General features: G+C 50.2%; 2 protein-coding genes across 4 annotated transcripts; one reads left to right on the top strand and one right to left on the bottom strand.

The window, feature by feature from the left end:
* Positions 1 to 16325: 16325 nt before the first annotated feature.
* Positions 16326 to 25839, top strand: Shroom1 (shroom family member 1). Of its 3 annotated transcripts, none has more exons than XM_055602845.1 (9): positions 16326 to 16608; positions 16723 to 17055; positions 21987 to 22957; positions 23045 to 23100; positions 23715 to 23912; positions 24103 to 24669; positions 24752 to 24890; positions 24969 to 25241; positions 25341 to 25839. In XM_055602845.1, exons 3-9 carry the CDS (start codon positions 22013 to 22015, stop codon positions 25671 to 25673), a joined length of 2511 nt encoding a protein of 836 aa, XP_055458820.1. In that variant the 5' UTR covers positions 16326 to 16608; positions 16723 to 17055; positions 21987 to 22012; the 3' UTR covers positions 25674 to 25839. The 3 variants fall into 3 exon arrangements, with proteins under 3 accessions (XP_055458820.1, XP_055458822.1, XP_055458821.1); XM_055602846.1 differs by having other exon boundaries at positions 16367 to 16385; XM_055602847.1 differs by lacking the exon at positions 16723 to 17055 and having other exon boundaries at positions 16326 to 16679.
* A 7552-nt stretch (positions 25840 to 33391) lies between these two features.
* Sowaha (sosondowah ankyrin repeat domain family member A) lies at positions 33392 to 36678 on the bottom strand. Its single transcript, XM_055602730.1, has one exon. It carries the CDS (start codon positions 36676 to 36678, stop codon positions 35026 to 35028), a length of 1653 nt encoding a protein of 550 aa, XP_055458705.1. The 3' UTR covers positions 33392 to 35025.
* Positions 36679 to 60948: the final 24270 nt, after the last annotated feature.

Here is a 60948-nt window from a genome sequence, read left to right on the forward strand (position 1 = left end):
TGTAGCCCTGGTTGGCCTCAAACTCAGCCCCGCCTCTGCCTCTCCAGTATTGGGATCAAAGGTGTGTGCCACCATACCTCATGTAGACCATGTTGGCCTCGAACTCTTAAATCTTGCTGCTTCTCAGTGCTAGGATCATAGGTGTAAGCTGCCATGCAGCCTTAAGTGTCTTGAACCATTTGAGGCTGTGCGGGGCTATTTCCTCAATCAGCCGCAACAGCATAGGAAGTGCCTGCTGTCTATGCATCCTCTTCCTCTTTTTAAAAATCCCAGCCAGTCAGCAGCATGTAGAACAGTATCTCAGTGTGTTAGCATCTCCCAAGGACGACGCTAGAGTGACTCTGTGTGCCGTTATTAGCCATTTCTATATCTTCTCTGCGGCTGGAGAGACTGCTCAGCATTTGAGAGCTCTTATTGCTCTTCCAGAGGACCTAGGTTCAACTCCCAGTAACCATGTTGGGAACTCATAGCCACCTGAAAATCCAGGGGATGCAACAGACACCTCTAATTTATTTAAAAAAAAAAATCTTAAAAATGTCTGTTCAGGTCCTTTACCTGCTTTATAATATATAATTCTGTTTGTATGTGTGCCTGCAGGCCAGAAAAGGGCACCAAATCTCATTATAGATTGTTACGAGCTACCATGTGGTTGTGGAGAAGTGAACTGGGGACCTTTGGAAGAACAGCCAGTGTTCTTAACCTCTGAGGCATCTCTCCAACCCCATTTACCTGCTTTTTTTTTTTTTTTTTTTTTTTTCCTTCCCTGAAACAGTTTTTCTCTCAAGCCTTGGCTGTCCTGAACTTGCTTATAGACCAGGCTGGCCTCGAACTCACATATCTTCCTGCCTCTGACTCCCTGAGTTCTGGGACTAAAGCCGTTCACCACTGCTTCCAGCTTTACCTGCTTTCTGATCGGATCACTCATGTTTCTTTTATGAGTTGAATTCCTTATATATTCAAAATATGGGTTCCAAATTCCCCTGCCCCATTCTGTGGGCTATCTTTTCACTTAAATTTAAAAGGTAAATTTTAATTTACTTTTATTTATTTTATGTGTAAGTTTTTTTGTTTTGCTTGCATGTATGTCTGTGTACCACTTGAACGCTTGGTACCCAGAGAGAAAAGAGGCCAGAAGAGGGTGCTGGATTTGCTGGAGCTAGAGTTAGCAGCACTTGAGTTCTGGAACTGAACCCAGGTCCTCTGGAAGAGCAACCAGTACTCGTAGCTGCTTAGTCAGCTATCCAGACCTATCTTGTCTTTTTTTTTTTTTTTTTTTTTTTTTTTTTTGGCATGATCTTTCTACAGAGCCCTGGCTGTCTCACTATGTAGACCAGGCTGGCCCTGAATTCATAGATCCAGCTTCCTCTGCCTACTGAGTGCTAAGATTAAAGGCATATGCTACCACACCTGGCTGGCTGGCTTTTTTTTTTAAGTTATGTTTATGTAATCTTGGTGGCACATACCTTTAATCCAGCACTAGGTTGGCAGATCTCTGGGTTTGAGGCTAGCCTTGTGTACACAGTGAGTTACAGGCCAGCCAGAGATATAAGATGAGACCATGTTTAAAAAAAAAAAAAAACGTTTACTTATTGTGTGTAAGCATACATGTGTGGGCATGCACATGAAGCAATGTGTGTGGAGGTCAGAGGGTAACTTTCAGGAGTTGATTCTCTCCAGCGTGTGGGAGCCAGCGTTCCAACCGGGGTTGTCAGATTCAAATGACAGCATCTTTGTCTTCTAAAGCCATCTCACCAGCCCTCTCTTCACTTGTGTGAGTGTACGATAAAATACATATGACATAACAGTTTACCACACTGTCCACATTGAAGTGTGTGGGTCACTGACATTAACTGGCCTTAACTGGCATTCACAAGCATATTCACACCATTGTCCAATCGACACCAGCACCATCTCCGGGTCTTTCCTTCATCCCACAAAGTCACTCAACAAAACAGCCGGGCATGGTGATGCACTCCTGTAGTCCCAGCACTTGGGAGGCAGAGGCAGGAGGATCCCTATGAGTTCCAGCCCAGCTTGCTCTACAAAGTGAGTCCAGGGATGCCAAGGCTACACAGAGACACCCTGTCTCAAAAAAACCCAAAACCAAAAAGTGCTAGCCTGCCCCAGTAAACTCCATTCTTTGCTTTTCATGAATTAGCCACCTCTGGCATCCCCTAGGTGTGTTCTCAGTCAAGATTGCTTCATCTGTCTTATTTTTACTTAGTGTGATGTTTACAAAGCATTAGGTGTCAGCATTTGGGGAGTGAAGGGGTTTGTGACAGATTCTCCTGTAGCACAGGCTGTTCAAAGCTGTCTTAGACTGTGTAGTGGGTATGAGGACAACCTGGGCTACATGAGTCGCTACCTCAAAAACCACAGAACTAGAATTAACTTGTAAATGTAGCTCTGTTCATATCATAGTACAGCGGGACTCTTCTGGGCTGTTACAGCTCCAGAGTTTAAACTTCCAAGTCTCTCATACATTCAGGGAAGCACAGCTCTCTCCCGCCTCTCTCCTCCATACTGACCCTACTTCAGTTACTCCTCTAAAAGCCGAGAGTTTAGAGAACAGATGAGAACGGACAGTGGAGATTTAAATCTGAAATTCAAGGAGGAAGCTTCGACGGCCTTAAATAGATGCCTTGAGCTTTGGTATTTAGTCCAGATGAGATAGGCGGTCACCGCACTGTGCCGAGGGCCTCGGGAAGGCAGGGGAACAATGCTCAGGCAGTGAGCTGCCGTTACCTTTAGTTTCCTGCCCTTATCTGTGTGTGAATGCTTTGTGTCAGCTGGAAGGGCAGCGGCTACTCTTGGTTTAGGGCTCGGTGCAGGCAGCTTGTGGGGAAAGCAAGGCTGCTCTTTGTTGGGGGGTGAAAGAGAAAGTGTTCAGTTACACAGAGAAGAGGCACCAGCTTGGAAAAGGTCTTGGCTTCTGAAAATGTTTCAGGGGGCAACACTCATTTTAACTTTGTAGGCAGAGTCATATATAAGACGGTGAAGTGAAATTCAAATATTTTTTATTTATTTGGGTTTCTGGGGACCGGGATTTACGTAGCCTAGACTTGGCCTGGAAATCACTCTGTAGCCAAAGATAGCCTTTAATTCTAATCCTCCTGCCTTCATCTTCCAAGTGCTAAGATTACAGATGTGTGCTCCCTACATCAGACCTGATATTAAATATTTTTTAGAAGATGTCAGCCCCTCAGGTATTTCTTAGGTCTGTGAACTGACTCAATGGAGACAATAGCAAGACATTCTGCTTTGCCCAGGAACTGTTCTTTCTCTAAAAAAAGGGGAAAAAATACCACTATGAAGGACTACAGACACCTCACCCTTCACCAGAGTGGAGGAGTCAAACTGGGGGGGGGGGGGGTTTCTTCACATGAGAGCCAGCCTCCTCAGGCAAAAGTTTGATCCTGCCCCTCATCCCTGGGCAGTGGTCTCCAAGCTCCATAGTGGAAGCCTGAGACCACGTGCAGCTAGTTTGTATGTAGTTTGTATGTATGTAGCCCTGTAGTTTTCCCATATTTGTGGCAGTGCTTAGGTTTTGTAAAATTACTTTTACATTTATTTATGGAGGACGATATGCCATTGTGCACCTGTAGAACTTAGAGGAAACTCGCTGGAACCTGTTCTCTCCTTCCACCATGAGGGCTCTGGAGCCTGGAACTCAAGTCGCCATGTATAACAAGTACCTTTATTTCCTAAGCCTTCTCACTGGTTCAGTAATGTTAGTGTTTTTTAATGTTTATTTTATTTTAAACTGTGTGTGTGTGTGCACATGAGTGCAGTTGCACAGAGAGGCCAGAAGAGGGTTCTGGGCCTCCTGTAGCAGTGTGCACACTTAACTGGTGAGCCCTCTCTCCAGACAGATAACACCGAATTTAATGTTCGACTCAAACGAGGTGCGATAGCCAGGCAGCGGTGAACGCCTTTAATCCCAGCACTTGGAGGAAGAGGCAGGCAGATCTGTGTGAGTTCCAGGCCAGCCTGGTCTATAGAATGAGTTCTAGGGGACATCCAGGGCTACACACAGAAACCCTGACTCAAAACAAGCAAACAAAAATAAATGAGGCACAGTAGCATAGCAAGAGATGAGCAATAATTTATAGTAAAATAGAATTCTTATTGGGTTGAAGAGATGGCTCAGCAGACAAGAGCACTGACTGTTCTTCAGAAAACCCAGGTTCTATTCCCAGGACCCATATGGCATCTTAAACTATCTGTAAGTCCATTGCCAGGGCATCCAGGGCTCTCTTCTGGGCATGTGGCACATGGACATACACCCATACACATAAGATATAAATAAATCTCAAAAGAGTGTTTTAAAAAGTGTCATATCTATGTTACGTAATAGCTATATGAATCCCTCTGTCTGTCCACCTGTGTCAGGTGCCAGCTCAGTTAACGGCTGCTGCCCCACTGCGCTTGTGCTGGGGAACGCTTACTTAGTCCTAGCTCCGAAGGGCAAGAGAGGCAGAGGATGCAGTCAGGTCTGGGCGGAGCTGCTGAGTGAAGAGGGGAACAAGCTTGACTTAGAAAGTAGAGAATCCCATGCTAAGGTTGCTAAGACCCATGTTAAAAACAATTCTTCCATCCACGAAGCTGTAAAGAGGGAAAACTCATACTAGTTTCCGTTTCCGGGCTTTGTGTGTGCGGGTGTGGCAGCCAGAGGCCGATGCTGGGCGTTCTTCAGTCCTTCTCTGTCCTCGGAGACAAGGTCTCCAAGGAGAACCTGAACCTGGAACTTCAGACTCAGCTGGACTGGCTGCCGGAGCTCCAGGCGGCCACCTGCTCCTGCCCTTTCCGAAGCTTTGGGATTGCAGGTGTGTGCCGCCACACCTGTCTCTTTGCACAGACTCGGGGGAGGGGGGCTGGGGCTGCTGGTGAAGGTCTTCAGGCTTATGCAACAACTACTTTACTGGCTGAGCCATCTTCCCAACTCCTGTTTTGGTTTTTGGATTGTTTGTTTGTTTGTTTGTTTGTTTGTTTTGAGATCAGTCTTACTCTAAAGTTCAGGTATTCCTGGAACTCACTAGGTAGCTCAGACTGGCCTCTGACTTGAGGTGGTCTCTTGCCTCTGCCTCTGCAGTGCTGGGGTCACAGTTGTCCTCCCCACCCTTAATTGATGCCAAACTTTGCTTCCTTGTTGACTAGAGGTCACTGAAACCAAACAAAGCTGACTGTGGATAAAGAGGATGACAGTTCTTACCCAGCATGCACGAGGCCTGAGGGTCCATTCTCACATAAAGAACATGTGATGGCCCACACCTGTAATCCCAGCATTTGGGAGGTGGAGGCCAAGAACATCGGGAGTTCAAGGTCACCTTTGGCTATATGGTGACTTCAAGGCCGGCCTGGCCATCCATGAGACCCTATATTTTAAAGGGGTGGGGCTGGAGAGATGGCTCAGCGATTAGGTCTCACTACTCCTTTAGAAGACGCTATTGGCTCTCAGCACCCACGTCAGGTGGCTTACAAACACCTGTGACCTCATCTCTGGGGGACTCAAAGCCTTCTTCTGGCCTCTGAAGACATCCACAGACACATGACACACATCCACACAGAGGTACACATGTATGCATAAATTAAAAATAAATATTTTTCAGGAAGGAGGAATTACTGTATTAGCCAATTTTTTGCAAGAACTTTGGCTTATTGAGATAAGGACTATTTCAGTGCTTCAGAAGAGCAAGATTTAAATCTTTATGTGGTACAGGAATTTGACCTGAATGGTGCATGTCTTTTGCACAACATATGTACAATGCCTGCAAAAAGCCAGAAAAGGGTATTGGAATCTCTGAAACTAGAGTTACATACAGATGGGCGTGAGCCACCATGTGAGTACTAGGAATTGAACACAGGTTCTCTGAAAGAGCAACAAGAGCTCTTAACTGTTGAGCCATCTTTCCAGACCCCTAAAAGAACAAGATTTTTGTTGTTGTTGTTTTGTTTTTTTGAGACTGGGTTTCCCTATATAGTCCTGGGTGTTCCTGAACTCACTCTGTAGAACAGGCTGGACTTGAATTTACAGATCCACCTGCCTCTGCCTCCTGAGTGCCGGGATTAAAGGCACTCGCCACCACCGCCCGGCCAGTGTGGTAAATGGCATAGCATTTCTTTGTCCTATTTAATGCAAATTTTGTAAAAAATTTGAATAAAATAGACATGAGGACCAGGGTCGTTTGGTGTGTTTTAGGCATCTGTTGCTTTAAGAATGTGAGCTTTGTAAATGGCTTTGGTGCTCGTGTATCTTCATGCCCAACTGCTGTGACAGGAAGTGTTACAAGTTCTTTACAGGCTGTGCCTGGCATCTTGGCTCTCTCAGAAACAATGAGCTCACTGAATAAATATTTATTGAACACTGACACATGCGCCATGAAGATGAAGCACAGAGTCCAATATCCTTAGCTCCGATACAACCCTGCTACCTTCCTTTGTCATCCCAAGTCCCTTCAGCAGAGGAATGCACTTTGGGGTGATCCTACATGAGCAGACTGAAGGGAGGCTAAAGTATCTTGCTTTGGGTTTGATTTTCTAAAGACTAAACGTTGAAGTGATATATGTTTATAGCTTATTGTGAGAAATATTACAGAGCCAAACATGATGGTGTATTGTAGAGGAGTTCCAATTTCAAACTCGCAAGAGAACGAATCCAAAGACTTTCTAGGTCTATGTGAGCTGGCTGGAATACAAACATGCCTTTAATCCAGGACAATGAGGCTAGCAGATCTGAGTTCAAGACCATCCTGGTATAAAGCAAGTTTCAGGTAAAGAAAAACTTAGGTCCAGACGTGGTGGCCATTAATTCCAAATAATGAAGGTAAAGTTAATTTGGAGAAGGAAGCAACCATGTTTGAAAGTGATGTCTAACTGAGTGGCAGAAAAGTGATAAATCAGAGGATATGCTGAACTTTCACGAGGAGAGAGAGGGAAAGGGAAACTACTTAAGGGGCAATGCAAAGAGAGAGAGAAGAGAGAGAGAGAGGACAGTTTTAGCAGGACAGATGGGTTGCAGAGAGAGAGAGAGAGAGAACTCAGGTGAAGACAGAATGAGCCAGAGAATAAGAAGGAGCCAAGAGTTTAGAGCAGATTGTTTGAGTTACTTTGAGGCCAAGCAGAGCAATTCAGAGGCTGAGAGAAAAGCCAGATGGAATAAGTTATCTGGGAGAGGAGTTTGAGCCACAACAGCTGAATTGAACCAGCCAGCCCAGAGCTTGGAAAGAACAAGAAATGCTGAGCTTATTAAGCAGTAATTCTTAAAGGCTGAAAACATTTTAGGCCTAGGCTAGCTTGTACGGAGGCTAGAAGCTTCCAGGATTATGCCTAGGTCAGCAGACTGAAGCAGTAATCCTCCGAGATAACAGTTGAAGCAGGCAAATGAAAGTTCATTTTCTAGTGCATGCCTTGGATCCTAGCACTAGGCAGGTAAGGGTAGATATCGGAGTTATACAGTGAGATTCTGTCTCAAAAAACCAAATAGTGCAGAGAGGTCCCATGATTCTCTGGTGCAGCTCCTTTGAGAACACCCTGCTCAGAAAGCTGTAGAAGAGTACTGGGAAGTGCTTGGCTAATCTTGAAAGTGTGAGTCCTAAGCCCAGCACTCAAAGGGATACAGAGGTGGACAGAGCTCTGAGTTTGAGGCCAGCCTGGTCTACAGAATGAGTTCCAGGACAGCCAGGGCTATGCAGAGAAACCCTGTCCCAAAAATAAAACAAAACAAAACAGAAACAAATAAAACAAACAAGACAAAAAAAAAAAAAGAAGAAGAAGAAGAAAAAAGAAAATGGTGGCACCTGAGAAGTGACAGCCAAGGTTTTCTTCTGTAATCAACACACATGCCCACACGTGTGTGTGTGTGTGTGCTCACAACTGTAACGTGACAGAACCACCGGGACACTGGCAGTGCTGGAATGAGGTTTTCCGGGTCAGAACCTGGTTGGAGGCTGAGGTGCAGTGCAGCGGGTGGACGGCTGGCCCAGCATGCGCAGAGCACCAGGTTCCATCCCCAGCACATGCCTGTCGTCTTGGTGCTCTCACACTTAGCTACCCGTGAGTCTGGGTTTCCTAGGCAAAAGGCCCCTCCTCCCTGGACCTGTTGGTCTCGACACAAACAAAGTTTTATACTCTTTGCGGGAATCTGCCAAGCGGTTCACTATTTTTTTCTCGTATACACCTTTTATACCTTTGAACTCAGCTTTTCGATGTCTGATCTTCCCTTCCTAACATCCTCTCCACGAGAAACGATAATTTTTAAAGAAGAAGAGGTAAGTTGAACCTGCTCTGAACATTAGTCAGATGAGCTCATTTGCTACCTTCTGAATACCTTCATGTAGCAAAGCATCACATGGTTTGGTTTGGTGACTGGCGAGTGGCTCAGTGGCACCAAGAGCCTGCCACTGAAACCCAACAGTTCGAGTTCAATCTCTGGGACCTATGGAGTAGGAGAGAAACGACTCCCTCCCTCAGGTTGTGCTATGACCTTTGCACACACACTGTGGCACACAGACACACAGATAAATACATGTAAAAATAATCAAATAGTAACCCACAAATGCATGTAATTTTCAAGCACGTTGAAATTAAAATTAATTTTAAGAATAAAAGCTTGAGCTGGGCATGGTGGCTCACGCACACCTTTGATCCCAGCACTTGGGAGGCAGAGGCAGGTGGATCTCTGAGTTTAAGGCCAGCCTGGTCTACAGAGTGAGCTCCAGGACAACCTGGGTTAAATCAAGAAACCCTATCTTGAAAAACAAAAACAGCCAGGGGTGGTAGCATATACCTTTGATCCCAGGACCAGGGAGGCAGAGGCAGGTGAGTCTTTGTGAGTTCAGGGCCATCACGAGGTCTGTAATAGTGAGTACCAGGACATCCAGGACTATGAAGAGAGACCCTGCCTCAAAAAAAAGAAAAAAAAAAAAAGGCTGTAGAGATGGCTTAGTGGCAAAGTGCTTATGAAAACCAGAGCCTGGATCCCAGGCACCCATGTAAAATGCTGAGTGAGCAGTAGAAGGCAGAGAGAAAAGGGAGCCCCAGAGCAAGCTGGCTGTCCGAATATTCAAGTTCTGGTTTTAACTGAAGGACCCTGCCTTAATGAATGAGGTAACACAGTGACTGAGGATGGTCCTGGACATCAACCTGAGGCCTGCAATATGCACCAGCAAAAGATTAAAAACAAAAAACAAAAACCCCACGCATACATACACGTGCATATCACAAACACAGACACACAGAGAGACACACACGAAAGAGAAGAGAGATAAACAGGAGCCAGAAGCAGGTTTAGCCATCTGTAGGAGCTCCCTCATCAAGCTCCAGCAAAGTCCGTGCAGGATCACCCGAACCCTCAGCACCGCAAGTTGGTAAGTTTGCTTTAGGTCCCCGCCCTTGACCGGTGCCTGTGAAATACGTGTAAAGGGCTGAAGGAGGCAAAGGTGATGAGTCCTGGTGACTGGCTGAATGCACGCTGAGCACTTCCTGAGCCTGAAGGGACCACGACTCCACTTTATCAGCAAAAGCTGTTTCCCAGAAGAACAGGCCTTGCTGTCAGGCCTCGCTGTCTTCCTGAACAGGGTGAGCTCAGTGTTAGGACAGATCCCGGGGGCGAGGCCAGCTTAACCCTCCAGCTTTGGGGAGCTTGGCTGTACCTGGGGACAAATGAATTAAGCTCTCCAGAACTCCTTCACCTTTCCTAATATGGGTTGGTGTTAATGTCTGTGTCACGGGGTCGTGTAAGGAGTAAATGAACCTTTGCTCGAAAAGCACTCAGAGCAGCCAGGCCTGTAAATTTTAGTGACTTGGGACACTGAGGCAGGAGGATGGCGAGTTCAAGGCCTGCCCGGCCAACTTGTTAAGACCTTGTCTTAGAGAGCTATTTTTTCCCTCTTCCCTTTTTTATCTCCTTGTCTCCTCCATTTAAAAGATTATATTAATGTATGTGTGTGTGTGTGTGTGTGTGTGTGTGTGTGTGAGACACTTGTCTGAGTGTGGACCATGTGTGTGCAGGTGTCCAGCCTAGTCTCAGCTGTTCTGTTTCACAGGCACCAGGTCAAGAGGGCACAAGCACAGAGCAAACACAGCACGTGGCAGTGCCGACAGTTTGTGCAATCGTGGCCTGGTTTGCAAAAGTAGCAGCCCAGACAGAGTGTGAACAAATGGAGCCTCGGTTACAGGCAGTGAGTGAGCCGTCTGCTGTGGATGCCAGGAAGTGGCTCTGGGGCTTCCGTGGAAGTTGGCAGTGTTAGCCCGTTGAGCCGTCCCTCCAGCACTCTGTCACAGATTTCGTCACAACAAGGAGGATAAGCTAACCTGAGGTTGACATGGTTTATGTGTGAACTCAAACTCTCCATGCAGCTGAGGGCGACCTTGAACTTCAGACCCTCCAGCCTTGATCTCAAGGGCTGGGTTACTGGCCTGCACCATCATGTCCAGTTTCTTTTTAGCCAATGCTGGGGTTCGAAAACAGGAAGTCATATATGCTAAGCAGGCACCCTACCAACTGAGCTGTAGCTTCAGCTCTTGGTATATTAAAATTAATTTTACCTCTTTTATTTGTGTGTGTTCCTATGGACTAAACCCAGGGCCTTGCATACGCTAGACAAACGTTGAACTACATTCCCAGCTCCTTACTTTTTTGTTTTGTTTTTTTGAGACAGGGTTTCTCTGTGTAGCCTTGGCTGTCCAGTAACTTACTCTATAGACTAGGCTGGGCTTGAACCCACAGAGATCTGCGTGCCTCTGCCTCCCTGAGTGCTTGGATTACATAGCAAGACCATGTCTGTGATAAAATGCCTGCCAAATGCAATTATCAGGAAGGACGAGTTTATTCCGAATCACAATTCAAGGAGATACATTCCATGCCGGCCGGAAGGCATGGTGGTGGGAGCAGGAAGCTCACGTTTCTTTCCCAGTCAGGAATCAGGGAGAGAACAGGAAGTAGGGCTAGGCTATAAAACCTCAAAAGGCACCCTGGTGACCCGCTTCCTCAGCAAGGCTCATTCCCAAGGTTTCCCCACAAGCTCTCCAACGCAGCTACTAGCTGGGGAACGAGTGTTCAAATTCCTGAGCCTGTGGGGGGGTGTAAACGTTTAAACCATAGAGGTGGAGCTGGGAGCAAAGGCTCCTGCTTCCGGGTCTTGAGAAAGAGTCCACCGAGGAGGTAAAGCCAGGCTGGGGAACTGTGGGACTCTGCATCATGATTGGTCCTCACCAGCCGGCATCCTTGGTCAATGGAGGAAGTTAGGGAAGGAAATGGGAAGTTTGGCCCACAGCCAGGCCAGGCAGCTATGTGATGAAAGCTCGCCACTCCGGACCTCCAGACAGGCCCACCCTGACCCACCTCAGCTTAGTCTCTCGGCCCCTGTTAGTGTGAGAAGAAAAGGCGGAATCCAAGTTAACCCTCCTTGGTGCGGGGATAGGAAAAAGCAAGCCCTCTCCACATTTTCTTGCCTTTGATTTTGTGTTTATCAAGGGAAATCTTGCCTTCAGTTTTATAGTGTGTGTTTATGACTTTGAACCAGGAACTTGCCCTCCCCGCCCCCTGCTTTATCCTGCTTCCCCAGTTGCATGTTTTGAGGTTGTGTAAGAGTGCTTTAGAGGGTTTTCTGCCACATCAAAGGACAGGGAAACCTCCTTGAACCCCAAGCACCTATGGCAGATTTCTCCCCATCATGCCTGATGGTGGTTTTCCCCAGGGGAATTTGTTTCCCCACCCACCACCACAACCTGGCTCATGTCCCTCCTCCCAACGAGGGCATGCCAGCATGAAAAGTTGTCTTAACTTCACACAAGAAACATCAGAGTTAGAAGTACAGCAACTGGCTCTGCCAGCCTCGTTCCCAGAAGGAACATGTTGCCAGGAGATCTGGTGGCTCCCAGAATTAACCAGAAGCCTGGAAAGCTTCCAGTGACCAAGGACAACTGTGTAGCAACAGCAGGAGAACCACCCGGAGAGCCTCTCACCTGTCCCTGCATCTCCATGTCACCCAAGACGCCCCACCCCACACCCGATTCTAGCAGGAGCATCAGATCGGCTAGACCTGGGTCTCCAACCCTGAACAGAGGCTCTTTCTCGCCGGGACTTATATAATGTACAATCTACCTCAAAACAAGATTTTCAGCCCTGTTGGGGGCTGGGGCTGGGGCCGGGGCAAAGCTGGGTGAGGAGCTCCAAAAGTATGAGAATATTCACGAAGACCCTCTTTGTAAATCAGCGCTTGGACAGGGCACTGCACTGGGGCCGATGTCTGTACAGGCAGTAAAAAAAAAAATCCCACAACATTAACTGATGACCTACTCTGAGCATGGAACTGGAGACCTGGGCCCATATCCCAGTCCACCTTTACCCGGCAAGTATGTAGGAGGCTCCCTGTTTTATGAATGAGGAAGTGGAGTCCAGGAATGCTGGGATATCTCCAGGCCAAACAGCTACTGGCATTCAACTTACGTGTGCTTTTCTGTGGCTCTGGCTTTCCTAGCCCTGGGACGCTGAGTTGTAGACAAAACACCTCTTTGTCCCTGCTCTATCGCGAGGAATCATGGCTGAGCAATGAACTTGTCTAGGACTTCATCTCTGCCGTGTCTGGGGAGCTGGGGTCAGTTGCTCTTTGCACCAGAATTCCTTCAGTGTTTCCCGGTTCATAGACGCACTCCCCTTTTGTCTTGCTAGGTGATCTGTCAGGAGAGCCAACAGTGACTTGTGGCCTTGTTTTAGACCGGATCTCTCTCTATAGCCCTGGCTGTCCTGGAACTTGACGATGTAGACCAGGCTGGCCTCAGACTCACAGAAATCCACCTGCCTCTACCTCCCAATCTCTGGGATTAAATGTGTGTGCTAACATACCTGGTTTTTTTTTTTTTTTTCTCCTTTTTTTCCCTGAAGTCCAAAGCTACTAACTAGACACTTTCATGCTCTCTCTGATGGGTGTGTGTGCGTGTGCTCACAATCACCCCTGGAATGGCAGTCTTAAATATACTCCCTGGATGTAGGTCTGCTCTAGAGTCCCTGCCTAGCATGCACGAAGCCCACCGTAATACAAACTGGGCATGGTGGCTCACACCTGTAGTTCCAGCACTGGGGAGATGCAGAAGGATCAGAAGTTCAAAGTCATCCTTGGCCATGAAGAAAGAATGTATAGCCAGCCAGGTGGTAATGGTAGCACATAACTTTAATCTCAGCACTCAGGAGGCAGGGGCAGGCAGATCTCTGTGAGTTCCAGGCCAGCCTGGTCTACAGAGTGAGTTCCAGGACAGCCGGGGCTACACAGAGAAACTCTGTCTCAAAACAAAACAAACAAAAAAACAAAGCAAAGACAAGATAGAAAGTTTAAGGCCAGCCAGTATTAGAGACACTGTCTCAAAAAAAATAAAAAATAAAAAATAAAGAAGGGAAAGAAAAAGAAAAAAAAAATAATAAATAAACATGTGGACCATGATTTTTGGAAGTCAACCTTCACACCTATGTTTCAAATCAAAGTCTGACTAACTATACAGACCCTCAAGTTAAAAACAGAAAGTCTCTCCTGGAGAACCCAGGAGCCTTTATTCTCTGTTTCCAGAACCAACAATAAAAATTCACCCCATGTGCACAGAGCATGCTGTCACCCAGTGCTGTGTCAAGTCCAGCATGCAGGTCTCATGCGCAGCCTTGGGCCAGAGCTCTGGAACTGCTTTGTTGTTTTCTTTAGACTCCAGGTCAGCTGAGTCCTCAGCAGACACAGGTCTGAAAGTTACAGCTGGAACAGAAGAAGGCTTTTAGCAGAGGAGCTTTGTGGCATGACCTCATCTCTTTGTAGAGTCCAAACACAAAAGAGCAATTGGCCCATTTGAGGTCGAGGCTGTCACCTCAGGGTATAGTTCAGATATGATTTATCTGCTTTTCTTTCTTTTTCTTTCCTTTTCTTTCTTTTTTTTTTTTTTTTTTTGTGGGGTGACATTGATGATGTCTCACACCATGCAGTCTTGGCTCACTATGTAGACCAGGCTGGCCTCAAACTCAGAGACCCACCTGTCTCTGCCTCCTGAGTGCTGGGATTAAAGGCGCTATCACCGGCCAGTTTTGGGTTTTGTTGTTGTTTGTTTTTTGTTTCTGTTTTTGTTTTATAGCAGGGTCTCATGTATCCCAGGCTGGCCTCAGATGTTCTATGAATGGCTGTGAACTTCTGAGCCTCCTGCTTCCACCTTCAGAATGCTTGGATTACAGGTGTGCACCACGATGCCTGACTTGATGGAATGCTGGGAAATGAACCCAGAACCTCATGCATGCTAGGCAATCACTCTACCGACTGAACTACATTCCCCAGACCCTGAGTTAGTTTCTAATTTTGAGAACCAAAATGAACTGTAGGGGGCATGTGTTCATTCACCTTGTCTATCTTCTTTTGTGCAAAGACCTGTGGGTAATTTATAAATGAGGACAGACCTGGAAGATCCCAGACCTGGCGCCATGAGTCTGGATGGAAGAGGAAAGTTGGCTATTATAATCAAAGCTAACAGCATTGTAGGGGAAAGACGATATACATGTACTCAGGCGGAATGCCACCACCCAGCATCCCTTCTTAGGACCAGGGGGGTCCGAAAGGAAGAGCTGTTTACATTCCAGGACTGCTAGCCTTCACCAAGTCTCACTCAGACCTTGCTGCTGAGAACCCCACAGGGAACAGCAAGCTCCATGCTCCCTCTGCTCCCTTCTTGTGGTCAAAGCCCTATCTCTGGACAAGTTTCGTGAATCTAGCGTGTAACTCAAAAGCAAACAGATGGCTCAGTGGGTGAAGAGCTTGCCATGCAAGCGTGAGGACCTGAGTCTGGTCCCTAGCATCCACAGAGAAAGCTGGCTGCGGTGGCTGACACTGTAATCCCAGCAGTGGAGCTGCAGGGCCAGGCGATTCCTGGGGTGTGCTAGCCAGCCTGGTCCAATCACTAAGCCCAGGACTCAGTGAAAGACCTCGTCCCGGAAAACAATGTAGGTGGCTCCTGAGGAACAAAGTCCAGCTTGACTTCTGACCTCCACATGTGCACACACACACACACACACAAAACTGTCTTGAAAAACAAACAACTGTCTCTGTGTGTGTGTGTGTGTGTGTGTGTGTGTGTGTGTGTGCGTGTGTGTGTGCATGTGTCTGGAGGTTCTAACAGACAAGCACAGCTGCTCTTGTCCTTGAATGAAGACTGGGCCCTGTCTGTGTGGGGAAGGGATGTCCATGGAGGTTGGAAACACCCACCTGGCAGGCCAGATCAGCTGAGTCAGCTCTGTTACTCAATGGGTTGACCGATGTCACAGCCAATTGCCCTCTCATCTGTGTCTTAGCACTTAGGAAGCTGAGGCATGAGAATTGGGAAATCCAGACCAGCCTGGTCCTGAGATTGTTCTCAAAAGAAACAGAAAGGTTAAAAAAAAAAAAAAAAAGGAAAGGAAAGAAAGAAAGAAAAGAAAAGAGCAAGAGAGAGAGAGAGAGAGAGAGAGAGAGAGAGAGAAAATTGCCCTGTAGGAATGTTTACAGTTTAAGCAGCTATTTGGATATAAACAATGATAACGTTTTGTTGGAATTTCAAAAATAGACATTTGTCCATAGAGGCAGCTCTGAAGTTAGGATGATCTACACCTGCTCCAGAAGACCCAGGTTCAGTTTCCAGCACCTGCTTCTGTCATTTTACAGCTGCTTGAAACTCCAGCTCCAGGGGATCTGATGCCATCTTCTGGCCTCTGTGGGCATTTGCGCTCAAGTGTATAAAGACACTAGACACATGCACATACACTTATTTACAAAATTAAAAGCATAGACAGACATGGCTTTGTTTGTTTTTTTTTTTTGAGCCAGGGTTTCACGCAGCCCAGCCTGACCGCAGAGTCACTCTGTAGCTGAGACTGGCCTTGAACTCCTGCTCTCCTGCCTTCACCTCCTGAGTGCTGGAGTCGTGGATGGACACCACCGTGCCTGTTATAAAAGGTCTTTATTTTTTCAGCATAGATGACAAGTGCCAAACCCACAGACTCTTCACTTTCTCTCTGTGTGGTGTATGCATGTGTACCCCCCTTTCAGTGTGTGTCTGTGTGTGTGTGTGCGTATAAAGGTCAAGGTCAACACTGGGTATCTTCCTGTACCATTTCTGCACCTTAGTTTTTGATACAAAGACTCGCACTGAATCTGAAATCATCAATTTGGGTAGACCAACTGACCAGCCAACTCCAGGAATCCACCTACACACACACACACACACACACACACACACACACACACACACACCCCGTGTCCACTGCGCTGGGTAACAAAGGTGAACTGGCTTTTTACTGGCCTGGGTCTAGCAGAGGGAGAAATGGGAAGCAAGCCGACCGAGACGGAAGAGGAGAGCCGGTAGAAGGAGTCCAGGAGGCGGCAGGAAATGTGGGTCGGAGGAGAGAGTTTTTGGCCAAGAAGCCATTACCATCTAAAGCAACTCAGAGGGAGAGGAAGAGGCAGGAGCTCCAGGCACAACTGTTTGCTCCACGCAGTTGAAGAGAACAGGCCAGGAGAGATGGTCCAGTAGATAAAGCTTGATGTCACCAGGCCAGATGGCCTCAATCGGATCCCAGAACTCCACAGGGGTGGAAAGAGAGAACTGACTCCTGTAAATTGTTCTCTGACCTCTACATGGGACCACCCCCGCCCCCCGCGGGCGCGCACAGGCACACCAAATAGGTAAGTAAATAAATGTAATTTTTTTTTTTTTTTTTTTTTTAAGGTTTAAAAAAGAAAGGTGAGCCTTTGGTGCTCCGGGGCGGGGTTGACCTCCGCCCCGCGGCTAGGAGGGAGTGCGATCGCCCTCCGGCCCGGGTTGTCTGCTGTGGTGAGAGGTCCCGGGGCCTCCGGTCGAGGGCCACGCGCAGAATCCCACGAGGAAGGGGCGCGGCTCCCGGAGCCCCTCGCCGCTCCCGCCCCCCTCGGCCGGAGGTGGCGCCTCTCCCGCGGCGACGAGAGGCTGGAGGTGGCGTCGGAAGCTGGAGCCGGAGGCTCGGCTCGGATGTCACTGCGCGGCCGCGGGCGCCCTGCAGCGCGTCTGGAGCTGGAGCCACAGGTACGCGGCGGGGCCGGGAAGGGAGGGAGGGGACGCGCAGCGCGTGGTCTACGGATCCGCTTCCCAGGAGGGAGACCCGGACGGGAGGGTCGGGGCGGTGACAGCCGTGGCTGCGAAGCTGCCGGACCGTCCTCCTGTCTGGACCTCCCGACCTGGAGTCCAGACCGGCTGCGCTAGTGCCTTTACTAGCCCCTGCGCACCTTCACTCTCGGCCGGGCCTGGCAGGGCACAGAGCTGTCTAGCTGTCCTGGCTGTTGCAGGGACTCGGAGCACGCAGAGGCGTCCGCCTCGCGACCCTCTCTGTTCTTAAGCTTCGGCTGCTGGAGAATCCCGGTCCCTCCCAATCCCCTATCTTCCCGGATCATGAACTCCACAGGGAAGGCCTAAAAAACAGGCTGGTTAGAGGCCACCGGCTCTCCTAGTGTCCCCCAAGCGTCGCCTTTCTCGTCTCTCCACGGGATTCTGGTGCCCCATGCGGTCCTCGCGGCTTCCCTCCAGCTTTCTTTGAGCCCTGGTTCGCCTAGAATTTGAAGCGCCGGGTAGGCGCTCTGTCCACGGCAGTGACTGGCTGTATCCGGGTGTGATTTTTGTACACGTCCTGGAAGCGGGATCTCAGCAGGGCTATAGAGACCGTACAACTGGCCGCTATGTCGCAGAACAGATGTCGCACAGGGGTGCAATGTCACCCACGGCCTTGGAGAACAGGACACAGAGAACTAGTGAGTTTGACAGAAAGGTCTAGTCTGGGATGCTAGGATTTAAGATCTGGTCTTCAACGCTGGGTCTCTGACTCCAGGAGCGTGGGGGTGGGGAAGTGCAGTTACAGGCCTCCACAGTACTGAGGGAAGGCCAAGAGGCAAGGAGTGGCCTGCACAGGTCCTCACAGGAAGACAGATGGGAGGTGGCCCTTGAAAGGACAGTTTCATCCCAGCTTAGCTTTGAGGTTGCCTTTTCTCCTGGGCCTCTCCTGTCACGTGGCCCTGGGCTTGCATGCGATGTCTTGGTGCGGTTTGGCCCACTGAAGACTATCTTCATCGACTCCTCTCCCCACCCTCGCCCCCAACAAGCCTGGACTGAAGTCCTGGGTCTGGTTGCTCACCTGGGTCCACCTTCACTCTAGAGCAGCAGAGCACAATCCAAACACGGCTAAACTTGCCATGGCCACAGAAAAGCCCCGGGGCCCCAGACTGAATGGGTACTGCACGGTTCCATCCTCCACCCTGGCCCTGAACCCTGAGCACAGCTCCTGTACCCCTCTGTTCAGCTGACAAGCACCTTCCTCCACCCCCAGGACCGCAGTCTGATTTTCTAAGCAGACCCGATGCTGCTGCAACCCCTGCTCTGAGGACAAGTGTGAAAATCCCTTGTTTGCGCTGAGGCTCGTAGGCCCAGAGGCACGGCAGGTCCTACAAAGGGCCCAAGTATCAGAGCTCTGCAAGGACAGAAACCTGCCGGGACCACCCATGCAACAGAGTCCTGGAGACACGTTGGGGGCAATAAGAAAACAAATGTGTACACATTTAATGGCTCATTAGACGTTGGTGCTTTCGTTAATCACCTTATTGAGCGTGCGTGGTAGGGGGCACGCTGGAGTGTTCCGGTGTATTTGCGGAAATCAGGGGAGATTTTAGGAGTCCCGTTGTCACCGTCCCCCTAGGTGGGGCCAGGTTGTTTCTGCCGCTGCCTAGCATATCTGCGGGTAGCTGGCCTTCAAAGCTCCCAGCTGATTCTCTTGGTTCTGCTTCCCACCTCACGGTCACTGTGCTCAGGCTGTTGATAGGCACCACCCACATCTGACAAAAGCGAGTACCTTGGGAAGGGTGTGGGATCATTTGGAACTTGAGTTACAGTTGGTTGTGGGCCCTGTGGTGCTGGGAACCAAACCTAAGTCCGTTGTGAGAGCGGTAGGCGCTCTTGATTGCTGAGCCATCTCTCCAGCCCCTGAATCTGACTTTCCATAGGGATTCTGGAGATCAGACTCAAATTGCCAGGCCTGCACAGTGAACAGCTTTGCCCAGTGAGCCACCTTTCTGTCCCTTAAGCTGTTTTTGTTCCTTTTGTTTTTAAGATGTATTTTTTATGTTTGTATTTTTGTTTTTTAATGTGTATGAGTGTTTTGCCCACGTGTGTGTACCGAATGCATGTCTGGTGCCTGTGGAGGCCAGAAGAGAGCACGGGATCCCCTGGAGCTCAGCTTACAGATGATTCTTGGCTGCCACGTGGATGCCAGGGAGCCAAATTTGGGTCCTCTGAAAAATCGGCAATTCCTCTTGTTTGTTTGCTTGTTTGTCTGGTTTTTGACACAGGCTTTGGCTGGCCTCCTTGAACTTGAATCCTCAGGATGGAACTCAAGTTGTCAGGCTCGGCAGCCATTTTTCCCACTGAGCCATCTCTCCACCATCAAAGCCCCCTTTGAGGAACTATCTTTATATTTCATACCTGCTGCCTTTTGGCAGGCCAACATGGCCCAGGCATGGGTAGTATATGCTTAGAAAGATTAAGGAAGATCCGGGCTTACAAACATCAGGAAGAGGGCAGTTGGGAAGATGGCTTGGTAAGGTACTTAAGTTTAGCAAGTAAGGTACAAGCTCGTGGACCTGACTTTGAATCCCCAACACCCAAGTAAAGAGCAGGGTACTGCTGCTGGGTGTGGAGGGGGAAGTGCAGACAGGAACAAAGCCTGTCTCAGCGGGGCAGAGGTGGTACTTGCCTTTCATCCCAGCACCCAGGAGGCAGACACAATCAAGGCTACGTAATTGAAAGACCCCCGTATTAAAAAAAAGGAAAAAAAAAAAAAAGAGGGTGAAAAGAGACTAGACATCAACCTCTGGCTTCCACAGACCCCAGCAAATACCACACACACAACTTTTTATTTATTTTATTTTATTGGTATTTCAAGACAGGGTTTCTCTGTATAGCCCTGGCTGTCCTGGAACTTTCTCTGTGCCACCAGGCTCTCAGACTCAGAGATCTGCCTGCCTCTGACTCCGAGTGCTAGGAGTAAAGGTGTGTGCTACCACTGCTTGGCCAAAAAAAAAAAAAAACACTTTTTAAAGAAAAGAAAAATTAGGAAGAGGGAGAGCTGGTGCCTGAGCAGCCAGGGTAGACGGTTTAGAAGACCTGAGTATTCTCTTAGGGGCTGTCACTCGGCAGCATCTTGCCTTCCTGGGGTCTGGAGAGTGGAAAGACTTCGCAAAAAGATCCCCAAACCTGAGCGTAAAGACTAATCTGGCTGTGCATGAAGAGTCTCTCAGCATCAAGATGCCTGGTCCTACGTCTAGGACCTAGAGGCTTGCTTGCCTCTCCATTTTAGGAAGGCTTTCTGCTCCTGGACTTGTTCCCAGCAATGTATAATATCCTGCATCTAGAGAGGAATTCAGGATGACCCTGGATTCCAAAGCTTCTGGGAAGCTCCAAGGGGCCTGCTTTTGGACCACATCCCAGGTGTATACCCCCCTAATCTCTGTACCCCACCCTTACCCAGCAGCTCAAAGAAGACAAACTTTCACCAGAGTTCGTTGGGAGTCACAGATCCCCGCCTCAAAACACCTCCTAGCCAGTCCCAGCACAGCCACAGAGGCCTTCCCCTGGCTCTGCCTCCTGGCATTGGGGAGGGATCAGTTTCCAGCCAGTCCTGCTTGCTCGCAGGCTCTGTTTCTTCCTGATAATGCATGAGTAAACCTGGTTATACCCACCGTGGCCAGGGCCTCCTCGCCTGTTCTGTTTCTTTCTCCAGAAAAGACTGATGCAAGGGGAAAAGAAGCCTTTCATTGTTTTGTTTTTCTGAGACAGGGTTTCTCTGTGTAGCTCTGGCTGTCCTGGAACTCACTTTGTAGACCAGGGTGGCCTCGAACTCATAGAGATCCAACTGCATCTGTTTCCCAAGTGCTGGGATTAAAAGCTTGTGCCACCACGAAGCCTTTTCTTTTCTAGCAAGGCCACTCTTCCATCCACTCCCCACACCTCTGACCCTTCCCTTGACGCTCAGCAACTATTTATTTAACATCGACTACATGCCAGGGCTGATGCCAGGTACTGGGTGGCAAATAAGGGCAGGGCCTGTCCTCAGGAAGCTCAGGAGTGGGACTGGGAGGAGCAAGAATGAGTGACACTGTGGAAATCCTAAAGAACCCCAAGACCTCCAAGTGCATTATTCTGGAATCTATGGTACTTCGGTACTTCGGGTGACTTGGTTGGAATTTGGGGTTTATTGGGGAAAGAGGGGCAGGGTTTGCCTCTGGAAAATTGATCTTGGCTGCAGTGAGCTTGGAGGCATGCCTAGATTCCAGCCAGGGCTCTGTATGTGCCTCTGGGCCGACTGCTTCCTCCTCAGAACCTCAGGGTTCTCATCTGTAAAAAGCACGCAAGGAGATGAGGACTAAGATGAGTCTTTATATGCTGCACCTGGACCATAAAGGCCATGGGGTCGGGGGTGGACAGGGTTCCTGAAGCTGCCTCTGCTCCTGCCTTGCCTTTTACCCACCCCCACCCCCCTTCTTTGGGCTCCTCTGTGATCTCAGAACATTCTTGATCCTTGTTTATCGGGGCAAGATCACACAGAGAAGCCAACAGAACGGTCAGGAAGCAGCCTGGGTGGAACTGGGGTTTGAGCATGCGCCTGTTCGCAGCACGGCGGGAGGTGCCAGGGCAGAGGTGAGGCTGAGTAATGGGAACGGGCCAGTTTCGTCAATAATGAGGTTCCCAACGTCCAGACTTGTGTTCTTGTCCCACTGTCCATGCCATCTCGACCTCAAAAGTTTCGCTACTATCCTGAGGGGTAGGAGGAAGATGCCAGAGCTAGGGACTGTGTGACCAGAGGGGGGACCCGTAAGCCCCTGTTCTCCGTGGTGAAGGAGCCAGCAGGTTGTTCTAGCCCAACTCTTCACCAACCAGCCCCTGTGTCATTTTCTTCTTTTCTCGGCCCCCACCAGGCCCACAAGTTCCCAACTGAATAGCCATGGAGGCCCTGGGTACTGGGAGCGACCGCGCCTCCCCCGCGTCAGCCCCTGGAAGCCTGGACTTGCGACGGCTGTCCACGCGCGCCGACTCGGCCTACAGCTCCTTCTCCGCTGCGTCGGCCGGTCCCGAGACGCGCACGCCATCCCCGGGCAGCGATCCCCTCCCGTACCTCGACTGGGACTACGTGCGAGTGGTTTGGGGCGGCCGATCCCCAACCCCGCAGGATGCTGTCCTCCCAACGACCCAGCGGCCCGGGGCGACAGGCGCTGGGCACGGCGTCCCGAGGCCTCCCGAGAAGGCCCAGGGAAGCCCCAGGCCGCCACTGAGCAGACAAGACACCCCGCTGCTGTACGCCCTGGCCGCCGAGGCCGAGGCTGCCGCCCGCCCCGCCGAGCCGCCCAGCCCGCCCGCCTCCCGGGACGCCTACCGCCAGCGGCTGCAGGGCGCGCAGCGGCGCGTGCTGCGGGAGACGTCCTTCCAGCGGAAGGAGCTGCGCATGAGCCTGCCCGGCCGCCTGCGCCCCGCGCTCCCCGCGCGGCCGCCCTCGGCGCACGCGCGCTCCGCCTCCGGCAGCCAAGAGGCGCCCGAAGCGGAGCCCGCGCGCACCGCTGCCCCGGCGCCCGGAGCGGTCGGCCGGGGCCGTCTCGCCAGCCAGCAGAGGCTGTGCTGCTTCTCGGAGCCGGGCAAACTGCATCGCGTGGGTTGGGGCGGTGGGCCGACGGCCGAGGGCCTGAGAGAGGCTTGCTCCACGCAGGAGTTGCAGCGTGAGGCACTCTCCAAATCCAAAGGGCTTCAGGAGACTCAGTCCCTGAGCTCGGTGGAGCTGAGTTCCGGGTCCGTGGATCTTGGCAATACCTGTAGGCCTGCGGGTCGGAGTCAGAGCGTTTCCGGAGAGGTCATGGCTCCCCGCGCAGGTTCAGAAAGGACTGTGGCCGCTGTCCAGGTATGGGAGAGAAAGGACTCCGGGCTGGTGGGGGAGGGCGCCTGGTGGGAGCCTGCTGGGTTTCAGGCCGCTGTCCCTGTGTTCTAGGCTGTTCCCCAGAGAGCAGAAACCCCCAGACCGTGGCTTAAGAGCAAGCTTTTCAGGTGAGAGACGTGGGACACTCTGCGGACAAAGTTGTCTGGAGTCAGCTTTCACGGGTCTTGCTTTCAAAAAAGAATCACCGGTCCTGTCCTTACTTTTCCGACTGTTGTGACCAGATTCCTAACACAGGGCACTTAGAGAAGAAATAGTTATTCTGGCTCGAGGTTGAAGAGGGTCCAGTCTATTCTGGCAGGGAAAGGCATAGATTCAGGGAGCATGAGGCTTTTGGTCACTCTGCATCGGTAGTTAGGAAACAGAATCCTGATGATGCTCAGCTCCCTCAGTCTCTCTCTCTCTCTCTCTCTCTCTCTCTCTCTCTCTCTCGTCTCACTTTCTGTTCAGTCCTAGAACCCCAGTCCATGGGATGGCACTGCCCACATTCAGCGTGGGTATGGGTCTTCTCTCCTCATGGACACCTCTCTGGAAACCCCCTCACAGTCAGAGACCTGTCTCCTAATTCCAAATCCGGTCAAGTTGACGACAGATTAATCATTACGGGGCAGTTTGCCTCCCTCAGTCTGAGGCTTCTCTCACAAACTGCATGCTCTGCTGTTTCCCTGGTGCAGTGTGGGAGGGGGGCACTCTTTCCTGGCCACTGTAGGCTCCCTGCCTCTAGGTTCCTGACTCAGAAGGAGGCTGCTGTGGCGTGTCCTGGAGAGGCCCTCCAGACCAGACCAGCTGGCTGCGGTCAGAGGGTCTCTGAGACCAGGGTGTCGACTCCGTGCCCCTCCCTCCCTGACGATGACGTGTTCCTGGAAGAAGCCGAGACACCATCCCCTCAGGATCCCCACGCCCCCCAGGGGCTCTCAGTCAGGTGAATCCCCTCTTGCGTCCAAGCATGGGGAAGACACACTCCTCACACATACACATCTAGAAAATGCCAGAGGGCAGGGAACACACTCTCTCAACTCCTGGGTGGTGGGAATGGGGGCAGGGAGCCCCTGAAAAGCCAGCTCTTGTCTGTGCCAAAGCTCTTTCTGACTCAGTGATCCTTCCTCTTCCAGGGATCCTCACACCCCTGACCAGCAGTATGAAAATGGCTTAAGCAAAAAAGCCAGCCAGAGTGCAGGCTCAGCAGAGACACCCCTCCATGAGGTTCCAGGGGTCGAAGGAGCAGACAACCATTGGCAAGGGGTGAACGGTTCTGTGGTTATCTCCAGACCTACAAGCCGTAGCCCTCCCGAGACTACAAACGATGACATCCCGCCATTTGAGGCCGCTGCGCCTCCCATCACTGACCCCTCCGCAGCTACGGATAACTGTCCCGAGCCTGTCTCCATCGATGTCCTTCAACCTGCAGGCTCTGAGGCTCCAGGAACCCCTCACCACACTTCCCTGGCCTGGGGCCAACCTGGTTCCAAGCCAACTTGGCCTAGTCTGCATTTCGAGGAGCTGGTTCAGGAGCTGGCCAGACTGGATCCCACTCTGAGTGAAACTCTTGCCGCCCAGCCTGGTCCAGAGCCACCTCAGGGCCTGCTGGATGGGCTCTTTCCTGCCACAGAGGCCTGGACTGCGATGAGGCCAGCCTGTGAGGAGGATGGAGAGAAGGACGCTGGCGGACCGGAGGCAGGGTGAGTGACCGGCACTAGACTCCTGAGTTGTAGTCTGCAGTCTAGGACAGGAAGACTCATAGAACTTTGGCTTTGTCCTCAGGGTCTGCGGATGCCGCCTCAGCCAGGAACTGCCGACTTCCCAGGAGGCATCCAGGTCTGAGAACTCTAGCCCCCACCCCGTGCCTGACCGGTCAAGTGGGCAGGGGTTCCCAGAACAAAACAGCACCCAGGCCAAGAAAGTGAGTCGTGGGTGGGGAGGGGGTGGGGTGAACTCAAAGCCTTGGCCCAGTCCTTGAATAGCTAGGCCTTCCCGGCAGGTGGATCTAGCCCGCCTCCTCCACATGATGCTCCAGGACCTTCATGCAGAGCAGGAGCGGCTGCGGGGCACGGCCGCAGACTGGACCGGACGCAGCGAAGCTCTGGAGGCAGCGGTGAGCCAGGCCTGCACACCCCGGGAGCTGGAACGCTTCCGCCGGTTCATGACTGATCTGGAGCGCGTGCTTGGTCTGCTGCTGCTGCTGGGCAGCCGCCTGGCCCGTGTGCATCTCGCCTTGGCCAGGGCCGGCCCAGACAGCGACCCTGATGAGAGGGTAAAAGAGGTTGAGGCTGGGGCAAGAGCCGGGTTTGGAGGGGCCTGCTGTCATTCCCGGAGCCGCGGTGCTCACCGCGCCCTCTCCCGGTGGTTCCAGGCCTCGCTGCTGCAGCGACTCCGGCTTCTGCAGCGACAGCAAGAGGACGCTAAGGAGCTGAAGGAGCACGTGGCTCGGAGGGAGCAAGCCCTGCGTCAGGTGCTGGAACGGGAGCTGCCCGCGGAGCATCTGCACTCCTATTGTGTGCTGCTGGCCGCCAAGGCCAGGATCCTGTCCCAGCAACGCAGCCTGGACGACCGAGTCCGGTTCCTGCAGGAACAACTGGACACTATCTGGAACGACCTCAGCCACCACCCCCCTTTCCCCAGGCTGCCCTGGGCCCCAGGAATTCGTCCTCTGGGCAAACCACCGTTTCCTGCTACCCATGTTTAGTTACAGGTGCTGGGGTTGGGGAGCAGGGCGCAGCCCCACCCACAGCCGGGGCTGTGCTTTCCAGAGAGCTTTCCCTTGAGGGAGGACTCAGACGGCGCCTTCCCAGGAACACATCCTCCCACAATGGTCTCCTGTGGCCTTATTAAAGTTTTTAATGACTTGGGAATGAATTTATGGTTCTTAAAAAAAAAAACAAAAAACCGGCAGTATTCAAAGCCTGGCCCGTTGGTGTAGCTGCGATCCCAGCTCTATGGGAGGCTGAGGCAGGAAGATTTCAGGTTCAGAACCTGTCTGGGCTACAGGGGAAGCTCAAGGCCAGCCTGGGCAACTTAGGAACCACTGCGTCAAAATAAAATGTAACAAGAGGTCTGCAGAGGCTCAGCGGCTAAGACCACCAGCAGGCTCTGGGCTCCACCTCCGGCTTCCGTGTTGTATGGCTTCACCCACCTTAACGCCGGTGGTGGGCAGGGGGGGGGGGGGATCTGCTGCTCTAGGGTCTGCACGCAGATGGTGCACACGCAAACACGCACGCAAAACACCCCCAAATGAGTAAATAGAAAAATAAAAGGGCCGCAGACACAGCTGAGTCGTCGGGTGCTCGCTTGACACGTGTGAGACCCTAGGTTCAACCCCTGGTACAGGGTCAACAAAAACAGAGCACAACCTCCCCCTTCCACCCCCGCACACGCCCCTTGTGATGGCAAGCCCCTCTGTCAGAGCTGCCGGGAGGCAGAGGAGTTGAGATTGAAGAGCACACACGGCAGGGAAAGGGGGGAGGGGGTCTCTGACAGATTCCAGCCGCAGTCCCGGCTGCCCAGAGTGGAGGAGGGACTTGGCAGAGCATCAGTCTAGCCAAACAATGTCTGGGGAGGCTGGAGAACCATCTAGAAACAGCAGGGGCTCCACTGCCACCAGCAATCGCTGACTGCCCTGGTCACTGCATCAGCACCTCAGAAGATTTGGGCCGGCAAGAAGGCTCAGCCGACAAGAAGAGTTTACTGTGCAAGTCTGATAACTGGGGTTCTATCCAGCTGTTGGTCTGATACCAGTTCTGGATCAGCCGGACAAGAAGGGAGCAGAGGGTGGGAGCTGAAGAGGCCGGCTAGGGTACCCAGAATTAGTGGGGCGTGAGGCCTGAAGGCCCAGAAAGGCAGCTAGAGCTTGTACTGTATTCAGAATGTCTAACCTTGGGGTGGCCTGTGACGGTCCAAGACCGTCACCCCTCTCCGTTTGTGTAGCAGCCTCGGTTACAGACAGCCGGCTTCGCAGATGAACGTGAGACCGGCCTCAGTATCGGAGCCTCAAACACCAGGGAGAAGAATATTTTCTTGCAAAAGCTCAGGGTATTTTTGGAAGCTGGGCGCGTTAAAAGGCGCGTGCACGCACAACCAAAACCAACTGACCCCCAAAGTGAGAAATCCTTGCTCCCGGGCTTGTTTTCTGATGTGCATTGTCCCTAAGTGCAACTGGTCGGGGACTTTAAATGGTCGTATTCATACTAAAAGCGTTATTTGCAACAGTCGGGCTATTGAGCACAGAACAATGCTCACAGTGTCCTTTTATAAAAAAAACGTATGGGGCTCCTGCTGGGGCCGTTGCGGGACCTAACCTTACGCTTTGCCTTTGTCGCTTTGAACCCTGTGGGCAGGGGGCCTGGGCACCAAAGTCCCTGGGGGAGCCTTCTGCGTCCCCATTGCGTACTTCCATCACGATATTCTTGGAAACTGTTATTCTTAGAAATTGTTCACTAAGCCAGCTGAAAGGGTGTCTTTCAAAGCACTTCCAGCTCAGGGGTGGGGATGAGGACACCTGCGTATTCCGGCTAAAATACTCCTTGGTTCTACACTGGGTTTACCCCTGCCTGTTTTCGAGAGCCCCCAAAGTAAGGCCGCAGTTCCTGCGCTGGTTCTAGTCCTCGCCTGCTCTTGTCTCCCTCCGGCCTCAGTTTTTCTCCTGTCCACTCAGTGGTTTCTTCTGAGGACACTCAGGAGTTCAGAGGTTCTCTACCGGCACCCCGAACCTCAAGATTTTGAGGGCCCCGGAAACCTAACGGGTTGACCCTACGACGTACCACCAGCAGAGGGCACTGTTCCCATACCATGGACGCCTCCACCCACGCTGGGGGCCACCCGCAGCCCCGCGGGCTCCCACACATTTCCAAGGTAACCACCGAGATTTGGCCTGGCCCTGACGGGCAAGGTCCCTTTGGAGCATGAAAGCTGGAGCTTTTGGCCCCTGCAGGAGAGAAAATTCTGGCGAGCTGAGAAGGAAAACGCTGGCTTGCTTCTTCCTGCTACCAGGCCTTACGTTGGAAAATTGTCTGACTGAACGATACGTGCCCGGGAGCGAGGCCGGGGATGTGGACCTAGAGCATCCATCCGGGATTATATCTGTCCGCCGCCTCCGCAGCTTGAGCGGATGCTGGGTGTCGCACACGCCCTCGGTTGCCGGAGGCGGCGCGCTGGGCCTTGCGGGATGTTTGGCTTGGGCTGTTGTTGCTGGGCAACAGGCATCGCCGCGGCCTCCCGCTCATCCCGCCCGCCCACGCCGCTCCTCCTCCTCCTCCTAAGAATTTAATTGGTGTACTTTTTACTTTCTTACTGTAAATTGGAAATGGAATGGGGGAGCTGTGTTCCTCGGCACCCCAAGCTGTCGGGAACATTCGGCTCATTACAGAACGTACCTCGGGCCAGCGACTTAGAGGAAAACTCTTGGGGGGTCCTCACTGAGACCGATGGAGGCGCCGATGGCAGATGGCAGAGGCTCCGGGGAAGGTTAGGGCAAATGCGCTGTGCCCAGAAGAGTTGAATGGTGGGGTGAGAAAGAGAGGACACTTACTGGGAAGAGATCCTCTCGAGATCCCCATCCTTACTGTCACGTTTGGGGGGGGGGGGGGCTGCCCGTTATCTTCGGTGTTTAATCACTCTGCAATTCCCACCAAGAGAATTAGCTTTGCCTCCGCGGGAGAGGGATGGATTGAGATATCTTCTTTCTCCCCAGCCCCCCAAGTCCTGCTGTCTTCTTTCTCTTCTTTCCCTCCATCTTCCCTTTCTACTGCCTCTCCTCCCTGGCTCCCTGCCTCTTTGCCTCAGAGGTTCAAGTCCAGAGGTGTGGCTGTTCCCCATCGTGAGGCCAGTTCCTGAAGATAAAAGGCTGCCTGGAGAGGAATAAGGAATCTATTTATGAAACCATTTCAAAAATGGTTTCAGTTTCTTCCAGAAAAAAAAAAAAAAAAAGCGCCATAAAATGGAAGAGAGTAAGTAAAGGTCCTGGATGAGAGCATCTTAATTTTTTTTAAAGGAGATTTATCCACGTTTTATTTGTATATGTTTGCCTGCATGTATGCTTTGTGCCACGCGTGTGTTTGGTGGTGCCTTTGGAGGTCAGATCAGAGAAAGGAATCAGATCTCCTGGAGATCTGGAATGACAGATCTGGAATGACAGATGGTCGTGGGATACTACTTTCTTTTCTTTTTGTCGTTTTTGTGTTTGTTTGTTTGTTTGTTTGTTTGTTTGTTTGTTTTTCTCTGTGTAGCCTTGGCTGTCCTGGAACCACTTTGTAGACTAGGCTGGCCTCGAACTCACGGAGATCTGCCTGCCTCTGCCTCCCTGGGTGCCTGCTCAGTCTACTGCTGTCTGTCTCTGCTCCGAACTCTTCCAGATGCCTCTGGCTGCACTCTCCTTCATGTCTATAATAGAAACCTTCCACTTACCCTTACCTTGGAGTGGTCAGGTAGTCAGTTTTCACTCTTACCCTGGACAAAAGAATCTTAGATTTGTTTAAAATCTAAGGCAGAAGTGACTGTGCCTGCCTTCAATCCCAGCACTCAGAAGGCAGAGGCAGGAGTATCTCTTGTGAGTTCCAGGCCAATCTGGTCTACATTGACAAGTTCCAGGCCAGCCAGCACTACATATCAGGACTGTGTCTCAATTTAAAAAAAAAAAAAAAAAGAGTCAACAGAAGGTGAGTATGATGGTACACACTAGCCCCATAGGGTGAAGGCAGAGGACCAGGGACTCAGTGTCATCCCGAGTTTCCATACATATGGAGTTCCAGACCAGCCTGGGCTGCTTGTGGCTGCGTTTCAAAATAATAACCACTGTTTTCAGAAGCGGCAATGTCACCCTTTTACTATTCTATTACATTTTTATTTATTCTGCGAGCACGTGTGTGAGCATGCACGTGACTTGGCATATGCGTGGAGGTTGGAGAATGACTTTCAGGAGCCAGTTCTTTCCTTCTGCTGTGCAGGTCCCAGAGATGAAGCCCTGGTCGTCAGTCTTGGCATCTGGTACCTTTATCCACTGAGCTTTCTTCCTTCCTTTCCTGTTTTGTTTGTTTGTTTGTTTGTTTTTGTTTCTGGTGAGGTAGTTCACGACAAGGTTTCTCCATGTAGTTTTGGCTGTCCTGGAACTCACTTGTAGACCAGGCTGGCCTCAAGCTCACAAATATCTGCCTGCTTCTGCCTCAGAAGCAAAATCTTTCTTAGCTCACCTTCCTCTACTATCCTTACCTTGTTCACCCAAACTGCCACCACGTGAGCTGAAAGAGAGCATCTGTGAATCTTCATAAAAATGCTCTCAGGGGCTGGAGAGGCAGCTCAATGGTTAAGAGCGCTGGTTGCTCTTGGCAGAGGGTCTGGGTTCGGTTCCCAGAACCCACATGGAATCCCACAACCATCTGTGAGAGTAAGAGTTTGATCTGACAGGCAAGCACATCTTGGCCGAGAATTCAAGGCCACCGGAGGCTGGAGCAGCTGGCCACACCATGTCCAGTCAGGAAGTGGAGAGAGATGAATGCAGCCATGTTGTTACTCAGCTCCCGTTCTTCATTTAACACACCCCAGGGTTCCCTGCCCAGGTACGGTCCCGCCAGCCCACCCTTAAGATCAAGTGATGTAACCAAGGTCACCCAGAAGTGAGTCTAGATTCTTTCAAGTTGCCAACACTGTCACAGTCATTAAGTGAGTATAGGGCTGATGAGACGCCACTCTGCCACTTCCTAGAAGTGAGCCTGGCCAAGTTTCTCCTGATGTCTGCAATCCTCAGTTTCCCGACTTAAAATCCAGGCACTAATGGGCTAGGGACATGGTTCAGTACTTAAGAGCTTGGTGAGCAAAGCACGGAGACCAGATTCCAGTCCCCCGGAACCCACATTAATGCCAGGTAGGCATGATGGCTCACCTGTAATTTTAGCCTCAGAAGGCAGAGACGGAGAGTCCCTAGAGCAAGCCATGCCAGCTAGGGAGACCAGTCATATCTGTGAATCTTGGATTGATTGAGAGACCCTGCCTCGTTGCATAAGGCGGAAGAATGATTGAATATGATTCCAGGCATCAACCTCAGGCCTCCGCATGTATATGCACCCACATGTACCGCCCACATGTGTGCCTATACACATGCAAACATGCATGCACACACACGTGCAAATGGAGTGGAGTGAGAAAAACATCCAGCTACGAAGAGTCTACACCAAAAAGCAGGCTTGCTGACAACTGTGGCACAGGGAAAGTGCCTGCAACACGCTTAACAAACAAACACAACTTACAGATGCCTTCAGCGGTGCCCTGAATCTGCATTAGTCAAAGGAGGCTCCATCAAATGCAACATAAAACACTTCAGCAAGTTTGCTGTGGCTGTGACTCACACATCTCCCTCAGCAATCAACTTGTCTTCCATTTAAAGGATGCATTCTCCTGTGACAAGCCTTACCACCTAAACTGCCTTAACGGTTCATTTTTCTATTACATTTGTTCATTTATTTCATTTGTACATTTGTCTGGGTGTATTTGTGTGTGTGTGTGTGTGTGTGTGTGTGTGCGCGCGCGCGCGCGCGCGCGCAGGCGCAAATGTCTGTGTGTACATACACATGGATTCCCACATATACGGCCTCTGAAGGAAACCCTTTCTTAGATGTTGTCCACTGGGTTTTTAATTTGTTTCTGCCGCAGGTTTTGTTTTGTTTTGAGCAGGAACACCGAGTAGCCTGGATCTCACTAAGCAGGCTGGGTTGGCGGGCCCGTGAGCCCCAGGGAACTGCCTGTCTCTGCTTCCCCAGCATTGACATTACAAAGACACCGCCACACCTTGCTCTCTTTTATTATTTAGCTTCATTTATTTATGTGCATGAATATTTTGCCTGCATGCCACTTGAGCGCCTGCTGCCCCTGGATGTCAGAAAGCATGCCTGACCTTCTGAACTCAAGTTCACAGGCTGTGAGCCACCATGGAGGTGCTGGGAACAGCCAGTGCCCTTAACCCCCAAGCCACTTTTCCTGCCCCACACCTGGTTTTTTGTTTTGTTTTGTTTTTTGAGATGGTTTCTCTGTGTAGCCCTGGCTGGTCTGGAACTTACTGTGGAGGCCAAACTCAGAGAACCACCTGCCTTTGCCTCCCAAGTGCTGGGATTGAAGGCAGGTGCCACTATCCCCGTCCACCTGGCTTTTTTTTTTTTTTTTTTTTTAACGTGGGTTCGTCGGATCTAATTCAGGTTCATGTGTTTATGAAGCAAGCACTTTACCAACTCAGCTCTCCCTCCGGCCCCCAAGGAATGATTTCCTTTTTAAAATAAATATATGGTTCTTCCCCCGTGCTGTCATTCTTGCTGACTTCCCTTACCGTTCCAAAATGGTCTTGGCCTGCAAGGAAACAGCAATGGTTCCTAACACCTGAGCTGTGGCTTTATTGATTCTTGACTCTTAGCAAATGATTTATTTCACTTGAAGATTTGCAGGGTACTGGGGAATTTATGAGATTCCTCTGGCAGCTGAATAGCTTTCCTGGGAGGTGAGTTCTCCTTAATCCCTGGTTCTCTTCGCTGCTCCATTAGCTGGGGTCTTATCTCTCAAGACATTTCATATCTACACCTGGGACCTTCATCACCCATTCTCTGTCAGGTCTTTCCTGCACCACAGAAAATCTCTGTTTCATTCTGTCTCCTGGAGCTCCAGCTACGCAAATTGCTGATTATTGCCTCTCCACAATTTTCTGCAGAGGCAGAAGATTTAATTTGCATTTTAAAATAATTTATGCAGACTAGAGTTCCAGGCAAGGGAAGTAGAAAGAATGGGATCAGGGCCTGCAATTTTTTGTGCATGGCAGCTATGCCTGTGTGATTGATTCCTTTCCTTTGTAGAGAAATCCAAACCCTTTGAATATAATTATTGAAAGGGCCAGGGAAATATAAGGAAAAGGAAGACATTACAGAGATGAAACAGGAACAGGATGTAGCTAGTGGGTAACGTTTCTCCAGTATGGGAGATACCCTGGATTCAATCTCTAGCCCTGGGGGGGGGGGGGGGGGGAAGGGAGGCAGCTTGATGCTCTATCGGGTAAAAGCGTTTGCCAGGCAAGCCCGGCAACCTACATCCAATCCCGGATCTCACGGTGGAGAGAACTGACCCCCGAAAGTTGTCTTCCGACCCCAACATATGCCCTGGGGCACATGAAAATCCACATCCCCTCCTCCTCACACATCATCATCACAATAATAATAATTTAAAGATTTATTTTTATTTGTGCGTGGCTCTGTAGAGGTATGGAGTCCAGCATTACGGGAGGCTGTGAGATACCGGCTGGGAACCAAATTGGGGCCTGCTGCAAGAGCATCACATGCTTTTAACCACTGAGCCGTCTCTCCAGCCCCAATAATAATAACATTCCTTTAAATACGGAAAGGCAATTATAGCTAAGAGAAGTGCACCTCACACAAGCAAAAGTAAAAACAGGAACTGTTTATTTCATGGCTCACACCGTTCCATGAAGGACAGCTGGGCTGCCTTTAATGATTTCAAAGGTCTCACTGACATACTGGGGAGGGAAGCCACCCTCCTCCATGTCGCAAGAACCATTCAGTGCGACTGATGACATGCAAACATAATTTTCAAAAACAGTAATACAATGATATGATACAAAAAGTTGATACAGCAAATAGATTTCACATCTTCAAAAAAAAAATAATAATAATGAGGAAAGGGCACTTTTACAATTCTGCTGTGCCCAACCGGAAATCTTGGCCACACCCACATTCACCATTCTGCTCCATTCACCAGAAGGAGGTTAAACTAATCCTTCTGGATCAATGGAATAAGGCTCTGCATCTGATATTTCAAATGATTTTTTTAAAAATAAACATCACACACTTATTTGTTCAGAATCTTCATATAAAAGAGTAATAATCATTTCAATACTATTAATCAGATTTTTTGGGGAGAGGTTATAATAACTTTTCTTTGAATAGTCACCCATTGCACTGAAAACCACAGATTCAGAATTCACAGTTAAATCACAATTAAAAAAAATTAAAATTTCATGCCAAATCAAAACAGCCACCAGTTAATGCTGAACACATTTACATTTCAAAGTAGTTTAAAATTATTTACCAAAATGTCTCTTTTTCTCTCTTAGTTTTAAATCACTGTTACTCTCAAGATGTACTTCATCTTGTTTGTTCATTTTTGCTTGTTTTGGTTTTTGGGGGGCTTGATGAGGGTTTGTTTGTTTTGTTTTGTCTTGAGACAGTCTCTCTGTGTAGGCCTGGCTCGCTCTGTAGACCAGACTGGCCTTGAACTCACAGAGATCAACCTACCTCTGCCTCTTAAATGCTAGGATTAAAGGCATGTGCCACAAGCCCATTCACACTCTTGTTTCTCAATATTTGACATTCACAGTATAATTAAAATTAGTTACATTCATTGGGGTCACAATGGTTATTCCATGTTCAAGATTCCAGAATCTGTACTGCCTACAATGAGGTAGATAGACTTATTGAGTGTTGTTGGCTAGGACTAATTTCCTTTAGACCATCTCTTTTTAAAAGATAGATTTCCAAAACATTTAGTAAAAGACTGAAAATGTCTTAGTACCTTGCCCCCCCCCAAAAAAAAAGGGAAAAAAAAACAGTATTTCAAAAGGTGTTATCAAAGTTGTTGTACCTCATTTTAATTTAAAAACAGAATAAAAGCATCGAATTACAAAGCCGCTACAGATCTTAAAGTGGCCATCTTTGAACACCGAGAGATTTGCTCTACTTTTGATTTAGGAAAGTGTCCACATTTGTCCACGCAGAGGCCCTCTGGTAAACACGTCCAGGGGCCAGACCAGCTGCTGCCCCTTCACGCTTTGACTCCTCCCAAGTTCAGGCCTGACTGCTTGGCCCTTCTCCAGGGGAACAAGAATCCCATCTCTGTAGGCACATCAAGTTTCAGACAGAAAACCTGCCGCACCCACGCGGTACAGCAGGCTGCAATGGATAAAGTTGGAAGTGAGCCGGGCCACCGGTGTTGGGCCTGTCTTGGACAGTGTGGCCCAGGGCCTGGTAGGTCAACCAAGGCATTGGTAGCTCCCAGGCCATTCAGGTTGGAGGGGGCAGACTGGGCATCAACCCAGCTAAAGGCCCCGGAGTGGGTCGACGAGAGATTTCGGTGAAGGACGGCAGGCCACCACGGATCTTGGTCTTTTTCCGGGGAGCCATGGGTGAAGCGCCCAAGAACTTGCTGAAGGAGCTTGACTTCTTCAAGCCACGGGCCAGGTCCTGGAGCATCAAGTCGTCGGACAGGACCCCCAGAAACGCGCTGGTGGTGGAGCTCAGGATGGTGGCGGCCACCTGCACGGGGTGCCGAGACACAAGGCTCCCACTGCCACCGCCGGCCGCGTCAGGCTCGGTGCCGGACCTCAGGCCAGGGTCACCAAGTAGACGCCGCAGCGCGTAGGAGGAGCCGGGCCGCAGGTACTGGTAGGCTCGGCGGCCGCTGTGGTCGCGGACGTGCACCTGGGCGCCCAGGCGCACCACGAGCAGCACGGCGGCGTCCTCGTGGCCGTGCAGGGCCGCCAGGTGCAGCGGCGTGTAGCCGCCGTGCGAGCGCGCGTTCACGTCCACGGGCGCGCCCCCACGCCGCGCCACCTCCACCAGCTGGAGGGCCATCTCCCGGTCGCCGCTCTTGGCGGCCCAGTGCAGGGCGGTGAAGCCGGACATGAAGTCGCGCTTGGCAGCCAGGCCGCGGTCCCGCAGGAGCAGCCCGTGCAGCTGGTGGCTCCAGCGGCCGCTGGCCGTGCGCACCAGCCACTCGTGCTCCGTGGGCTCCAGGGGCACCGCGGGGGGCGGCGGCGGCGGCGGCGGCGCGGGGGGCGCCTCCTCCAGGTCCGGGCTCAGCAGGCGCGGCCCGGCTCGGGACAGGCGCCTGAGGTGCGGCGAACGGCCGGGCCCCAGGGGCAGGCTCAGACCGGACTCCTCCACCGAGAGCCGCCGCAGAAGCATCGGGGAGCCCCGGGGGCTCGGCTCCTCCGAGCGCTGCCGGCGCAGGCCCTGCTCCTCGGCGCGGAGGCGCAGCGCGGCGGGGCCGGGGGCGACGCAGCGCAGCGGCAGCATGCAGGGCTTCTGCGGCGGCGCCGGGGCCGGGGCAGGGGTGGGCTCCGGGCCTGGCAGCTCGGGGCTCGGCGAGGCCAGCCCCGACGGCACCCCGGCCGGGGCGGCCACCTGGGAGGCTCCCTCCGAGGACCCGGGTGGCTCCGGCTCCTCGGGGGCCCCCGGCTGTGGCGCTGAGCCCGACGGAGCCTCCGGCGGGGTGACCGGTGGGGGCGGGCTCTCAGCGCCGTGCCGTAGCTCGGACGGTGCGGACGGGTCCTCCGGCGGTGCCCCGGCCGGCGGTGGGGAGCGGGGAGCTCCGGGGGCGCCGCTGTCCTCCGCTGGGACCGGCGAGGGGGGCCCCCCAGGGGGCGCCGGCTGGGGGGGCTCGGGTCCCTCCGGCGGCCGCGGCTTCTTCCTCAGCACCACGAACTTGACCCCGTCGAGCTCCTTGACCACGGCCACGTTGTTGACGAACCGCTTGAAGCGGTCCCTGCGGGCCGCGCGGCCGCGCGGGTCCCCGGCGTCCAGCAGCGGCTTGAAGCGGCTCAGCAGCTCCGAGTTGCGCACCTGCCCGCCGTGCTCCCGCAGGAAGCCCAGCACCGCCGCCTGGCTCACCCCGGCCGCGGCGGCGGCGGCGGCGGCCGCGGCGGCCAGCGCCATGCTGGGCCCCCCCTGGTCGCCCCCCGCCTCCGAGCTCACCTGGGCCTCGGCTCCCCGCAGCTGGACTGCAGTCACGCCCTCGCCGCGCCGCTGGCGAGTCTCCGGGCGAAGGGCGCCTGGGGCTCCCGCCCTCCGCCCGCGCCCCGCCGGGCTCCCACACTCGGGGCCAGGTTGCTGCCGAGAGGGCCTGTCCAATGGGCGCCAGGCTCCATGCCCCTGCGCGGGTGCTCGGCTTACAGGTGACGGCTGCCGCTGGAGGTGCGCAGGGGATGGGGGAGCGGAGCCTCTCTGCTCGGCTCCCACCCCAGACCGGAATTAAAGGCGCAGCGCCGATCTTCAGCCCCGCACCCGGTTGCTAGGTGGGTGTGTTCCCTGGGGATGTTCCCGTGGATGGGCGAGGCGAGGATATTTATCACCTTCAGCAGTTATTTGCCACAAGATATAAGCAATGTTTTTACATAGCTGTGCCCCTGCAATACATCTATTGCATCAACACCTCGCCAATTTCTGATGCTTTTCATACAGGGGGGGAAAAAACGGATTCACAAAATTCACAGCAAGAGCAGTTCACTGTGTGGCGTTGGGTGCATGGGACCAGAGGCTTGCATGAGGTTTAGAAAGCAGTTTTCTCAAGATGAAATATTTTTTTTCAAATGTGGAGCTTTGCAATTTTTATTTTTCCTTATTATTCAGTGTGTGTGTGTGTGTGTGTGTGTGTGTGTGTGTGTGTGTGTGTGTGTTTGTGTGTGTGTTAGGTCAGAGGACAACTTGGGCTGTCAGTTCTGGCTTTTCATCATCATACAGGCCCTGGAGCTCAAATTCAGGTCCTCTGGTTTGGCGGCAGCCCCCTTTATACTCACCGAGCCATTCTAGACATACCCCCTCTGCTTTGTCTATATGTGGTTCAAATTTGTCTGGAACTTGTGATGCCATTGTCTCTGTTCGGAGTGCTGGGGTTATAGGTGTGTGCCATCTTGCCTACCCCAAATAACCCATTTAACATAGGATTTCAGGAATAAACCCGCAGGAATACACCAAGATGGGGAGAAAATGTCACCAGAAATGACTATTAACATTTTGAAATATTTTCTTCCACTATGTATACATATGTCTGCTATACTTTAAAATTAAAATAGGAACAGGAATTGGGGTGATAGATATGGAACCCAGGGTCCCCCACATGCCAGGCCACACCACTACTCTCTCAGCTCATGCCGTTTTTTTTAAAAACTTCGGTTATTTCACAAATATTTATTGAGGGCATAGCTTGTGCCAGGACCTTTCAGGCTGTGACACATGTTGACAGAGATAAACGCTCTGACCTAGCAGAGTTCATTTATCTGGAGGAAACAGAAGTTTATGTGAGTTATAGCATACACCACAAATACCATAGAAAATAGAGCATGGTGAAACTCAACAGGGACCGGTTGGGAGTTCGAACTGGCAGTGGTCAGGACAGGACCCATCGTGAGGGTGACGGTGAGCCAAGAGCTCCCGGGTAGGTAGGTATGCAGGAAGAGCTTTTCCAGGAGAGGAAGCCTGTAAGGTTCTTGTTTCATTTTTGTTGTTTGTTGTTTTCGACTTTCACTTATGGGTGCGTTTGTGGTGGCACAGACATGCCGTGGTGCAGGACATTATCCAGGAGCACTTTCCTTTCACCTTGTGGATGCGGAGAGGATGGAACTCAGCCCCCCCTCCCCCAATCCTGCCGTGGTGGGTCGTTTGCTTTCCCTCCTATGACCCAGGATGACTTCAAACTCCTGCAGAAAAGCCAGGGGTAGTAGGACACACCTTGAATCTTAGCACTGGGGAGGCAGAGGCAGGTGGATCTCTGTGAGTTCAAGGCCAGAAGAGCTACATAGTAAGACCCTGTCTCAAAACAAAAACAAACAAACAAAAACAAGGCAGGCAGTGATAGTTTAGGACTTTAATCCCAGCACTTAGGAGGCAGAGGAAGGCGTGTCTCTGTGAGGCCAGCATGGTCTACAAAGTGAGTCCTGGACAACCAGGACTGCAAGAGAAACTCTGTCTTGAAAAACCAAAACAAACAAAAAACAATAACAGTAAATAATAATAATGAGCTAGGCTTAAGGCTTCAAGGTATATGGCTTAGCTATGGCCTAGTTCCTCTGGGAGACATTTTCTGGGATGTTCGCCAGTAAGGTTTTGCTTACAGTGGAGACATCCTGTCTTCCTGCAATTGACCCCAATTCTATTGGACCCCCTGTAATCCTGTCAGGTGCCCCTGAGGGTACCCCTGTGATCTCACTTAGGTTTCTGACCAACCCTTTAAAGGCAATAACTTCAAAAGCCACCAAAATGGTATATCTGACCGTTGCAAAGACAAGTAAATGCTAATTTTTATTTTTATTTTTTTTGAGAGCCCTATCTGAGTTCCTGTTCTGTTTTGTTTTGTTGTTTCAACCTGACACAAGCCAGGGGCACCTGGCTGAAAAGAGGGAACTTGCAGTTGAGAGAACGCCTCCATCAGATTGAGCAATAGACTGTAGGCAGCTCTGTGGGGAGGGGGGCATTTTCCTGGTTGATGGCTGAGGTGGGAGGGCTCAGCCTATGGTGGGTAGTATGACCCCTGGGCAGGTGGCCCTGATTTGTATAAGAAACAGACCGAGCAAGTTATGGGGAGCAAGCAGCATTCCTCCCTAGCACTGCTTCATTCATGCCTCCTAGTTCCTATCTTGAGTTCCTGCCCCGACTTCCCTCGGGGATGGGACTATACCCTGGGATATTTCAGCCAAACAAATCTTTTCCTCCCCAAATCATGATTTTTTCATCACAGCAATAAGAAGCAGACTCAGAGAGGCCCACACCCGTGCTCTTGCCCGGGCCTTACTTTCTCTCTGAATACAACACTCTTCCAAACTCCCCGTTTGGAATCTATGCGAAAACATCTTTACTAAGCCCCTTACTCTGCCTCATTGTAGCTCATCCTGAAATTCTCTTCTGAACTGAAGCCAAAGGTCTGGTTTTCCTGAGTTGAGGTCGCTGAAAGATTACGGGAACTCTCAGCCTGGGGAGCAGTGGGGCTCTGCTGCTGCTAATAGTGAAATCGCTGGCATTTCCGACTCAACATTGCCTTTTCTTCTTACTCTATTTTTTTCTTTAATGTCTATGAGGTTGTTACCTTCATGTCTGTGCATCGCTGGCGGCATGCCTGGTTTCTACAAAGGCCAGAAGAGGGCATTGGATCCTCCGGAACTGGAGTTACAGATGGTTGAGAGTCACCATGTGGGAATTAGAAATTGAACCTGGGTCCTTTGCAAGAGCAGCCAGTTAACCCCTGAGCCATCTCTCCAGCCCCATATTCCTTTCTCTTAAAATCTACCCTGAGTTACACCCTAAAAAAACCTGTCTCACCTTCCCCAGGTTTATGGCACTCTGCTTTTGTCCACACTTGACTCCAGAGGCATCCACTGACTGTCTTTGGGTGTGAGCTGTGAGCCGGAGTCCCTGTGAAGATGTGGCCTGCCATTGGGGAGCACACCACTCAGAGTCTCAGAGAAAAGCTGCCGAGCCATTTTGCTACCTAGCCCAGAAAACGGACCCTCTGGGTGCTTGTGGGAAGGGTGGGTCAGGGGCAGCAGATGGGAAGCTGGCAGGTCCCCATGGACAGATGACATCTTGGGGGGAGGGCGGAAGACTGAGTTCAGGGCGAGAGGTGCCTGTTTGCAGTGGAGGGTGTGTCTGTCCCACGGCTCCCAGAAAAGATAACTCCGGGTTAGCACGCCTGCTGTGGGTGCGAGGCCTTGGGTGCTAGTTTGGACTTTACCCTGCCTGTGGTAGAATTCTGCAGAGAGCTTGCTTTATTTTGCTGGGCTGGAGAGCTGGCTCAGTGGTTAAGAGTGCATGCTGCTCTGGCAGAGGACCCGAGTCTGGTGTCCAGCACTTACGTAGAGCAACTCCCGTTCCAGGGGAGCTGGTGCCTCTGACCTCCACAGGTACTTGCATACACTTGCTGGAATCCACACACATATGCATGTAATTAAAAGTTAAAATAAGGAGCTGGAGGAATAGCTCAGTGTTTAGGAGCACAGCTTGCTCTTGGGGAGGTTTCCAGCACTCACCTGAGAGCTCACAAGTATCTATAACTCCAGCTCCAAGTGATCTGACCCTCTGCTGACCTCCAGGACCATCAGGCACACATATGGTGCATATACATGCATACAGGCAAAACACTCATACTCCAACATAAAATAAATTGGTTTTTCTAGTCAGGGTTTCTCTGGATAGCCCTGGCTGTCCTGGAACTCCCTATGTAGACCAGGCTGGCCCTGAACTCACACCTGCCTCTGCCTCCTGAGTGCTGAGATTAAAGGTGTGCTCTACAATGCCATGCTAAAAGAAATTTTGAATAGAAGTATTTTTTTAAAAAATAAAATATTTATACTTTATTGTTCGGTTTTTTTTTAATTGAATTTATTCTCCTTTTCTCTCTTACCCTTCTCTCTCCTTCTCTCTCTCTCTCTCTCTCTCTCTCTGTGTGTGTGTGTGTGTGTGTAAAAGCCACGGTGTGTGAGTAGAGGTCAGAGGACAATCCTAAGTAGTCAGTTCTTTTCTTTCACCTCTCACAGGGATGGAACTCAGGATGTCAGGCTTGGCAGCAAGAGCTTTTAGTTCTTGCCCTATCTTGCCAGCCCTGTTTGTTTGCTTGTTTGTTGAGGCAGGGTCTCACTCTAGCCAAAGGTGACCTAGAATTTACTCTGTAGCCCAGGCTGGCCTTGAACTCATGGTGATCCTCAGTTTCGGTGTCAGGTATGAGTCACTTCACCCAGTTTGTTTAATCATTTTCTGATCACAAAATCAAGATTTATTCCTTCTGGATATCACGTGGGGTTTATTTACTTATGTTTTTTTGAGGGGGGGGCTCTGTCTCATATAATGCAGCTCAGCCTTCAACTTGTTAACCAATGATGACAGCTAGGACTACTTAGAGAGACACTGGCCTCTCCCTCAAAAAATAACCAATGATGACTCTGATCTTCCTGCCTCAATCCCCCAGTTAAGATTATTCACGACAGGCTTCTATTTATGTACTTATTCATTCATTCATTCATTCACTCACTTATTTATTCATTTTTGGTGATGCTAAGGGCTTAAACTCAAGCCTTTGCATGCTCAAAGCTCATATTCTTCACCTGAGCCACATCCCAGTTGGAAATCCTATGCAGATGGGACCAAACCACACATTGTTTTTGTTTTATTTATTTATTTGTTTATTTTGAGACAGGGTCTTTCTACATAGCCCTGACTGCCCTGGAACTCACTACAGAGACCAGGCTGGCCTCACAGTCAGTGATCCACCTGCCTCTGCCTCTGTTTCTAAAGTGCTGGGATTAAAGGCGCATGCTACCATGCCTAATCATCTTTAGTTTTAAAGATGTATTTATTTTTATTTCATATGCACGAGTATTTTGCCTACATGTATGTATGTGTACCACATGTGTGCAGTGCCAGCGGTGGCCAGAAGGGGGCATCAGATCTCCTGGAACTGGAGTTACAGGTGCATGAGTCACCCTGTGGGTGCTAGGAATTGAACCTGGGTCCTCAGTCTTGGCTGCAAGCCCCTTTCCCTGCTGAGCCATCTCACTAGCCCCACATACCATTTCCTAACCCCCTCTACCGTAGCCTGGTGTGATCAGTGCTGGACTACAGGACAGATAAGTTGGTGTATGATAGCAGGTCCCTGTGAGAGGTGGTAAAGGCAGTGGGATGGGAGCCAAGAGTATGTCAGAAGCAAAACATGGATTACATTCTTTTTTTTTCATTTTTAAAATCAATCCTGTTATTGTTTGTTTGTTTGTTTGTTACTGAAGCTGCTCTGAATAGTTTTCTTGGTCACCCTCGCCACACCAAAGTAAATTGTTGGGGTCATTAGAAAATCTTTCTCATGATCTCCTAGGTAGGAAAGCCTCGACCAGCTTGGGTATTAAGCTGGCAGTGCAGTTCACTAGGTAGAGAGTGTCTAGCATGCACAGGCCCTGGGTTCCACCCTGGCATCACACAAACCAGGCCTAGTGGTACCTGTCTCCCCAGCACTGGAAGGTGGGGGCAAGAAAAGTCAGAAGTTCAAGGTCATCCTAGGCTATGTCGCTAGTTCAAACCCAGCCTATACTGCTTGAAACCCTGTTTTAAAAATAGCAATGACTTCCTCAAAGGCTGGAGGGGAGCAGAAAAGGCCAGTGCTGAAGCCCATCACCATTGATGTGTTTTGAACTCATTTTGACAGTGTCCCACCAAGAAGAGACAGGGGATTAAATACTGATTGAACAGGAATTGCTGCTACAGGCAAAGTGAATTGACAGTGCTCAGCGGATGCCAGGCTTTGAGCTACACAAAGAAGCTTGGCCAAGGTCACAGATCATAATCGGCCGAGCTTGACCTCAAACCCCAGACTGCCTGTGCAGGCTTACCAGGCAATGTTAGATCACCAGCTCTTCAGAACTGTACTTCTGAATGTTCAAGAAGTAAACCTATGGAAAACTCCTAAGAATTGGCTTCTGCCTAAGAATCGGCTTCTGCCTTCTCGGGCATCTGAATATAGTCAGCTTCAATATCTTAAATGATTTGTTTCTAATTTGAGTAACTATCAGGGTGAGGAGGGTCACGGCATCATGTTCCCCAGGCTGCTTTTTAATTTTGGTGGCCAGGCTGCCAAGGAGGCCATTGAATCAATTCGTCCAGTGACTCAGCAGTTTGCTCACAGGCATTAGGAAAATCCGATAGAAAATGTGCGTTTATGGCAAGAGTAAAATTCCACACTGCCTTGAGCATGGTGGAGGCAGCAGGAAAAGCCTTGCCTTTGACTCGGTGGTGTCGGCGTGGAGGCCGGCAGGCTGTAACGGCTGCCTGAGAGGAGATACTCTAAATGAGTGGTTCCCAACCTTGCTAATGCTGCAACCCTTTAATACAGTTCCCCAAGTGGCGGTGACCGCCCCCCCCCAACCATAAAATTATTTTCACTGCTACTTCATAACCGTAATTTTGCTGTTATAAATCTTTATCTGTTTTCCAATGGTCTTAGGAGACCCTGTGAAAGGGTTGTTGGACCCCCAAAGGGGCTTGACCCACAGGTAAGAACCACTGCTCTGAGGAATTGTTTAGGCCTCTCTCTTTGGCTATCAGATTAGTGATAAAAAGGGCTCCAAAGCATTAAAATGTCCCAGAATCCCGTGCTGGGGGAAGGGGAGGCTGAGGCCTGATGCCATCCATCTGATAAGGAACCTGGCCCCCAGGGTGAGCTTCTGACAACTTGTCAGACCACCTCGGGAGGAGACATATGGGAGCCAGACAATAATGGGCCGGTCAGTGATGAGAGGGAGCACCCCTCAGTTAGGGCTGTTTAATTATGTATGCATAGACTTCTTGCCTTCGGTTCCAAACTGCCAGTACCAGAAAGATGGACTTGGTGTGTGGGTGTCGGACACTGAAACTCTTTGTTCTCTTCCCATTGTGCGCACATGGAATAATACTGGACTAGTTCTTGTCTCTTTAACTGGTAAAGTAAGGATAGGTGGGTGACCCCTGTTTTGGGGGCTGCCAGGGCCTCGGCTTGTACCCTAAAAGCTCCAGCAGCAGGGGTAGAAAGCTCTTTGTTAGTTGTTAAGGCCAGTTACTTAGCCAAATAAAGGTAAAGTTTAAAAACTCAGGCTAAACAGGGTGCCGTAATGCCCGCCTTTAATCCCAGCATCTGGGAGGCAGAGGTAGGGGGATCTCTTGTGAGTTCGAGGCCAGCCTGGTATACATAGCCAGCCCCAGAAGAAAACAAAGCAGAATGAAAAAACCAACGACAGAAACAAACAACCTTTGGGTTGGAAAGATGGCTCAGGGGTTAGGAGTCCTTACTGCTCTTCCAGAGGACTGGAGTTCTGTTCCCAGCACCCACAAACAACTCCAGCTCCGAGGATCCGGCACCTTCCTCTAGCCTCTGAGGCCACGTGCATTCGTGTGTACCTACCCACACACATATACAACGTTAAAAAAAAAAAAAATCTAAGTTTGTTTGTAAACCCCTTCAGGGACTGGTAAGATAGATCAGTGGATAAAAGCACTTGGCCACCAAACCTAAGTACGATTCCCAGGACCCACACAGTGGAAGGACAGAGCTGATCCCTACAGTTGTGACCTCAACAGTCACACTGTTACACACACACACACATACACACACACTTACATACATGCGTGCAAAATAAATAAATAAATAAATGTAAGTTTAAAATTCTTCCCAACTCAAATACATTATATAACATTAGACTCTGTTAGGAGTTTCAGCCCACACTGGCCTCTGAATTCCATGCCTTTGCCCCGCTGGGCTGTCGTGGGCGCTTCATGTTTTGAGTGTGTGTGGTCTCTCACTGTGGGCCCCTCCTGCCCTCTTGTGCCTTACCAATGCATCGTCAGCAGGGGAGTCTCAAGCTAAAAGCGAGAGTTCTAGGGACTTGGGGTGAAGGGGTGGAGGGGGGGTGTTGCCCAGCAGTGGCTACAAAGGGACTTTGCCCAGAGAGCAAGCTGTTTTAGTCACGACTTCCTTCCGGAACAAATCATGTTTTTGTTCTTGCTTACTAGCCCAGGGGAAGCGAGAGGGCCTCTCTCTCCCTTCTTGGGCTTTGCAGCCTGTTGCCCAGTTGGTTTTTGCGAGGTCATAGTTCCAAATCCTAGCAACCAAACATGGGGTCACATGCCCATGCTGAAAACTCAGTTTTTTGTATCCTTGATTTTTTTTTTCCAGGCTGTTTCTCTGATTGGTCAGATCGGTTGCTTGGTTGCTAGGTAGGGAAGCCTGGTCCTCCGGGACTGTGAGGTGACCCTCCTGAAGCTGTCTCTGCTGCTTTCCGCCTCCTCCTTTCTTTCCTGCCTGCTTAATCCTACCATATGCTGCATCTGTTGTTGTTATTGTTTTAAGACAGGGTCTCATATAGCTCAGGCTAGCCTCAAACTTGTGATGTAGCTAAGGATGGCCTTGAATTTCTGACCTTCCAAACGCCTTCTCTCCAGCGCTGGGTTTATAGGTATGTACCATTATGCCTGTTTTATGGGGTGCTGAATATTGAGCCTAGAATTTTTTTTTTTTACAATTCTAGGGAGGTACTCTACCAACCGAGCTACATTCCCAGCCTTAATGTACAAGTTACATTTTTACTTACATATGTCTACATACATCTGTCTGTGTGTGTGTGTGTGTGTGTGTGCGCGTGCTCGAGAGCTCGAGAGTGCATGTGCTGGCACTTGTGTTCAAGTGACCAAAGAAGCCAGAAGAGGGCATCAGCTCCCCTGGAGCTGGTGCAGGGGGATGGTGAGCAGCCCAGGGTGGGGGTACTGGGAACTGAGCTCTGTTGTTCTGCAAGAACAGAAAGTGTTCTTAAAGGCTGGGCCCTTTCCCCAGCCCCACCTGCTCTATGAGGCTCCGTAGAAAAGTTTGTTTGTTTTTTTAAATCCGTGCCCCGTCCCCCCTGAATCTGGAGGCTTAGTTTTTCTTTCTCATGAGGCTGTGTCTGAATTAGGATGGACCTAATTTGAGAAGCCTGCAGAGTACTGTTTAGCCATGACCTTGATTGTAAAGTGGTGTCCCTGCTGGCCGGGCTGGCTGATTCAGAGGCCAGACTTCATGCTGTGGCAGATGAGTACCATTTCAGACGGGCTCCGTGATTATAGCACCTGACGTTTGGACATGTGAGACCCACCAACGGCCATTAAGCCCTTGGCACTGAGGTGTCCTGTTTTTAAAGACAGCCTGGTAGGCACAGTTCAATTTGTCCCTAACCTCTTTCCTCACCATAATTAACCTGCCTTCTGCTTAAGATGAAAGATATCAGCTTGTCTCCCTTCCTTGTCTGTAGTTCTAAGTGCTCATTAACAGAGGGGCCCCATCAATCATGGGAAATAAGTGGTAGGAAGAGCCTGATGTCAGGTGTTGATTGAGACTGTCTAGAAGTAGTGTGTTTGACAGAGGGGTCAGGCTGAGGTTGTGGGTGAGAATTGGGGTAGAGGTTAGACTGGCAGCAGTTTAGTCCCAGGTCCTTAACTCTCTGAGACTGCCAGCTAAGTAAATATCGAGCAGATTTATTAGCAGCCTTCGGAGTAATCATCTTTGACATTGAACAATTGGCGAGAAAGAAGATGAACTCCACAGACCGTCATCCCCACCACCACAGGCCATGCAATCTGCAGATGAAGTCGTTAATAACATTGCTTTCATTTACCTAATGACGCACACCAAGGAAATGCTACAGCCCTGAGATGAATACGAGGGTGTGGGCTAGGGACGTCTCCCTTGGGAAAATTTTGCCTGGCGCGCACAGAGCCCTGGGCTCGAGCCCCGGCACCATGTGAGCCAAGCGTGCTGTCGAATGCTTGCAGACTCAGCATCCAAAGTGGTGGTGGCGGAGGCAGGAGGCGCAGAAGTATAAGGCTAGTCGTGGCTACATGAGACGCTGGCTGGGGTGGTCTAAATAAAAATGGCTCCCGCGGGCTCATCGGGAGGGGAACGGTATTGTTGGAAGCATGGCCCTGTTGGAGTTGGTTGGAGGAAGTGCGTCACTGGCTTTGAGGTTTCAGGCCAGATAGGCCAGATAGCCCACTATCCCTTCCTGCCTTCGGGTCTTGATGTAGAACTCCCAACTCCTCCAGCACCACGTCTTCCTACATGCCACCATGACGATAACGGGCCTAAACCATTATCTGTAAGCCAGCCCCAATTAAATGTTTTCCTTTAGAGAAGTTGCCTAGATCATGGTGTCTTTTCACGGTGATAGAAACCCTAACTCAGACACTGACTCAAAGAAAGAGGCAGAATAACTTGAGGGGGGCCTAGGCAGGGGTGTTGTCGATCATGGAGACACAAATTCTGGAGGGAATTTTATGCTGCTCTTTAAGGGAGTTCCACCTCTCTAGACTGGCTTAGTTACCAGTACAAGAGCGTGGTCTTAGGAAGCAAGGCCAGCCCCTTCTTCTTCCCTTTTGCTTTGCTGTTACTGTGTTGTAATTCTGTTGTCCTGACCGGGTTCTCATGAGGATTCTGGCTCCTTACTGTTTGGACCCTCCAGCCACCAGAACAGTGAGCCAGATAAAGCTCTTTAGAAAGTACCTACCCAGGCCCTTTGTAAGAGCAACATAAACTAGCCCATTCCTTGTCCAGCTACTACCTCTAGTAATAAAATGGCAACAATTTGCTGTATGGTAGTAAATTTCATCACTTTAGCTTTTCATTTCAAAATGAGACCAGGGAAAGCATCTTTGGCCGAGTCAGTCTAGGATATGTTGCAACAGGTGGAAATGGTTCTGGTCTCATCATTTTAGGACCTATAAGTGGTTCTTAGAAAGGGATAGTTATCTGAAAGTTTTGCTTTGTTCTATCTATCTATCTATCTATCTATCTATCTATCTATCTATCTATCTATCTGTCGGTCCGTCCATCCATCCATCCATCCAAAAAATGGCCCTGAGCTCATGATCCTCCTTCCTGAGCCTGGATGCTGGGATTACAAATCAGCTCTGCCATGCTTTGCTCTGAGGATGGCTTTGAACTCCTAATCCTCCTGTTTCAACTTCAATTTTTTTTTTTAAAGATAAATTTTAGATGTCAATTGAGCATAGCCTAGTTAGCTCACAAAAAATCCATGTGGCCAGATATGGTTGCTTACAACCAGTAATCCCAGTGTCCAGGAAAGTATGGCTGGAAGATCTCCACAGAATGGAGGCTAACCTGGGGTACAAAATGAAATCCTGTCCCAACATCTCTTCCTCTTCAAAAACAACAACAACAAAACCCCACTATATTAGCCTTGTAGGGTCCCAATTCAAGCCAGAGCAAGAAACTGGAAAAAAAAAATGGTGTTGTGAGCACCTGGAAAGAGCAAAGCGTCTCCCATTTCACCTCCGGAACGTGTTTCCAAGAGAGGCAAATCTATGCTTGGTTATTTCTGTGTGTCACTGTGTTTTTTTCTTCCTTGTCCAATCTTTCCCTTCATTAGCACTGATCATAGAATTTCCCCGGCAAAAGAATCTTTTCTTTCTCTTTCTTCTTCTTTTTTTTTAGACTGGAAAAATTTGGCAAAATGTCACAATGTTCTCGTGTCCCGAGAAGCCAGCATCACTGGGTCTTAGAAGCTCTCCAGGGGATAGACAATAAGACCACAGTGTGTACAGAGCCTTCTGTGTGGCTACGGCAGCTGGGATAGAAACAATCAGATTAATGTTTGCTAGAAATGGCCCTTTTTCCCCTTTTTTCTTTCTTTCTCCTCTTGCAAACAGCTGCTTCTTGGTGGTGGTTTTTCCACTCCAGCGGTCCGTCTAAATTTTTACCAATATTGTTTAGGTTTCCCGTTACAAGAAATTTTTTACTGGTCTGGAGAGATGGCTCAGTGGATCCGGCAAAGGCATTTGCCAGGCCTGCTTATGGCCTGGAGTTCAGTCCCCCAAAAAAACAGTGGATGGAGAGAATGCCCCATGACAGTTGCCCTCTGACCCTCCACACACACACTGCCGCCCTTGAATACTACACTAATCCTAGTAAGTAGAGACTAAAACTCTAAAAGACAAATTGTTTCTAAAATACATGTTATGTCCGCTCTGCGCTCGGAAGTTATAGCAGGCCGACTGCTGACCCCTAAAAGCTCTGAGTCACAGGACTCAGGGTGATGTCATTTAGAAACGAAATCTTTGCAGATAAAATTGAATAGAGGATTTCAGGACAAGACCCTCTTTCACGCTGGATTGTTCATGTGGCGCCTGAATCTAGTGGGTGTCCCTGGGTGAGACAGTGAACCTGGGGGTGTGTACAGATCCGAGGGGCAGAAGAGGGAGGAAGGGTGGAAGCAGCCAGCACAGGAGTGACGCTGCCAGTGGCTGCCTGGGCCTTTCAAAGGCTGGAAGGGGCGATGAAGGATTCTCAGGAAGGTGAGAGGAGCCTGCTAACACCACCCCTTTCTGGCTTTGGGAACTGTGGAAAATGAAGTTCAGTTGTTTTAAAATATCCAGATCCAGGTGTGGTGGTTTAGCCCTTGGGAAGTAGAGATGGGAGGGTTAGGAGTTCAAGGCTACCTCCAGCTACCTACTGAGTTTGAGGTTATATGAGACCCCATCTCAAAAATTAAATAAAATAAAATTTCCCCCAGTTTTAAGGTATCCAGATTGCGAGAAAAGTTTCTCCCTATAAGAGGCATCCATGTACTGATGTAGGCCGCGAGTGGCTTTCCACTCTTGACTGAGCTGGTCCCTGTCTTGTGACACCCTCACTTTCCTAGCTCCAACCCACACCTCACATTGCCTGCATCCTTCTGGAATGGTCTACGAGACAGCACCCAGGAAGTGGGAATGTCCGGAGTGAAACGTGGTGCCTGTTCTTCTCCTTTACGAAGAAGCGTATAAAAGGTAACGTGTGACGTTTCTGTCTTCTGTATTTGTAGCAGCCCTATAAGCAAATATGTGGGAGGGTGTGGACAGGATGGGGCGGTGACCTGTGAGCCAGCTGGGCCCTGAAAGGCAGGGGAAGCCTCGTCAGAGCCGCTTGAGACCAGGACCGCCCTGAGCCTGAGAAGGGAGGCATGTGTGTTGTGGGCGTCAGTGATTTGAACAGCAGGAGGCTCAGGTTGACAGCTCAGGGCCAAAGGAATAGCAGAGCACGGAGATAGGTCGGAGAGGGTACATGATGCCAGTCCACTCAGGGCGGTACACACACTCCATGAGAAAGCAACGGGTCCAAGTGAGCTGGCCATCTTCTCCCTGCCCCTCCCCCAGGCTTCCCGAGCTCATGGAAGGGGGTGACATTGTCACCCAGGTGACAGGTTTCCCCCAGATGGCATGATTCTACCTTCTCCTCACCACCCAGCTCCCCTGTTCCTGCGCCTGGCACTCACCACTTCTGTGCATCTGCCCTGGCCCTTCCTTTCCTTTGTCCCTCGAAACCTGCCCCTGGCCCTCAGCCTCACTCCCCTCTGCCCTGGCCCATACCTAAACAAAGGGCTCCACTTAGAAAACCACCTAATCCAGATATCTGTGTAAAACCACTAGAAACTGAAAGGGCCCAGAGGTCCTGAGCAAGACAGCTTTTGATGGAGACTGGAAATGCTGCAAGCAGGGAGGAGCTCCTGGCAGAAGGTGGAGTGTCCTCGTGGGGCCTTCCCTGGGGATTCAGGACACCATTCTCCCAGCAGAATCTGTATAGTCAGTTCTAAGCTTTGGTGCTCTGGCAACTACGGCTGCTGTGTTATTCATCTTCGTGTCCTTGGATAATATACTGGCTTTTTTGTTGTTTTTGAGACAAGCTCTCATGTCCTTAAATTCACTATGTAGCTGAGGGGGAGGGGGAAGTTACTTAGGTGGGGTTTTTTTGTTTTTTGTTTTTTTTTGGTTAATCTCCTCTGCTCTCTCACTTCAACAATGAACACAGAAGACTTTGAGACTACAAATGGTGTGTGGATTACTTCACACAACAAACAGGCTGGGCTGGTTAGTGTTTTGTCCACTTGCTACAAGCCAGGCTCATATGGGACGAGAGACCTCCAACTGAGAAAATGCTTCCAGAAGCCTGGCCAGGAGTTAAGTCTTTAAAGTGACTTCTTTCTTTTCTTTCTTCCTTTCTCTTTCTCTTTCTTTCTTTTTTTCTTTCTTTTTTTCTTTCTTTTTTTCTTTCTTTCTTTCTTTCTTTCTTTCTTTCTTTCTTTCTTTCTTTCTTTCTTTCTTTCCTTCCTTTTCTGTTTGTTTTGTTTTCAAGATAGGGTTTCTCTCTGTAGCCTTGACTGTCCTAGAACTCGGAAGCAGAGACCAGACTGACCTCAAACTCAGAGATCCTGCCTGCCTCTGCCTCTGAATTCCTAAGATAAAAGGCCACCACCACCACCAACCTTCCCAGCCCCCAGCAGAACATTTTCTTAATGATTGATGTAGGAGGGCCTAGATCTCCTTAGGTAGGTTGTCCTTTGTGGTAGAAGAAAGCAAGCTGAGCAAGCCCTGAGGAGCAAGCCACGAAACAGTGTTCCTCATTTCTCTGGTCTCTGCTTTAGTTCATACCTCTAGGTTTCTGCCTTGCTTTCTTCAGTAATGGACTGTGACCTGGAAGCCAAAGGCAAATTAACTTGTTTTCCTGGGTTGCTTTTGGTCAACTTTTATCATGGCAACCTAGAGGCAAATTAGGACAGTTCTGTAGTGGGCAAGTACCTTTAGCACAGTTCAGTTCTGATACAACTGGTCTACCAGGAGACAGCATCATAACCCAGAGATCAAGGGTTCAGTCCTAGGACAGTTCCTATTTTCTTTGTTAGATGTATTTATTTTTATTTTATGTGTTTGGGTGCTTTGCCTGCGTGTACATCTGTATACCCACATGCATGTCTGATTGCCAGGCAGACAGCAGAGAGCATTGGAGACCCTGGAACTGGGGTTACAGATGCTTGTAATCTGCCGTATGGGTGCTGGGAATCAAACCAGGTCCTCTGAAAGAACAGCAAGTGCTCTTAACTACCAAGCCATCTGTCCAGACTGCTCCTGCAACCCCAGGCTTTGCTTCTGACCTACTGACCAGCTGTAAACCGGGGTATCTGTAACTTGCTAATAGAGTCCTGGGGAGCAGGCTTACCTGTTTATTATGAAGGAGATTACAAAGAACACAGGAAGAGGTGCGTGGGTCGAGGCTCAGGAGAAGGGGTACAATGTGTCCTCATGTTCTCTGAGCACTCTGTCCTGCAGGAACCTCTGCCTGCCAGCTGTCCAGAGACTCTCTGAACCCTGCCCACTCCTCTTATGAAGAATGCATTCCACAGGCATGATGTGAGTATGGACAGCTATGTACAAAGGTGATTGGGCAAAAAGGCTGTCATGTTATGCAAATCGACTGGGCAGGGATACCCAGCAAGGCCGGTCAGTTTAGATTCTTTAGTGTTTGGGATTGAGTCTGCCGTCACACAGTGGTGGAGGGCTTTCCTAACGGGAAGCCCTGGATTCAAAAGCCTGTATGTTGCGGGGAGGGGGGGAGAAGGTATCGTTTGTCCTCACAGGCAGGGGACAGCACCGGTTGGGAAGTAGGAGTCTTACTATGTATTATCACACTGGGATGGGGCATTAGATGTCTTTATGGCCAGCTTCAAGCCAGGAGCAGGGGTGAGAGGGAGAAGTCCGGGATTGCAGTGTGTATAATCTAGTCTCTATGACCTGACCCAAGCAGAAGCTACGTTCAGGCACCATAGGGGAACGTGACGAAAAGAAAATACAGTAATTGAGTCAGATGGTGGTGGTGGTGTACACCTTCAATCCCTGCACTCAGGAGGCAGAGGGGTTTCGGAGTTCGAGGCCAGCCTTATATATAGAGTGAGCTCCTGGACAGCCAGGGCTACACAGAGAAATCCTGTCCCCCCCCCCAAAAAAAAAGAAAAAACACACACACTCACAAGGGATTTGTTTTCACTGAAGAAGTTTTAATTAACTTTATTTCTCTATTGTGGGTGTGAGTGCGCACACACACACACCACAGTGTGCATGTGGAGGGCAGAGGATGACTTATAGGAGTGGGTTCTTTCTCTCCTCCGCTACACACTTGTGTGTGTTTCTTTTTCTTTCTTTTTTTTTTTTTTCCGAGACAAGATTTCCCTGTGTGGCCCTGGCTGTCCTAGAACTCAACTTGTAGACCAGGCTGGCCTTGAACTCAGAGATCTGCCTGCCTCTGCCTCCCGAGTGCTGGGATCAAAGGTGTGAGCCTGTCTGATGTGTGTGTTTCTTAAAAATGCAAAGGGAAACAAACAAACAAAAGCTTACTCCAATTGGAAATGAGGATGTTTAATTACGTTTTTATATAGTTTCTTAGCTCTTTTTCTCCTTTCTTCCACACCTAATGTGTGACAAACCTTTTTCTTCATTTAATTTTTGCAGACAGGGTTTCTCTGTGTAGCCTTGGCTGTCCTGGACACGATTTGTAGACCCGGCTGGCCTCAAACTCACAGAGATCCACCTGCCTCTGCCTCCCTGAGTTCTGGGATTACGGGAGTGCACCACCAAAATGCCCAGCTACATTTATTGTTAATTCACTTATTTCATGAGCTCCCCACCCTCCTCTTAAGAAAAGGTTTGTTTCCATGTGTGTGCACTCCCGTAAGAGCATGCACGTGCTCTTTTCTATTCGCACCACAGCTGTGTAGCTATGCTCAGAGGCCAGAAGAGGGCGCCGGGGCCTCTGGAACTGGATGTATAGGCAATTAGAACCACCTGACTTAGGTGCTAAGCACAAATGCTCTTAAGAGAGATGCTGAGCCATCTCTCCAGCTCCCACACCCCTCACTTGTGGTGAGTTGATGGTGTGGCTTATTATAGAATTCTGGATTGAAAATACTTTTCCCCGAGAATGCTGACGCATTTTCTTCTAAGCAATCAGTGTTCCAAGTGAGAAATTTAAATCCGTTCTGAGGGTTTTTCTTTTTTTTTTTTTTTTTTTCATTTTCTTTCTTTTTTCTTTTTTGTTTTTGTTGTTGTTGTTATGTGGTCTGCATTCTACATTTTGATATGTGTTGGGGTGGTGGTGGCTGTGTGCATGGCTGTGTAGTTAGTACACGCATATGTACTGTGTGCCTGATTGGTTGATATCTAAACTTGGCCATTTTTTTCCCAAAGACTTATTTTTATTTTTGTTCATGTGTGTGTGTGTGTGTGTGTGTGTGAGTGTGAGAGAGAGAGAGAGAGCCCATGAGCAGCCCCTGGCCACACACTCTGGAGGCCAGCAGAAGGCACTGGATCTCACGGAGCTGGAGTTATAAGGTGGTTGGGAGCCACCCTGAAACCTGGATGGCCTGCAAGAGCAGCGAGCGGTCTTAATCGCTGAGCCGTCTCTCCTGCCTGGCCACCTTTGTGTCTTTGAGATAGGGTCTTGCTCAGTCTGGAGGGTCAGCGTACTGATCTATCTGACTGCCGAGCCAGTCTGAGCTGCAGATTTGCCTCTCTCCGTGTCCAGCACTGAAGCTTCGGGAGTGTTTAACCACACACGTGCTCGCTGGGGATTTGAACACAGACCCCCGTGCTAACACAGCAATACCTTACCCACCGAGCCACCTCCCTAGCCATTTTTTCCTTACATTTTTTTTCTCAGAAGTTTACTCCTCTATTTATTAACCTTTCTTTTTACTTCACGTGTCTGGCTGTTTTGCCTACATGCATGGTTCAGGCACCGTGTTTGCGCAGTGCCTGTGAAGGCTAGATTTCTTTTCGCTTCTGCAAGTTGTCCTCTGACCTCTGCTTGACACAGCACCTGTGCATGCACGAAATAAATAAATTAAAGAAAAGAAAGGAAGCTGGGTGTGGAAACGCATGCCCTTAGGCCCCGCTCTGGGGAAGGAGAGGCAGGCAGATCTCTGAGTTCAAGGCCAGCCTGCTCTACAAATCAAGTCCAGGACAACCAGGGCTCTGTCTCAGAAACAAACAAACAAAAGCAGCTTCCTTTAAGGTATGTGACAAAAGACGGAAGACCCAAGGCACGAGTGAGCTAAAGAGCAGAATACTCAGCAGGGAGGACCTGGCAGCGTTGTCCTGAATATGGCTGGCCTCATACTGTAAGATGCTGTTGAAGAGGTCATTTCTTCGGGAGCTTGGCCAGCAAAGGGCAAGAAAATGATGAGGAAGGCTCAGAGACACTGGGGCCAGCCCAAGGCCTTTTCGCTGGCAGAGTCTTGAGGGGCACGTGTCGCATAAGAGGGTAGATGAAGGGGAGAGGAGATCTCAGCTGTGGGAAAAAGAAGTAACCACTAAGGCTGAAAGCTGTGGGGGGTCAGGGAGAGGGTGGCATTCGGGATTTGGGGGGTTGAGACATGACCCAGGAAGGGCTGGGGAGACAGCTCGGTGGTAAAAAGCGCTTGCCTTGCAAAGTAAGGGCCAGAGTTTGGATCCCACTATCCAAGCGAATTCACAAATACCTCTTGGGTGTTTTGGCCCACCTGTAATCCCAGCCTCAGAAGGTGGAGATGAGACCTGGGAGCATGCTGGCTAGCAAGACTAGCCATCTTGGCAAACTCTGAGTTGATTGGCCGACCGTGCCTCAATGAATAACGTGGCAGAGAAAACATTCGTGTAAATGCACGCACGCTCAGAAATGGAAAAAGAAAAGGAAATGAGGAAACACATACTCTGGGGAGTAGTTAGGACACAGCTTTCATGGAGCCCAGGCACTGTGGCACAGTCCTGGGGTGGGTGCTCGGTGATGCGTGGGCTTAAAAGGAAGGTTTCAGAGGCTAGGCTCGGATGGCTTGTTCCACTACAGCTGGCCACCCTGGGCCCACTGGGTTGTGCTTTCCTGGCCCTGTGAGGACAGGAAGAAGGCCTCCAGTGCCAAGGAGGCCCCTCGCTCACGTTGGTTGACTAGATTTCAAGGCCGAGGCCAGGTGTGAAGAGATGGTGGCCGACAGGGTGGTGGCGGTTTTAATCCTCGGGGCAGCTGTGTGGGGGAGCGGGGCAGAGAGGTGACCAGGCAGGATTGCCCTGTGGGAGGCCTGCTGGACATAGAAGCGAGGCTTTGTCGAAGTCTGGCATCAGGCTGTGGTCCTTTTTCTCTTCACGCCGTTCTGAGCAGCTTGGAGCATGCAGAGAAAACAGATGGGTTTTTTTGTACTGCGATTTGACCTGCTGTCACACTCTCTGTGGGGACCTGGAAGAGTTGTGTCGCTCCCCAAGGCCCTGGCTACGTTCCTAGAGACTGTTTTTGCCTTGGGTGGGCTCATTTTGCTTTCTATTGGAAGTTGCTGCTGACCACAGCAAATTAGTGTTGAAGCCTCAACCCAAATGTCATGGCCTGAGGAGCCTTCAGCTTCCCTATCCCTCCCTGTGTCCGCCTCTGGGTGCTAGCAGGGGATATTGAATCAGGCCACTTCCTGATTTGTGTGTGTGTCCCTGTCCCCCATGGCCACCTGGGCACGGGGTGCCACCTTTGCAAGGTGGACTCTTCAGATGTCTGTGTCCAGGCTTCCAGTAGCGCAGCCCAGACTGTAGGAACAGGGACGTAGGTGCTCACTAGGGAACAGGGTTCTGGAAAGGCCAACTGAGGCAGCGCACGTGAGTGAGACAGATAAAAAGACAGGTGAAGGCTGGTAGTAAGAGACGTAAGCAGACTGCTAGCACACCACACGGTGACTTAGGATTTAGGCTTCAGAATGCTTGCTGCATCTGTGATCTGAACACTGAAAAATAAATTATTTATTTAGTGTGTATACCACAGAAGATAAGTTGGAGGGGGTCTCTCCTTCCACCATATATGTCCCAGGGAGCATACTCATATTTGCAGGCTTGGCAGCAAGTTCCTCTACCCACTGAGCCATCTCACCGACCCATGAGAAAAGATTCTTAAAGGAACCCAGCTGTACAGTCCTATTTATTTATCTTATTAATAGTATTTGAGACAGGATCTCTCTTTGAAGTCCTGGCTGTCCTGGAACTTGATCGGTAGACCAGGCTGCCCTGGGACTCACAGAGCTCTGCCTGCCTCAGCTGCTTGAATGCTGGAATTGAATTGTGCTGTGTTCTCACGTCGAAGTCTGAATTCTGACAGCCAGCATCCATACCTTAGCCATTCTTTTGCGCACAGCGTAAAATAAGTGCTCAGTAGATCTATTTATTACTTTTTTTTTTTTTTCAAAGATGACTCTCCCACTGTAGCTCAGGCTGGACTCACAAGCAACCCTCTTACCTCAGCCTCTTGAACGCTGGGATCACAGCTGTGAGCCATCACTTCTGGCTTATGAGGAAATCCTTGTCATATAATGACTAAATGACCTCATGTTCAGACTGCAGTTTGAAGACTGGCTGCCTGCCTTAGGCCATGCATTCAAGGCTTGGGACTAGTCTGTGGGGCTTTTGAAAGGTTAGTAGAACCAGGTGGGGCCTGGTGGAAAGAAATTAGGATATTAGGTATATGTCCTTGAAGGGGGGTCTCAGGACATTTCCCACCTCACCCCCCCCCCCCCCGCCACTGCCGCTGTCATGAGGTGAGCTGGCCTCCTCTTGCGTGTGCTCCCTGAGATAATATATGGAACCATCACAGGCCCCAAACAACAGACTGGAACCGTAAGCCCAAGTAAACCTTTCTTCCCTGTAAGCCAGACATCTTAGGTTGTCACAGTTAAGGAAAACTAACAATTCCAAAGCTTCTATGGTCAGAAGGATGGGAGAAGCCGGGCTGTCTCCTCCTCAGCAGGAGTTTCACTGATGAGCTAATTCTGAAGGAGCAGCCCTGTGATTTGTCTGAGAAAAGACTTCTTCCCTTTGTCCAGAATGAACTCAGGGGATTTGGCTCTGAAGCCTCCAGGCTTCTTCCCTTTCCCTGACTAACAGGGCTCTGTTTTTTTGCGTAGTAGTTAGTGGTGTTTCCAGCCCTAGGGGACGGTCATTATTGTTTTTCACCGGTGGACTTACCATGGTGAAGGAACAGCCGTTGAGTCCTCTCTCAGGCAAGTGGACTAAAGGTCATGAAAGACTCACTGACCAATTTAAGATGCTTGGAGGTTACACGTTTATTGATTCCTCTTCAAATTCACAGTGAGGGGCTGCAGATGTGGCTCAGGTGAGAGAGTGCGTGCCCAGCACACAGGAGCCCTTCAGTTCCCAGCACTGTGTAAAATCCTGGTGTGTGAAGGTGTCTGCAGAGCATCATACTGTAAGTAGGCCCTTGTTCTGGAAGATGGATGCTATCTTTGGCCTGATCCCTTTGCTAGGCTATCCTTTCACCAGTCAGTGCCCATGCTATGGCTGGGGCCAAGGTACCAGAGACCTGACCCCAGTCTCTGCTCTAGGCTGACGGTGTCCTTCTTCCCTGGGCTTGTACCTCCTTGTATAGGGTCTTCCTATCCTCCTGCATCCTTCTCTGGGAAACCTCCCCCCCCTTCCCCATTGGCTTCCCGGGACCAGACCTTCCTTGATGTGGGTGGTTTATTTTACTTTTATGCCCCCCCCTTTTTTTTTTCTTTTTCTTTTCTGCGGGACTAGGCCTCAACTCAGGTCTATGTGAGATACTGACCTGCGCTGGCAGCCCCTTTCTATTTTATACTGAGACAAGGTCTCACTGAGTTACCCATCCTGGTCTCAAACTTGGAATCCTCATGCCTTACGTTCCTGGGTAACCACTATTACAGGCGTGAACCTCTGTGCCCAGTCTGGAGTTGTTTGTTTGTTAACCACCTCTGCAGGACTGAGCTGGGGTAGGGGCCCAAGTACCCAGTTTTATGAGTTATTAATGCCCTGCCTCTCCCATGTATGGTACATATCTGCCTAATAAATTTGTGTAGAAAGAAAAAAAAATATATCCTGGTGTGGTGCCTGCCTGTAATCCCAGCACCTGGGGGGTGGAGGCAGGGAGATCAGGTTCAAAGGTCACCCTTAAAGAAATGGTGGGTTCCAAGCCAGTCTTGGGCAGGCTGTGTGGCAGACAGACATGGGTGCAAGTATACCTAGTTATAGCTAATGGGTACCAGAGACCCTTCTGGCAGCTGGGGAGGAGCAGGCAGGGGCATCCTGAGGTCTCTCTGGGATGAGATGTGAGGATAACAGCTGTCAGTCTGGAGTTGGCAGAGTTTTACCTCATCAGTTAGAGTTTCAGCGCCTTCTACTTATTTATTTATTTTTTATTTATTTATTTATTTATTTATTTATTTATTTATTTATTTATTTATCATCGATCTATTTATTTACATAGTACATATGGGTGTTTCCCCCTGCATGTCAGTGTGTACTATAAGAAGGGTGACAGATCCCCTGGAGCTGTAGTCACAGATGGTTTTGAGCTGCCGTGTGGGTGCTGGAAATCAAACCTGGGCCCCCTGGAAGAACAGCTAGTGTGCTTAATGTCTGAGCCATCTATCTCTCTAGCCCCGGTGCCTTCTCCTCTACAGGTAACCCACTGTGCCCTGTTCTTCATACCTGTTAACACCTGGGTTTCATTTATTCGGCATCTAGTGCATCCCACAAGTTGCCAACTTTCGGTCTATGCCGAGCACATCTTAGCAACTCCGCCTGCCGTTTCTTGTCTGCTTCTTCGATTATTTTTTCTTGTCTTCTCCCTCAAACTTCAATGTTCTCGATACAGCTGACAAACATTGCATCAGCCTGGGCCCGCCTTTTGCAATCCTGGGACCTATTGTAGTCACATGACTCAGTTCTGGCCTGGGAGGCCCCATGGGACCTGTCCTATTGCTATGACAGAATACTTGGCAATACACAAGTGTCCTCGTTTGCTTTCTATTTTTGTGATAAATGCCATGACCAACAACTTGGGGAGGAAAGGGTTTACTTTGGTTCATGACTCCCAGGTCACACTCAATGAAGAAAGTCAGGGCAGGAACTGAAGCAGAAGCCAATGGAGGAACCATGCTTACTGGCTTGCTCTCCATGGCTTGCTCTGCCTGCTTATACAGCTCAGGACGACCTGCCCAGGGATGGCACCAGGGATTGCTTGGCCCTCTTTTTACAGCATTCACTAATCAAGAAAATGCCCCAAGGACACGCCTACAGGCCCATCTTATGGAGGCATTTTCTCAACTTAGGTTCCCTCTTCCCATATGACTTTAGCTTGTGTCAGAACAACTCCAGGGAGCCGTTCACTTTGGTTCCAAGTTTCAGAGGGCTCAGCCAGTTGAATTTTGGAAGGCGTGGTGTAGAGGGAGGGGCTTAGAGGCCGAATGTGTGTGACAGAGCTCCTGCTGTGGCCAGCTCAGCAAGCAGAACAAGCCTAACTGGGACACTCCCGGTGACCAACCCCAGCCAGCCCGGCTCCACAACTCCCAATACAGCGCCCCCAGCTGGGGACCAAGTACTGACTCACACACAAAATGCTGACCGCATTTTACAAACAAAACTAAACTCTACCAGGAGGCATCTGGGAAAGCTTGCATCCTCACTAAAAGGGAGAGCAGGGGCTGGGAAGGTAGCTCAGTTGGTGCTATGCTCAGGGTTCAGCACTCAGAACCCATGTAAGAAATATCAGCCACGGTATTAGCTGAGTTCCAGGCCAAGAAGAGACCTGTTTTTATTTTTGTTGTTGCTGTGATTTAACTAGACAGTGCCCAAAGAATGACACCTGAGTTCCTCTGGCCTCCATGTGGGCGTGTACAAACGTGTAACCTGCACACACAGGAACGCACAGGTGCACATGGCAACAGTGATAGAAGGGAGAAGTCCTCGGTCTCTCTCTGTCCATGTCTTTAGCATCCAGTATTCAGACCTGGGGTTGGATCCCTAGAACCCGAGTCCAGCCAGGCACAGCAGTTCACATCTGTGAGCCTAGCACAGGAGGCAGAGAATCCC

This window comes from Psammomys obesus, unplaced genomic scaffold (genome assembly GCF_907164565.1).
Source record: "Psammomys obesus unplaced genomic scaffold, mPsaObe1.curated_primary_1811, whole genome shotgun sequence".
NCBI classification, from domain to species: Eukaryota; Metazoa; Chordata; class Mammalia; order Rodentia; family Muridae; genus Psammomys; species Psammomys obesus.

What these genes read in the sequence shown, in the direction of transcription:
- Shroom1 (XM_055602847.1), top strand. Translation starts at nt 22,013, where the DNA reads ATGGAGGCCCTGGGTACTGGGAGCGACCGCGCCTCCCCCGCGTCAGCC. An exon ending in CTTAAGAGCAAGCTTTTCAG is followed by an intron (nt 23,101 to 23,714) that starts GTGAGAGACGTG and finishes CCCTGCCTCTAG; the next exon opens with GTTCCTGACTCAGAAGGAGG. An exon ending in ACAGCACCCAGGCCAAGAAA is followed by an intron (nt 24,891 to 24,968) that starts GTGAGTCGTGGG and finishes CCTTCCCGGCAG; the next exon opens with GTGGATCTAGCCCGCCTCCT.
- Sowaha (XM_055602730.1), bottom strand. Translation starts at nt 36,678, where the DNA reads ATGGCGCTGGCCGCCGCGGCCGCCGCCGCCGCCGCCGCGGCCGGGGTG.